We start from the raw sequence: 72,089 nt of genomic DNA on the forward strand, positions 1-72,089 counted from the left end.
CAGGTTTGTTACATAGGTAAGTGTGTGCCATGGTGGTTCGCTGTACCTATCAACCCGTAACCTAGGTATTCAGCCCCACATGGATTAGCTATTTATTCTGACGCACTCCCTCCTCACTCACCCCTAGACAGGCTCCAGTGTATGTTGTTCCCCTCCCTGTGTCTATGTTTTCTAATTGTTCATCTGCCACTTATAAGTGAGAACATGTGTATTTGGTTTTCTGTTCCTGCATTAGTTTGCTGAGAATAATGGCTCCCAGCTTCATCCATGTCCTTGCAAAGGACATGATCTCATTACTTTTTATGGCTGCATAGTATTCCATGGTGTATATGTATCACATTTTCTGTATCCAGTCTGTCACTGATGGGCATTTGGGTTGATTCCATGTCTTTGCTATTGTGAATAGTGTGGCAATGAACATATGCATGCAAGTATCTTTATAATACAAGAATTTATATTCCTTTGGGTATATACCCAGTAATGGCATTGCTGGGTCAAATGGTATTTCTGATTCTAGGTCTTTGAAAAATCACCACACTGTCTTCCACAGCTGTTTGAATTTATATTCGCTCCAACAGTGTAAAAGTGTTCCTGTTTCCCCACAGTCTCACCAGCATCTGTTGTTTCTTGACTTTTTAATAATCGCCATTCTGACTGGCATGAGATGGCATCTCACTGTGGTTTGGATTTGTATTTCTCTAATGATCAGTAACGTTGGGCTTTTTTTTTCATATGTTTGTTGGCTGCATAAGTGTCTGTTCATATCCTTTGCCCACTTTTTAAAATATTTTTATTTTCGCTTTTTAAGACAGAGTCTTGCTGTGTCACCCAGGGTGGAGTTCAGTGGCACAATCTCGGGTCACTGCAACCTCTACCTCCCAGATTCAGGTGGTTCTTCTGTCTCAGCCTCCTGAGTAGTTGGGATTACAGGCACCTGCCAGCACATCTGGCTAATTTATTGTATTTTGAGTAGAGACTGAGTTTCACCAGGTTGGCCAGGCTGATCTTGAACTCCTGGCCTGAAGTTATCTGCCCACCTCACCTTCCCAAACTTCTGGGATTACAGACATGAGATACTGCACCCAGTTTTTGCCCACTTTTATATGGGGTTGGATTTTTATAGTTTTGGGTTTTACATTTAAATCTTTAATCCATTTTCAGTTCATTTTTGTATAAGGTATAAGGAAGGGTCCAGTTTTAGTTTTCTGCATATGTCTAGATAGTTTTTCCAGCACCATTTATTATTAAATAGGGAATCCCTTCCCCATTGTTTGTTTTCATCCAAAATAAAATGGTTGTAGATGTGCAGTCTTATTTCTGATATCTCTATTCCATTCCATTGGTCTATGTGTCTGTTTTGTACCACTACCATGCTGTTTGGGTTACTGTAGCCTTGTAATATGGTTTGAAGTCAGGTACCAGGATGCCTCCAGCTTTGTTATTTTTACTTAGGATTGTCCTGGGTATATGGGCTCTTTTTTCATTTCATATGAATTCTGAAGTAGTTTTTTCTAATTTTGTAAAGAATGTCCATGGTAGTTTATGGGAATAGCACTGAATCTATGAATTACTTTGGGAAGTATGGCCATTTTCATGATATTGATTCTTCTTACCCATGAGCATGGAATGTTTTTCCATCTGTTTGTGTCCTCTCTTATTTCCTTGAGTAGTGGTTTGTAGTTCTCCTTGAAGAGGTCCTTCACTTGCCTTGTTAGCTGTATTCCTAGGTAGGTATTTTATACTCTTTGTAGCAATTGTAAATGTGAATTCATTTGTGATTTGGCTCTCTTCTTGTCTATTGTTGGTGTATAAGAATGCTTGAGATTTCTTCATACTGATTTTGTATCTTGAGACTTTGCTGAAGTTGCTTGTAGCTTAAGAATCTTTTGGGCTGAGGTGATGAGATTTTATAGATATAGGATCATGCCATCTGCAAGAAAAGAAAGTCCAACTTCCTCTCTTCCTGTTTGAATATGCTTTATTCTTTCTCTTGCCTGATTGCCTTGGCCAGAACTTCCAACACTATATTGAATAGGAGTGGTGAGAGGGCATCCTTGCCTTGTGCCAAATTTCAAATGGAATACTTCCAGCTTTTGCCTGTTCAATATGATAATGACTGTGGGTTTGTCATAAATGGCGCTTATTATTTTGAGGCATGCTCCATCAATACCTAGTTTCATGAGAGTTTTTAGCATAAAGGAATGTTGAATTTTATCAAAGACCTTTTCTGAGTCAACTGAAATAATCATGGGGTTTTTGTCTTTAGTTCTGTTTATGTGGTGAATTACATTTATTGATTTGCATATGTTGAACCAGCCTTGCACCCAAAGGATGAGGCCGATTTGATCTTGGTGGATAAGGTTTTTGATGTATTGCTGGATTTGGTTTGCCACTATTATATTGAGAATTTTGCAACAAAGTTTATCAGAAATATTAAGCTAATGTGTAGTAAATACATTGAAAATAATAACAGACTGATTAAAAGACTAAATAACATGAATCCTAAGTGTTTTCACAACTGATTTATAGAGTAAAAGCATTGCCAAACTAAATGAGCTTGGTCAAAAACTGTACAGGGTCTGAGATGTTGTCTCAACTTCCATTACTCATTGTGAGGTGGACCTGCAGTAACTATATTTGATGCAAAATTTCATGTTGATGGAAGCTGAGATGTCCTGCAGTCTCAGAGGAACAGAATTCTGGTGTGTCTCCCTTTGCCCTGTCAGGAATAAAGATCTAGACTCTACAGGTTTTGTCAGAATTTACAAGATGTAGGAAATGGGGCAGGATTTAGGCTGTGAGGCAAAGCCTAGAGATATAAAGAAACAGCTTCTGACCCAGGGCTCATGAAGTCAGGATAGTTTCAGAGGGGATGGTGGAGTGAGCATAGTACAGTCTTTGGAACCATTCCTTCCCCTTATTTGTTCATAGGCCAGATGTGCTCAACCAGGGGGCATCTCAGGTCTGATAAACAGAGTCCTGGAGAGACAAAGGGGCAATCCTGAGGAAGAGGCTCAACAGGGAAGAAGGAGTCACCATTTTCTCTCCTGAGAAAAATCCTTCTCCCTAGGAAACCATAGGATTTTCCTTGGTCCCAGTGAGACTTTTCCTGAGTGAAGAGAGCAGAGAGAGCAAGGGACTGATGTGTTATCTGTTTCCACCTCCTGCAGTGATTCTGAAACCATGGGGGACAGAATTATCTTCAGAATCATGAGCAATCCAGATGCCATGGTTTCACACAAGACATTGGAAGTTCTTATCTCTACGGGGTAGGCACTGGTCATTGATACTCTGTAAAGCTCATTCGCTGATTACTAAGTGAGCCAAATTAATAATCTACTGGAAGTTTTACTAAACTCAGTTTACTTGACACACAATTCACACAGACACATTGTTAATATACACATTTTGATGCTTGGACAGGGTTGGACCCAAGATTCTGTACTTCTATGGAGCCCTGTGTTCTGCCCAGGTGTCATTTACTCTCAGGTAAGTAAACTGATCACCATAACTAACAAGAGATTGATCTGTGATGATTAGAAATGAGAAGATCTGTTGGTTATGTTTTATTGGGATGGATTCTATTAACATTTAAATACAGTTTAAAAACGCAGATTTACAATGAAAAGTAACAAGCAAATATAAAAAGTGAAGGGGCTATTCCCCAAAGTAGTTTCCACTGAAATACCACCAGAGAAAAACAACTCTCAGGACAGGGATACTGCTTCAAAGACACAGATTTCACAGCTGGATGGTTGATCTCGAATTTCTGAAAATTCCATCCCTTACTCATGAAATGCAGTTTATTTAAGAACTTTCTAATTTGACTGTAGTTTCATACTCACACATTTCAGTGTGTTGTGTATTATTCCATTGATGATAAGTATAACTTATTTGAAAATGAATTACATACTGGTGAGAAAATTTTCCCTTTAAATTAAACTTAAACTCACACCATAAAATTAGCAGCATCTGTTTGTCTGTTCCAAGAATTACCTAGGTTCTACCCAGGGCACCTGAGATCAGTTGAAAACAAATGCAAAAAAGTTGGAATAAAAAGTAAGAACACCCTTCAAATGTTACGAATGCATCCTAGTCTCAATTATTCACATTCACGAGAATGATTCACCTATATCCCACTTTAGCAAAATTTCACCTACTCTCGCCTACCAATTGACTAATCAAAACAAACCAAGACAGAACAATAAATTCAAATTCATCCAGTAACCTGAGGGGAAAACCTACACCTCAAAATGTAGTCTACAGATATTCACACAGGATGTCATCTACTGTGAAAACACATGCACAGAGACAGTCCCTTCACATGATCAGAATACTCACAACTCCACAACAACATATTAGATATGGGATCATCTTGAAATGCGGTCATCACTAACCAGTTGTCCCTTTTACATAGACAAAAACCTGAGGACCACATTATGTTATGTAGAAATGACTGTACACCTGTGTGCGTGTGTGTGTGTAGGGATCCGGGGAATCCAATAGACATTCCAGCCTCTTGATTTTTTCCATGTTCAGGCTCTTGATTCTATATCCGAGTGAAATGACTTGCCAGTGGGGAACAAGATAAGTCTTTGCAGGAAGGGCTCTGGTGGGAGCTAGATACTCAAATCATAAAGCATCGAGTGTTGGAAACATGCACTGAAGTTAGACGAAATACTCAATGCACAGTTTAGACGGTGAAAGACTTTCAGGTAATCATGCAATCACCGACCGGCTGATTGATGACATTCCCCGAATTTATGATTGCAAGAAGAGACAAATACTCATGACATTCTATTTCCGGTGGTTGGGGACATACGATGGCAACATACTGTCTGCCAGTCATGCTCATCACACTGTACTTTGCACACACGTCACACAGAGACACTGTTAATATGCACATTTGTGTGCTTGAGCAGGGTTGCACCCAAGATTCTGTGGTTGTACGGAGCCCTGAGTTATGCCCTCGACATCTTTACTCTCGGGTTGGTCAACTTGGATCACTGTAACGAACGAGAAACGGAGCCTGAAATCCAATCAGCGAATACACAAAAGGAAGGGGCCATTTCCCACAATCATTTCCACTGCAACACCACCTCGGATGAACAAGTCTCATTGCAGCTCAGGGACTGTGCTTCAGAGATGCACCTTTTGCAGCTGGACGATTGACCCGGAATCTCCCAAATGCCATTTTGATACACACCAAATGAGATTTATTTCAGTACTTGCTGATTTTATTTTAGTTGAATACACACACGCTCCTGTGTTTGATTTCCTTTATTATCAATACGACTTACTTCCAAATGACTCACATACCAGTGGGATGATTTTCTGCTTCAATTCATTGGAAATGGACAGCATTCAATAGGCAAGTGTGTCTGTCTGTCTGTCTCCAGCATTCTGTGGGTTCCACCAAGGGCACAAGTCCTAGGGTGCCTGAGGTCCATTCAACAAGCAATGTAAAAACGGCGAGGCAGGTTCAAAAGAAGAACACCCTTCCTCTCTTCAAATGCTTCCCAGTTTCCACTACTCAAGGTAGGGAGAAGGATCCACAGAAGTCCCACGTTCGCAACATTTCAACTTCTGGTGCTCACCAACAACTGACGAATGAAACACACCCCAAGAGAAAATAGTCAACCCCGTCCCCTGCAATAACCTCATGCGCAATCCTACACCGCAATATGTCATATTCAGAAATTCACACTGAATGTCATCTACCATGAACACAAACACACAGACACTGCCTCCACAGGTTCAGAAGACTCACGACTGCAAAACTCGATGTTTGCCATGTCTGGGCTCATCCTGAAACGCAGCCATCACTATCCAGTTGTCCCTCTGGTGTAGACAGAAACCTGGGCTCCTCATTACTTTATGTCGGATTGACTGTGTATGTGATGTGATGGTGTGTGTGTGTGCGTGCGTGAACCCCCTCGTGGGTGTGTGTGTGTGTACGTGTATGTGTGTGTGTGTCAGTGTGTGTGCACATGCACTCCTGCGTTTGGGTGGAGACTTTTCCTGAGATCACTGGCACACAAACAGAGCCCTCTTGCTGTGTTTCTTCCTCCCTTTGGATCTCCTGGTCCTCCCTTGCAGAGAAATAAGTGTGTCAGTGTTCATGGACTCCTAAGGTGTCAGGTTCCTTGAAGAGAGGTTCAGCAGGGAGCTTTGCTGTTCAGGATGACGGTTGTTCATCCCACCCTTGTATTTTGATGGATGAATCACAAGCATGTTGGGAGGCAGGGTACATTCGACTTTTCTGACGTTGAAGTCAGGCTTGGTTTTGTTTTGCTCTTGGAGGAACTTCCAATGGTCTAAGGTGCTTTCCTGAGTGTCTCTTTCCACCAAGTGCTCCTCCAAGTCAGGTACCTGGAGGCAGGGTTCTCTCTGGAGCTCTCCTTGCGTTGCTCGCCTGTCTTTGTGTTCAGCGCCAAGGGCTCCTGGTTCCCTGCCTATTGACACACTCTCACTGCATCTTTCCAGTTCACTCTTCTGGATGTAAAAGAGGACATAGGCCTGTTGACTCAGGACAGAAGCGATGCTACAGGCAGTGACCTCGGCGTCATCCATTTTATACCACTGGCCTCCTGGAGCTTTGACATAAGAGAGGTAATGTCCGTTGTGACAACTCCACCCAGCGTGGACCAGCACAGCATAGAGGACATAGACTAGAGGTCCCGTGTTCTGCTGAGACATGTATGGCTGCATGTCAAGGCACTCAGGGTATTGCACATTCTTGGCAAGTTTGTTGCCTGTGACATCGGAGAATCTCTTCAATACAAGGATGAGGACCTTGGCAGAAGTGTGTAGAGTGAACGTCTTGGAGGCAGGCGCCTTCTGGAGACAAAGACCACAATGATAGGCATTCTCTCCATTGAGTTCTTCGGGCTTCACCACCTGCTCCAAAGCTTGCTTCACACTCTGAGCTGCCTGGATATCCAGGGCGATGTCCAGGTAAGGGTCAAAGGTGTCCGAAACGCCCTGGCAGTGGAGACACTTGATTTGAGATCTCCAGCAGCCTCCAAATATCTGGTGGATGAGGGTGGTGTCCTCAGAGTCATGATCTACCTGCTTGTGCCCGGGAAGGCATGCCTTTTTCATGGCATCCACAATGAACATCAGAAACTCATGGGCATCTTCCTGCTTGCCTCGATGGAAGCCAGCAGTCAATGCCTGTGAGGGCTGGGTGACGTGGCCAGGACAGTGGAGGGCCCATGAAATGTGAGCTTCCATCGTACACAGCATGCAGCACTTGTGACGCTGACAAAGTTGAAAGTGCTCCTGGGACAGCATGTAGTTGGCAAGGGGCGGTGTGTATGTCAGGCACTGCAGGGAAGCATTCAAGTAGCAAGTATTTCCCATATTCTGGAGCCCAGCCCCCACCGCAGCAGGTCTCCTGCTACTGAGAGGAAGCTTCTTTCTGGGGGCAGGCTGTCTTGCCACGGGAGCCAAATCATCACAGAGGTTGACTTGGGTCTCAGATGACAGTGGTGACTTCTCAGGTAGAGAAGTCCGCTGAATTTCAGCAAAAGCTGCATCTGGCCGAGAAGATATGAGTTTTGAAAAGTGGTTGAACTGCCACTCACCTCCCAAGTGGAGTGAATCGGCCTCCATGTCGCCAGGAGCAAGGATCACAAGCTTTTTCTGCTGAGACCACACGTTGCAGAAAGACGCTATCTCTTCCGAGAGAGTCTTCAAATGACGCGCCATCTGGCTGCATCAGCCCTTATATAACTCACCCCCGCCTACCGCGAACACCCCACCCACCCATCAGGTACGCGGTGCACCAATCCAATATCAGCGCTCAGTTAAAGAATGAGTCATAGGGTATGTCCCCTTGTATTCCCCAGGGAGTTCACTTAAAACTCCTGGGGAATGCGTTAGTTTACTTAAAACAGTGGTAGGGAACAATTCTGTCCTTACAAAACAATGTGTGTGTTTGTGTGTATGTGTTTGCTTGCGTGAACTTGTGGGCATGCGGAATCATGCCCATGTGAGTGTTTCTTTGTTTTTGTTTATATGTCTGGGTGTGTGTGTGTTTGAGCTGCGATGTGCTTCTAACTATGTGCTTTTGGCAGTTACGATCATCCTTTCAGGCATTGAAGGACAGGAAGTCAGACCTGTACTTTCTGACTTGAGAATCATCAATGAAGTACAGTTAATAACATAGTGTATTTGTTTCCTTAATATCAAAGAAGAAATCCGTGCAGTCTAATAAGTATTCTAGCGATAACCTTTCCATGTTCAGCCTATTGATTCTGTGTTCGAGTGAAATGACTTACCAGTGGGGACCAAGACATGTCTTTGCAGGAAATGCTCTTGTGGAAGCTATATACCGAAATCATAAAGCATCAAGTGTTGGAAACATGCACTGAACTTAGACGAAATACTCAGTGCCCAAATTAGACTGTGAAAGACTTTCAGGAAATCATGCAATCACCGACATACCAATTGATGACATTCCCCGTATTTATGATTGCAAGTAAAGAGAAATACTCATGACATTCTATTTCCAGTGATTGAGGTCCTATGACCGCAATTTAAGAAATCATGAAATCAGAAAACTTGACTAATCACAATTTAATCCAACTAAAACCTTTGGTTCATTTAAGAAAGGATGAATATAAAAACAACATATCACACAGCATGGGAGATAATATTTTAATACGTATGTGATAATGGATCAACATTTGAGAGAGATGAAATAAATAGTTGTAAATTTGAGAATAGCATATAACCAGAATTAAACAATGTAAATGCCTGGGTGATGGGAGTGAGTCCATGTCTCAGGAGGAAACATAGAGATTTAAAAGCAGGGCGTCTAAAAGAGATTTGCATACCATTGTTAAAACTGGCGGTTGTTTTAGTAAGAAAGAGAAAAATAAACCATTTGTCTTAGGGATTGTTGCATGTATTTTTCATCGTCTGAGATGTTGCTTCCAATTCCAGTTAAGCATTGTGTGGTGGACTTGCAGTTACCACATTTGGTGGAAAATGTCATGCTGATGAAGGTAGACTTGTTTCCCAAACTAAGACGGACAGAATTTGGGTGTTTCTTTGGGACTTTTGGCTTACTAGGAATAAAGATCCTGGCTCTAGGGATTTTCTTAAAATTTTTCAGATAATGAGAAAGAGAATAGAATTTAGGCCAGGTGGCAAGGCCTCGAGGTGTACAGAAGCATCCCCGGTCTCAGGGCCCATGAAATCAGGATGATTTTAGGGAGGATGGTGGAATGAGGAGAGTGTGACGTTTGGCCTCCTTTCTTTCCCTTTTCTTTTCATGGGTCAGGTGTGCTCTATCAGAAGGCTTCCCCTTTCTGTTGGACAGAGTCCTGGAAGAAGAAATGAGCGCTGCTGAGAAAGATGCTCCACAAGGAGGAAGGAGCCACTATTTTCAGGAGCATGATCCCCAGAAGCATGAGAAATCCAGATGCCGTGGCTTTACACAGGATGCTGGAGTTTCTTTCCTCTGGATCCGGGAACTTGGCATCAGTGTTCTGTAATGCCCATAACTGATTTTGAGGTGAGTCCACTTGATAACCTGTCTGCGTGTCATGCTCATTACACTGCAATTCACACACATGTCACACCGAAACACTCTGAATGAGCATATTTATGTGCTTGAACAGTGTTGCATCCAAGATTCTGTGATTCTACAGAGTCCTGAGTTCTGTCCTGGACATCTCTACTCTTGCGTAGGTCAACTTTGATCACTATACCTAATGATAAATGTACCATTAAATCTAATCAGCAAATACACTAAAGGAAGGGGCCATTCTCCATAATTGTTTCACTCTGGTAGGTCAACTTTAATAACTGTACCTAAGAAGAAAGGGATCTGTGATGATTCCACATCAAAGAACCTGTTGATTTTTTTGTCATTTGAATGAATTATGTTAACATTTAAATAGAGTTTAAAACCCCAGATTTCCCATGAAATCTAATCAGCCATGAAATCTAATCAGCAGATACACAAAAGGAAGGGGCCATTCTCTAAAATCGTTTCCACTGAAACACCACCACCAATAAACAAGTCTCATTGCAGGAAAGGGATCCTGCTTCCAAGATCCAGTTTACACAGTTGGACGATTGACCCAGAATCTCCCCTAATGCAATTTTTTAACACCCCAAGTGAGATTTATTTCCGGGTTTTCTAATATCATTTCAGCTGAATACACACACTCCTGTGTTTCAATTTCTTTCAAACACCTTTTAATAATGAAGTATCTTGCTGCTTCACCCCTTATATAAATAATGCCCACCCACCGGTTCCACTACATTTACCCATCAATTACCCAATTTAACAATGAAATATCAGCAGTCAATTAAGTTTTGTGTCTTAGGTTGTATCCTTTTGCATTCCTCAGGGAATTTAATGGACACAGCTTAAATTGTGATTATAGAACAGTTGAATCAGATTTACTAATCAGTGTTATGGGCAAATATGATAGGAGTGGAACTGAGTTAGGACAGTGGCTACACATTTGCCTTATTTCATGTAAAACAATGCCAGTTAACAATTGTGTACGTATTAAACAGTTTGTGTCTGTGTGTGTATTTGTATCTTTGTGTCTGGATGTGAGAGTGTGTGTGTGTGTTGAGAAGTACTTCCAAGCATGTGCATCTGGGAGATAAGATCATTCTTTCCGCAATTGAACGACAAGAAGTTGGAACTACACTTTCTGATTTGAGAATGTGCAGTGATGTTATGTAATTAACACAGCATATTGTGTCTTAATTAAAATGGAGAGATCAATGGAGTCAAATAGACATTCCAGAGATAACCTTCCCATTTTTGACCAATTGATTCTATATCATGTTGCAATGATCTGGCTGTGGGGACAAAACAAGTCTTTGCATGAAATGGTCTTGTGGAAGCAATATATGCAAATAATAAAGCATCAAAAGGGACTATGCGTTCAATTTGTAGAAATATTCACTTCAGTTTGATGAAATTCTCAATGCCCAAAATAGACTGCAGAACACTTTCAAGAAAACATGCTATAACCCAGAGATTAATTGATGACATCCACCGAAGTGATGACTGCAAGAAAAGAGAAATATTCATGGAATTTTATATCCAAGGCTTTCTTGTATATGACAGCATATTTGGAAAAGTCAAAATCAGAAAAACTTGACAAACAGGAAGATATCTAAGCTAAAACCTTTTGTTCATTAAAGGAGCGATGAGAGGCAGTTCCAAGATGGCCGAATAGGAACAGATCCAGCCTCCAGCTCCCAGCGTGAGCAACACAGGAGACGGGTGATTTCTGCATTTCCAACTGAGGTACCGGGTTCATCTCACTGGGGCTTGTTGGACAGTGGGGGCAGGACAGTGAATGCAGCACACAGAGCAACAACCGAAGCAGGGCGAGGCATCACCTCACACAGGAAGTGCAAGTGGGAAGGGAATTCCCTTTCCTAGCCAAGGGAAACCGTGATACGCAGCACCTGGAAAATTGGGTTACTCCCACGCTAACACTGTCCTTTATCAAGGGTCTCAGCAAATGTCACACCACGAGATTATATCCCGCATCTGGCTTGGAGAGTCCCACGCCCACAGAGCCTCCCTCATTGCTAGCACAGTAGTCCAAGATCTAACTGCAAGGAGGCTGCAAGGCTGGAGGAGGGGCGCTTGCCATTGCTGAGGCTTGAGTAGGTAAACAAAGCGGTGGGGAAGCTCAAACAGGGTGGAGCCCACCACAGCTCAAAGAGGCCTGCCTGTCTCTGTAGACTCCACCTCTGGGGAGAGGGCATAGCCAAACAAAAGGCAGCAGAAACCTCTGCAGATTTAAATGTCCCTGTCTGACAGCTTTGAAGAGAGTAGTGGTTCTCCCAGCATGGTGTTTGAGATCTGAGAACAGACAGACTGCCTGCTCAAGTGGGTCCCTGACCCTGGAGTAGCCTAACTGGGAGACACCCCCACTAGGGTAAGATTGACACCTCACATCTCACACAACCGGGTACCCCTCTGAGACGAAGCTTCCAGAGGAATAATCAGGCAGAAACATTTGCTGTTCAGCAATATTCACTCTTCTGCAGCCTCCACTGCTGCCACCTAGGCAAACAGGGTCTGGAGTGGACCTTGAGCAAACTCCAACAGACCTGTAGCTGAGGGTCATGACTATTAGAAAGAAAGCTAACAAACAAACAGAAAGGACATCCACACCAAAACCCCATCTGTACATCAACATCATCAAAGACCAAAGGTAGATAAAACCACAAAGATGGGGAAAAAGAAGTGCAGAAAAACTGAAAATTCTAAAAATCTGAGCAACACTCCCCCTCCAAAGGAATGCAGCTCCTCTCCAGCAATGGAACAAAGCTGAACAGAGAATGACTTTGACGAGTTGAGAGAAGGCTTCAGACGATCAAACTTCTCCGAGCTAAAGGATGCAGTTCGAACCCATAGCAAAGAAGCTAAAAACCTTGGAAAAAGATTTCCTGAATGGCTAACTAGAATAACCAATGTAAAGAAGTCCTTAAATGACCTGAGAGAGCTGAAAACCATGACATAAGAACTACATGACAAATGCGCAAGCTTCAGTAACCGACTCGGTCAACTGGAAGAAATGGCGTCAGTGATTGAAGATCAAATGAATAAAATGAAGTGAGAAGAGAAGTTTAGAGAAAAAAGAGTAAAAAGAAATGAACAAAGCCTCCAAGAAATATGGGAATATGGGAAAAGGCAAAATCGACGTCTGATTTGTGTACCTGAAAGTGAGGGGGAGAATGGAACCAAGTTGGAAAACATTCTGCAGGATATCATCCAGGAGAACTCCCCCAACCTAGCAAGGCAGGCTGACGTTCAAATTCAGGAAATACAGAGAACGCCACAAAGATACTCCTCTAGAAGAGCAACTCCAAGACACATAATTGTCAGATTCACCGAAGTTGAAATGAAGGAAAAAATGTTAAGGGCAGCCAGAAAGAAAGGTCAGGTTACCCACAAAGGGTAGCCCATTAGACTAACAGTGGATTTCTCGGCAGAAACTCTACAAGCCAGAAGGGAGGGGTGGGGCAATATTCAACATTCTTAAAGAAAAGAATTTTCAACCCAGAATTTCATATCCAGCCAAATTAAGTTTCATAAGTGAGGGAGAAATAAAATCCTTACAGACAAGCAAACGCTGAGAGATTTTGTCACCACCAGGCCTGCCCTACAAGAGCTCCTGAAGGAAGCACTAAACATGGAAATGAACAACCCATACCAGCCACTGCAAAAACATGCCAAAATGTAAAGACCATCGATGCTAGGAAGAAACTGCATCAACTAATGAGCAAAATAACCAGCCAACATCATAATGACAGGATCAAGTTCACATGTAACAATATTATCCTAAATGTAAATGGGCTAAATGTTCCAATTAAAAGACACAGACTGGCAAGTTGGATAAAGAGTCAGGAGCTCTTATAGGGCAGGCCTGGTAGTGACAAGACCCACCAGTTTGCTGTATTCAGGAGACCCATCTCACGTGCAGAGACACACATAGGCTCAAAATTAAGGGATGGAGGAAGATCTACCAAGCAAATGGAAAACAAAAAATGGCAGGGGTTGCAATCCTAGTCGCTGATAAAACAGAGTTTAAACCAAGAAAGATCAAAAGAGACAAAGAAGGCCATTACACAATCGTAAAGGGATCAATTCAACAGGAAGAGCTAACTATCCAAAATATATATACACCCAATTCAGGAGCACCCAGATTCATAAAGCAAGTCCTTAGAGACTTACAAAGAGACTTAGACTCCCACACAATGATAATGGGAGACTTTAATACCCCACTGTCAACATTAGACAGATCAACGAGACAGAAAGTTAAGGATATACAGGAATTGAACCCAGCTCTGCACCAAGCAGACCTAATAGACATCTACAGAACTCTCCACCCCAAACCAACAGAATCTACATTCTTCTCAACACCATATCGCACTTATTCCAACATTGACCACATTGTTGGAAGTAAAGCACTCCTCAGGAAATATAAAAGAACAGAAACTATAACAAACTGTCTCTCAGACCACAATGCAATCAAACAAGAATTCAGGATTAAGAAACTCAATCAAAACTGCTCAACTAAATGGAAACTAAACATCCTGCTCCTGAATGACTACTGGTTACATAACGAAATGAAGGCAGAAATAAAGATGTTCTTTGAAACCAATGAGAACAAAGATACAACATACCAGAATCTCTGGACACATTTAAAGCAGTGTGTAGAGGGAAATTTATAGCACTAAATTCTCACAAGAGAAAGCAGGAAAGATCTAAAATTGACATCCTAATATCACAACTAAAAGAACTAGAGAAGCAAGAGCAAACACATTCAAAAGCTAGCAGAAGATAAGAAATAACTAAGATCAGAGCAGAACTGAAGGAGACAGAGACACAAAAAACCCTTCAAAAAGTCAATGAATCCAGAAGCTGATTTTTTGAAAAGATTAACAAAATTGATAGGCAGCTAGCAAGACTAATAAAGAAGAAAAGAGAGAAGAATCAAATAGATGCAATAAAAAATGATAAAGGGGATATCACCACTGACCCCACAGAAATACAAAGTACCATCAGAGAATATTAAAAACACCTCTACATAAATAAGCTAGAAAACCTAGAGTAAATGGATAAATTCCTGGACACATACATTCTCCCAAGACTAATCCAGGAAGAAGTTGAATCCCTGAATAGACCAATAACAGGCTCTGAAATTGAGGCAATAATTAATAGCCTACCAACAAAAAAGTCCAGGACTAGAAAGATTCATAGCCGAATTCTACCAGAGGTACAAGGAGGAGCTGGTACCATTCCTTCTGAAACTATTCTAATCAATAGAAAAAGAGAGAATCCTCCCTAACTCATTTTATAAGGCCAACACCATCCTGATACCAAAGCCTGGCAGAGACACACACAAAAAAAGAGAATTTTAGACCAATATCCCTGATGAACATCCATGCAAAAATTCTCAATAAAATACTGGTAAACCAAATCCACAGCACTTCAAAAAGCTTATCCACCATGATCAAGTGGGCTTCATCCCTGGGATGCAAGACTGTTTCAACACACACAAATCAATAAACGTAATCCAGCATATAAACAGAACCAAAGACAAAACCACATGATTATCTCAATAGATGCAGAAAAGGCCTTTGACAAAATTCATCAGCTCTTCATGCTAAAAACTTAATAAATTCAGAATTGATGGAACATATCTCAAAATAATAAGAGCTATTTATGACAAACCCACAGCCTATATCATATTGAATAGGCAAAAACTGGAAGCATTCCCCTTGAAAGCTAGCACAAGACAGGGATGCCCTCTTTCACCACTCCTATTCAACATAGTGTTGAACTTCTGGCCAGGGCAACCAGGCAAGAGAAAGAAATAAAGGGTATTCAATTAGGAAAAGAGGAAGTCAAATTGTCCCTGTTTGCAGATGACATGATTGTATATTTAGAAAACCTCATCCTCTCAGCCCAAAATCTCCTTAAGCTGATAAGCAACTTCAGCAAAGTCTCAGGATACAAAATCAATTTGCAAAAATCACAAGCATTCTTATACACCAATGACAGACAAACAGAGAACCAAATCATAAGTGAACTCCCATTCACAATTGCTTCAAAGAGAATAAAATATCTAGGAATCTAACTTACAAGGGATGTGAAGGACCTCTTCAAGGAGAACTACAAACCACTGCTGAATGAAATAAAAGAGGACAGAAACAAATGGGAGAACATTCCATACATTCCATGCTCATGGATAGGAAGAATCAAGAATCAATATAGTGAAAATGGCCATACTGTGCAAGGTAATTTATAGATTCAATGCCATCCCCATTAAGCTACCAGTGACTTTCTTCACAGAATTGGAAAAAACTACTTTAAAGTTCATATGGAACCAAAAAAGAGTCCGCATTGCCAAGACAATCCTAAGTCAAAAGAACAAAGCTGGAGTCATCACACTACCTGACTTCAAACTATACTACAAGTCTACAGTAACCAAAACAGCATGGTACTGGTACCAAAACAGAGCTATAGACCAATGGAACAGAACAGAGCCCTCAGAAATACTACCACACTTCTACAACTATCTGATCTTTGACAAACCTGACAAAAACAAGAAATGGAGAAAGGATTCCCTATTTAATAAATACTGCTGGGAAAAGTGGCTAGCCATAAGTAGAAAGCTGAAACTGTATCCTTTCCTTACACCTTATACAAAAATTAATTCAAGATGCATTAGAGACTTAAATGTTAGACCTAAAACCATAAAAACCCTAGAAGAAAACCTAGGCGATACCATTCAGGACACAAGCATGGGCAAGGACTTCATGTCTAAAACAACAAAAGCAATGGCAACAAAAGCCAAAATAGACAAATGGGATCTAATTAAACTAAAGAGCTTCTGCACAGCAGAAGAAACTACCATCAGTATAAACAGGCAACCTACAGAATGGGAGAAAATTTTTGCAATCTACTCATCTGACAAAGGGCTAATATCCAGAACCTACAAAGAACTCAAAGAAATTTACAAGAAAAAAAAAAACAAAAACAATCCCATCAAAAAGTGGGCAAAGGATATGAACAGACTCTTCTCAAAAGAAGACATTTATGCAGTCAACAGACACATGAAAAAATGCTCATCATCACTAGCCATCAAAGAAATGCAAATCAAGACCACAATGAGATACCGTCTCACACCAGTTAGAATGGTGATCATTAAAATGTCAGGAAACAACAGGTGCTGGAGAGGATGTGGAGAAATAGGAACACTTTTACACCGTTGGTGGAACTGTCAACTATCAACTAGTTCAACCATTGTGGAAAACAGCATGGCAATTCCTTAAGGATCTAGAACTAGAAATACCATTTGACCCAGACATCCCATTACTGGCTATATCCCCAAAGGATTATAAATCATGCTGCTATAAAGACATGCACACATATGTGTATTGCGTCACTATTCACAACAGTAAAGACTTGGAACCAACCCAAATGTTCATCAATGATAGACTGGATTAAGAAAATGTGGCACATATACACCAGGGAGTACTATGCAGCCATAAAAGAGGATGAGTTCATGTCCTTTGTAGGGACATGGATGCAGCTGGAAACCATCATTCTCAGCAAACTACTGCAAGAACAGAAAACCAAACACCACATGTTCTCACTCATGGATGGGAATTGAACAATGAGAACACCTGGACACAGGAAGGGGAATATCACACACCAGGGCCTGTTGTGGGGTGCGGGGAGGAGGGAAGGATAGCATTAGGAGATACGCCTAATGTATATGACAAGTTAATGGGTGCAGCACACCAACATGGCACATGTATACATATGTAACAAACCTGCACTTTGTGCATATATTCCCTAGAATATAAACTATAATAAAATAAAAAAGGGACGATGAAAATAAATGAAATGTAACACACAGCATGTGAGATAATGTTTTCATACACATCTAAAAAGCCTTAAAATTCAATAGAAATTAAATAAAATCTTCTAAAACTTGACAAAAGGAAAGAACAAAAATTACAGACTGGAAAAGCCTGGCTGACTGGAGTGATGTCCTGTCTCAAGAAAGAACAAACAAAACACAAACAAACAAAGGATTCTGAAAGCAGAGAATCAAACAGATATTTGTACACCGTTCTTCCTTCTTCCTACTAGCATTCTTCATAGTAGGAAAAGGCAAAAACAACCCAAATGTGTCACGAATTGCTTCATCAGTTTTTTTGGATCTGAAATACTGCCTCAATTTTCAGTTACTCATTGTGGGGTGGACTTGCAGTTACCACATTTGGTCCAAAATTTTATGCTGATGAAGGTAGACCTGTCCTGCATTTTCAGAGGGACAGAATTCTGGTGTTTCTCCAGGTTCCTTGGCTTACCAGGAATGAAGATCCGGGAAGAAAGTGTGTGTGTATGTATGTATGTACATAAGTATTTCCTGTTTTTAAATTTAAAAAATATGGGATACATGTGCAGAACGTACAGGTTTGTTATATAGGTATCCTTTGCCATGATGGTTTGTTGCACCTATTGACTCATCCTCTAAGTTCTCTTCCCTCACCCCCAGTCCCCAGCGGGCCGTGTTGTGTGTTGTTCCCCTCATTGTGTCCTTGTTTTCTCAATGTTCAACTTTCACTTATTAGTGAGAACATGCGGTGTTTGATTTTTTGGTTACTGTGTTAGTTTGCTCAGTATGATGGCTTCATCCATGTGCCTGCAAAAGACATGATCTCATTCCTTTTTATGACTGCATAGTATTTTATGGTGTATAGGTACCACATTTTCTTTATCCAGTCTAGCACTGAAGCGCATTTGGGTTGGTTTCATGTCTTTGCTATTGTATATAGTGCTGCAATAAACTTACATGTGCATGTGTCTTTTTTTTTTTTTATTTTAATTCTCATTTATTTGCTTATAAATAACATTGATTTTCATATCAATTTTATTTTTAGACCAATAGATTTCTTTTTTTTTAATTTATTTATTATTATTATACTTTAAGTTGTAGGGTACATGTGCATAACGTGCAGGTTTGTTACATATGTATACTTGTGCCATGTTGCTGTGCTGCACCCATCAACTCGTCATTTACATCAGGTATAACTCCCAATGCAATCCCTCCCCCCTCCCCCCTCCCCATGATAGGCCCCGGTGTGTGATGTTCCCCTTCCTGAGTCCGAGTGATCTCATTGTTCAGTTCCCACCTATGAGTGAGAACATGCGGTGTTTGGTTTTCTGTTCTTGTGATAGTTTGCTAAGAATGATGGATTCCAGCTGCATCCAAGTCCCTACAAAGGACTCAAACTCATCCTTTTTGATGGCTGCATAGTATTCCATGGTGTATATGTGCCACATTTTCTTAATCCAATCTGTCTCTGATGGACATTTGGGTTGATTCCAAGTCTTTGCTGTTGTGAATAGTGCTGCAATAAACATACGTGTGCATGTGTGTTTATAGCAGCATAATTTATAATCCTTTGGGTATATACCCAGTAATGGGATGGCTGGGTCATATGGTACATCTAGTTCTAGATCCTTGAGGAATCGCCATACTGTTTTCCATAATGGTTGAACTAGTTTACAATCCCACCAACAGTGTAAAAGTGTTCCTATTTCTCCACATCCTCTCCAGCACCTGTTGTTTCCTGACTTTTTAATGATCGCCATTCTAACTGGTGTGAGATGGTATCTCATTGTGGTTTTGATTTGCATTTCTCTGATGGCCAGTGATGATGAGCATTTTTTCATGTGTCTGTTGGCTGTATGAATGTCTTCTTTTGAGAAATGTCTGTTCATATCCTTTGCCCACTTTTTGATGGGGTTGTTTGTTTTTTTCTTGTAAATGTGTTTGAGTTCTTTGTAGGTTCTGGATATTAGCCCTTTGTCAGATGAGTAGATAGCAAAAATTTTCTCCCATTCTGTAGATTGCCTGTTCACTCTGATGGTAGTTTCTTTTGCTGTGCAGAAGCTCTTTAGTTTAATTAGATCCCATTTGTCAATTTTGGCTTTTGCTGCCGTTGCTTTTGTTGTTTTAGACATGAAGTCTTTGCCCATGCCTATGTCCTGAATGGTACTACCTAGGTTTTCTTCTAGGATTTTTATGGTATTAGGTCTAACATTTAAGTCTCTAATCCATCTTGAATTAATTTTCGTATAAGGAGTAAGGAAAGGATCCAGTTTCAGCTTTCTACTTATGGCTAGCCAATTTTCCCAGCACCATTTATTAAATAGGGAATCCTTTCCCCATTTCTTGTTTCTCTCAGGTTTGTCAAAGATCAAATGGCTGTAGATGTGTGGTATTATTTCTGAGGACTCTGTTCTGTTCCATTGGTCTATATCTCTGTTTTGGTAGCAGTACCATGCTGTTTTGGTTACTGTAGCCTTGTAGTATAGTTTGAAGTCAGGTAGCGTGATGCCTCCAGCTTTGTTCTTTTGACTTAGGATTGTCTTGGAGATGCGGGCTCTTTTTTGGTTCCATATGAACTTTAAAGCAGTGTTTTCCAATTCTGTGAAGAAACTCATTGGTAGCTTGATGGGGATGGCATTGAATCTATAAATTACCTTGGGCAGTATGGCCATTTTCACGCTATTGATTCTTCCTATCCATGAGCATGGTATGTTCTTCCATTTGTTTCTGTCCTCTTTTATTTCACTGAGCAGTAGTTTGTAGTTCTCCTTGAAGAGGTCCTTTACATCCCTTGTAAGTTGGATTCCTAGGTATTTTATTCTCTTTGAAGCAATTGTGAATGGAAGTTCATTCCTGATTTGGCTCTCTGTTTGTCTGTTACTGGTGTATAAGAATGCTTGTGATTTTTGCACATTAATTTTGTATCCTGAGACTTTGCTGAAGTTGCTTATCAGCTTAAGAAGATTTTGGGCTTAGACAATGGGGTTTTCTAAATATACAATCATGTCATCTGCAAACAGGGACAATTTGACTTCTTCTTTTCCTAACTGAATACCCTTGATTTCTTTCTCTTGCCTGATTGCCCTAGCCAGAACTTCCAACACTATGTTGAATAGGAGTGGTGAGAGAGGGCATCCCTGTCTTGTGCCAGTTTTCAAAGGGAATTTTTCCAGTTTTTGCCCATTCAGTATGATATTGGCTGTGGGTTTGTCATAAATAGCTCTTATTATTTTGAGGTACGTTCCATCAATACCGAATTTATTGAGCATTTTTAGCACGAAGAGCTGTTGAATTTTGTCAAAAGCCTTTTCTGCATCAATTGAGATAATCATGTGGTTCTTGTCTTTGGTTCTGTTTATATGCTGGATTATGTTTATTGATTTGCGAATGTTGAACCAGCCTTGCATCCCAGGGATGAAGCCCACTTGATCATGGTGGATAAGCTTTTTGATGTGTTGCTGAATCCGGTTTGCCAGTATTTTATTGAGGATTTTTGCATCGATGTTCATCAGGGATATTGGTCTAAAATTCTCTTTTTTTGTTGTGTCTCTGCCAGGCTTTGGTATCAGGATGATGTTGGCCTCATAAAATGAGTTAGGGAGGATTCCCTCTTTTTCTATTGATTGGAATAGTTTCAGAAGGAATGGTACCAACTCCTCCTTGTACCTCTGGTAGAATTCAGCTGTGAATCCATCTGGTCCTGCACTTTTTTTGGTTGGTAGGCTATTAATTGTTGCCTCAATTTCAGAGCCTGCTATTGGTCTATTCAGGGATTCAACTTCTTCCTGGTTTAGTCTTGGAAGAGTGTAAGTGTCCAGGAAATTATCCATTTCTTCTAGATTTTCCAGTTTATTTGCGTAGAGGTGTTTATAGTATTCTCTGATGGTAGTTTGTATTTCTGTGGGGTCAGTGGTGATATCCCCTTTATCATTTTTAATTGCGTCGATTTGATTCTTCTCTCTTTTCTTCTTTATTAGTCTGGCTAGTGGTCTGTCAATTTTGTTGATCTTTTCAAAAAACCAACTCCTGGATTCATTGATTTTTTGGAGGGTTTTTTGTGTCTCTATCTCCTTCAGTTCTGCTCTGATCTTAGTTATTTCTTGCCTTCTGCTAGCTTTCGGATGTGTTTGCTCTTGCTTCTCTAGTTCTTTTAATTGCGATGTTAGAGTGTCAATTTTAGAACTTTCCTGCTTTCTCTTGTGGGCATTTAGTGCTATAAATTTCCCTCTACACACTGCTTTAAATGTGTCCCAGAGATTCTGGTATGTTGTATCTTTGTTCTCATTGGTTTCAAAGAACATCTTTATTTCTGCCTTCATTTCGTTATGTACCCAGTAGTCATTCAGGAGCAGGTTGTTCAGTTTCCATGTAGTTGAGCGGTTTTGATTGAGTTTCTTAGTCCTGAGTTCTAGTTTGATTGCACTGTGGTCTGAGAGACAGTTTGTTATAATTTCTGTTCTTGTACATTTGCTGAGGAGTGCTTTACTTCCAATTACGTGGTCAATTTTGGAGTAAGTACGATGTGGTGCTGAGAAGAATGTATATTCTGTTGATTTGGGGTGGAGAGTTCTATAGATGTCTATTAGGTCTGCTTGCTGCAGAAATGAGTTCAATTCCTGGATATCCTTGTTAACTTTCTGTCTCGTTGATCTGTCTAATGTTGACAGTGGAGTGTTGAAGTCTCCCATTATTATTGTATGGGAGTCTAAGTCTCTTTGTAAGTCTCTAAGGACTTGCTTGATGAATCTGGGTGCTCCTGTATTGGGTGCATATATATTTAGGATAATTAGCTCTTCCTGTTGAATTGATCCCTTTACCATTATGTAATGGCCTTCTTTGTCTCTTTTGATCTTTGATGGTTTAAAGTCTGTTTTATGAGAGACTAGTATTGCAACCCCTGCTTTTTTTTGTTCTCCATTTGCTTGGTAAATCTTCCTCTATCCCTTTATTTTGAGCCTATGTATGTCTCTGCGTGTGAGATGGGTCTCCTGAATACAGCAGACTGATGGGTCTTGACTCTTTATCCAGTTTGCCAGTCTGTGTCTTTTAATTGGAGTATTTAGTCCATTTACATTTAAGGTTAATATTGTTAGGTGTGAACGTGATCCTGCCATTATGATATTAACTGGTTATTTTGCTCGTTAGTTGATGCAGTTTCTTCCTAGCCTCGATGGTCTTTACATTTTGGCATGGTTTTGCAATGGCTGGTTCCGGTTGTTCCTTTCCATGTTGAGTGCTTCCTTCAGGGTCTCTTGTAAGGCAGGCCTAGTGGTGACAAAATCTCTAAGCATTTGCTTATCTGTAAAGGATTTTATTTCTCCTTCACTTATGAAACTTAGTTTGGCTGGATATGAAATTCTGGGTTTAAAATTCTTTTCTTTAAGAATGTTGAATATTGGCCCCCACTCTCTTCTGGCTTGGAGAGTTTCTGCCGAGAGATCTGCTGTTAGTCTGATGGGCTTCCCTTTGTGGGTAACCCGACCTTTCTCTCTGGCTGCCCTTAAGATTTTTTCCTTCATTTCAACTTTGGTGAATCTGGCAATTATGTGTCTTGGAGTTGCTCTTCTCGAGGAGTATCTTTGTGGCGTTCTCTGTATTTCCTGGATTTGAATGTTGGCCTGCCCTACTAGGTTGGGGAAGTTCTCCTGGATGATATCCTGAAGAGTGTTTTCCAACTTGGTTCCATTTTCCCCCTCACTTTCAGGCACCCCAATCAGAGGTAGATTTGGTCTTTTTACATAATCCCATACTTCTTGCAGGCTTTGTTCATTTCTTTTTCTTCTTTTTTCTTTTGGTTTCTCTTCTCGCTTCATTTCATTCATTTGATCCTCAATCGCAGATACTCTTTCTTCCAGTTGATCGAGTCGGTTACTGAAGCTTGTGCATTTGTCACGTATTTCTCGTGTCATGGTTTTCATCTCTTTCATTTCGTTTAGGACCTTCTCTGCATTAATTACTCTAGCCATCAATTCTTCCACTTTTTTTTCAAGATTTTTAGTTTCTTTGCGCTGGGTACGTAATTCCTCCTTTAGTTCTGAGAAATTTGATGGACTGAAGCCTTCTTCTCTCATCTCGTCAAAGTCATTCTCCGTCAAGCTTTGATCCGTTACTGGTGATGAGCTGCGCTCCTTTGCCGGGGGAGATGCGCTCTTATTTTTTGAATTTCCAGCTTTTCTGCCCTGCTTTTTCCCCATCTTTGTGGTTTTATCTGCCTCTGGTCTTTGATGATGGTGATGTACTGTTGGGGTTTTGGTGTAGGTGTCCTTCCTGTTTGATAGTTTTCCTTCTAACAGTCAGGACCCTCAGCTGTAGGTCTGTTGGAGATTGCTTGAGGTCCACTCCAGACCCTGTTTGCCTGGGTATCAGTAGCAGAGGCTGCAGAAGATAGAATATTTCTGAACAGCAAGTGTACCTGTCTGATTCTTGCTTTGGAAGCTTCCTCTCAGGGGTGTACTCCTCCCTGTGAGGTGTGGGGTGTCAGACTGCCCCTAGTGGGGGATGTCTCCCAGTTAGGCTACTCAGGAGTCAGGGACCCACTTGAGCAGGGAGTCTGTCCCTTCTCAGATCTCAACCTCCGTGTTGGGAGATCCACTGCTCTCTTCAAAGCTGTCAGACAGAGTTGTTTGCGTCTGCAGAGGTGTCTGCTGCGTTTGTTTAGTTTACTGTGCCCGGTCCCCAGAGGTGGAGTCTACAGAGACAGGCAGGTTTCCTTGAGCTGCTGTGAGCTCCACCCAGTTCGAGCTTCCCAGCTCGTGCATGTGTCTTTATAGTGGAATGATTTCTATTCCTTTGGGTATATAGCCACTAATGGGATTACTGGGTCAAATGGTGTTTCTGGTTCTAGATCCTTGAGGAATCACCATACTGTCTTCCACAATGGTTGAACTAATTTACAGTTTCCCCAACAGTGTAAAAGCGTTCCTCTTTCTTCTCAGCCTCACCAGCATCTATTGTTTCTTAACTTTTTAATAATCACCATTCTGATGGGTGTGAGATGGTATCTCATTGTAGTTTTGATTTTCACTTCTCTGATGATCAGTATTGTTGAGCTGTTAAAAAATATATTTGTTGGTTGGATAAATGTCTTCTTTTGATAAGTTTCTGTTCATATCCTTTGCTCACTTTTGATGGGGTTTTTTTTTTTTTTTTTGCTTGTAAATATGTTTAAGTTCCTTGTCAATTTTTGTTATTAGACCTTTGTCCGATGGGTAGGTTGCAATAATTTTCTCCCATCCTGTAGGTTGATTGCTCATGCTGATGATAGTTTCTTTGCTGTGCAGAAGGTCTTTAGTTTAATTAGATCCGATTTGCCAATTTTGGCTTTTGTTGCAATTGCTTTTGACATTTTTGTCATGAAACCTTTGTCCTTGCCTGTGTCCTGAATGATATTGCCTAGGTTTTCTTCTAGGGTTTTTATGGTTTTGGATTTTACATTTAAATCTTTAATCCAGCTTGAGTTAATTATTGTATAAGGTGTAAGGAAGGGGTCAAGTTTTGGTTTTCTGTATATGGCAAGCCAGTTTTCCCAGCATCATTTACTGAATAGGAGATCCTTTCTCCCTTGCTTGTTTTTGTCAGGTTTGTCAAAGATCAGGTGGTCATAGATGTGTGGTGTTATTTCTGAGGTCTTTGCTCTGCTCCATTGGTCTATATGTCTGTTTTGGCAACAGTAGCCTGCTGTTTTGGTACCGTAGCCTTCTAGTACAGTTTGAAGTTAGCATAATGCCTCCAGCTTTGTTATTTTTGTTTATGATTGTCTTGGCTATATGGGGTATTCTTTGATTCCATATGACATTTCAAATAGTTCTTTCTAATTCTGTGAAAAATGTCAACGGTATTTTGATGGGTATAGCATTGAATCTATAACGTTTGGGCAGTATGGCCATTTTCACAATATTGATTCTTCCTATTCATGAGGATGGAATGTTTTTCCATTCGTCTGTGTCCTCTCTTATTACCTTGAGCAGTGGTTTGCAGTTGTCCTTGAAGAGGTCTTTCACATCCGTTGTACTCCTAATTGTATTCCTAGGTATTTTACTCTTTGTAGCAATTGTGAATGGGAGTTCATTGTTGATTTGGCTCTCTGCTTGACTATTGTTGGTGTAATGGAATGCTTGTGATTTTTGCACAATGATTTTGTGTCTTGAGACCTTGGTGAAGTTGCTTATCAGTTCAAGAAGTTTTTCAGTTGAGATGATGGGGTTTTCTAAATAGGAAGTCATGCCATCTGCAAACAGAGACAAGTTGACTTTCTCTCTTCCTATTGGAATACCCTTTATTTCTTTCTATTGCCTGATTGCCCTGGCAAGAACTTCCAATACTATGTTGAATAGAAGTGGTTACAGAGGGCTTCCTTGTCTTGTACCGGTTTTCAAATGGAATGCTTCCAGCTTTTGCCTATTCTTTATGATATTGGCTGTATGAAATAGCTCTTATTATTTTAAGGTATGTTCCATCAATACGTAGTTTATTGAGAGTTTTTAACAGGAAGGGATGTTGAATTTTATCAGAGGCATTTTTGCGTGTATCAAAATAATTGTCTGGTGTTTGCCTTTGGTTCTGTTTATGTGATCAATTACATTTATTGATTTGTGTATGTTGAATCAGCCTTTCACTCCAAAGATGCAGCCCACTTGATCGTGGTGGATAAGCTTTTTGATGTGCTGCTGGATTCGGTTTGCCAGTATTTTATTGAGAATTTTTGCATCGATGTTCATCAGGGATAATGGCCTGAATTGAGCAGGTGTGTGTGTGTGTGTGTGTGTGTGTGTGTGTGTGTGTGTGTGTTTACCTCGGTTTGCCAGTAGGTTGATGTGTGTGTGTGACGTGTGTGTGTGTGTGTGAATGTGTGATAGAGAGCCAAATTAGGGCAGAGGAGGCTCCCTGGCCTGTCATGACATTGTATGTTCTGAATTCAAGATGCTCTAATGGACTGTGTCAGTTGGCCTTCAGCCAGGAGGTGGTGCTTGCAAAAGACTGCCAGCTGTGGTGGTAGTGGTGAGATTTGGACTTGCCTTATGTTACCCATGGGAGGTACTCTGGTGTCTCAGGGAATGGGTAGAGCCAAAGGGCTTCTAAAAGTTTCTTCTGTTATTTGTGTTAATCTACCAGGGTAGGTGGTTGAGCAAAACCAAGTGGGAACTAGGTCAGGTAAAGTGATGCTCTGGCTCTCTACGTGTGGGACAAGCAGTGGCTCCAGTGGGAATTGGAAGGCAGTTCTTAGGCCACTGGGGTAATTTTCCAGAGAGAAGTGAAGCTGCCTCTGCCTCTGCACAAGGAGAGTCCATATGAAGAATGGGGAGTAGCAGCTTGGCAGTAAGCCCCATCCAGCTCCCACATCCTTGGCGAGGCAGGTCTCACACCCACAGTGTTCCACTGGGAGTAGTTAGCTAAGTTTCAAGAAGTCTAAACTCAGAGCTCAAAACTGACCCATACCATAAGCCTCTCCTATTGAGACAGTAACTGCAGCCTTCAGGCCAAACCCCTCCTGATCCACCTGCAGGGCAGGGGCATCCAGCTCCTGTGCTTGCTGCTGCATCACACGTCCCACTCACCTCTCAGTTCTGGCCTGGGGAGTTTGTCCCCACAGAAAATTATATCAAACATTTCATTTGGGAGGTTCTCTCAACCTGTGACCACCATTTGAGTTAGCTGGCAGACTTCTGGGAGGTCCTCTCTGAGGTAGAATCAGAAATGGCTTCCCTCCATCCTGCCAGAAACTGGGAACGTGCTGGAGACTCAAAGCACATCCCAATGCCACTCCTCATATACTCGTCACTCTTCACTGAATCAACTCCAGCCCTGAGTACGATTAAGGCCTTCCCCCATGGCCTAGATTGATAGGTTTCCCAATGGAAGTGTATATCTTACAGTCAGTTTATCCCCCTCTCACACCCTGGAAACTCAAAATTTTCTGCCTAGCTTATGGTGTAAGCTGCATCCTGCTGCTTCTTTCAAATGGTCTGTGGCTTATTTCAATTTTCCTGTTAAGTTCCTGTGTTGCTTCTTGAAAGAAAGTTCAGTGTGAATCTCTACACACCATTTTGTCTTTCCAAGTGCAAGAGGCAGGCTAACAATGCCTTCAATCCACCATCTTGGAAAACAAAAGTAACAGTTTTCTCATTTTTAAAGGTTTTGTTAAGATCTGTTAATGACTCACAAAGAAATAGTATTGGGTATATTTGAAATTAGTATTTATTCATTTATGTTGATAAGTGAAAACACAAGACGGTTATCAAGATGGAAGTACTTAATATGTATACTTCAATATTCTTAGATGCAAATAACTTCACTTTTGATGTATTTTTATTTTACATCAGTTTCATTTCAACTTAGGTTTAAGGGGTTCTTGATAATCTGACATGATAAGTGGTGTTGGAATTGGCATTAAAATCCACCATGCTCTACAGCACTTCATCCTTCTTCGGCAGGCACCAATTTGATCTTCTACTACTTTGCAGACATCTCTTCAGCAAACACCAGACAAATTGAGACAATGACCTTCAGCAGCACCCAAACCACCTCTTACTGCAGGAAAGAAGATCCAGTGAGATAGTCCACAAATGGAATGTAAATCCATAAACACTCTTAAGTAACAGAATAAATTTAGTATGAGCATTTCTATGTGGGAGCTTTTGAAATGGTTGCTGCTCATATGTCAGAGACACATGCAGATTAAGAAAGGTAGTAGTTCCGATCCTGGTTTGGCACAACAGTCACGGTATTTTTGGTGGGGGAAAAGGGATGTGGGAGGGGATGGTACATCTTCATCTTTTCCTCTGGATTTTCTCTCAGAAATGGCTGTTGCTTACTGCAGGGCAAAAATGCCAGTGTCTTCTGCCAGAGAGGGTTACTGAGGGCCATAGTGGTTCCACCTTGTGGCTGATACTGATAGTCCCTTTCTGCTTTTTTCGTTCCTAGCCAAAAAAGATGTTTCTGCTGTCTCAGGTATGCTGATTTCAGGAGCTGTTTTTTCTATATGGCTATTCATTTTTGTTTTTTTTTTGTTTGTTTGTTTGTTTTTTCTTTCACTCTCTCTCTCTCTTTTTTTTTTTTTTTTTTTTTTTTTTTTTTTTTTTTGGCTTCACTGTGTTGCTATAGTTTCTTAAGTGGTCCCTTGAACCTTCCCAGCGCTATTTTGGTTTGTACATAGCTATCTATAAATTTTTTCTTGGGGGAAGTGTAGAGTTAAAGGCTGGTATATCCTGCTTTTGCTCCCCTGAGTGATTTTATTCCCCCAAGCTAATATTTCAGGCTTTCAATTTATTCGTGCTTTCATCTGTTCAAACAAGTGGAAATTACTTTTTCTCTCCACATTTAGATTTGCTCTATCTACTTTAATTGCTAATAGCGTCTTAGTCATAGGATAGATTAGTTAGAAAAAAGTATATTTTTGACATTATAAATGATCCTTTCAATTTGTGTCTAAAAGTGGAAAATATTAGAAAGCTTGACATTTATTATTGTGTCCAGACCAGTATTTCCTCCAGATAACCTTTATTACAACAAAGATAATTTAATGAAGATCTCTCTAATGGTAAAGCCGGTGGCTTTGTGCTATTATAATATCCTTAAAGTGACAGTCTAGTGGAAAGACCAACTAAAGCAAGGGTTAGGAGAAAAACAGTTATTACTTTCATTTTGGTCTCACTCTGCATTAAGAGTTTTCATTGTGTCAAAGATTTATTATTCATTAAGTAGCCTAATGTTCATTTAATAATAAATGGATCCTATTAAATATGATTTTTAAAATTATAATCACATTACTTTTATTCACATTTGTCTACTGATGCCATTCACAGATGAGAATGGTATAATGTTATTTTATTTTTTTCATTTTGCCACATCTTTATTTACTTAGGTTTATGCTGTATCGAACAATGTATGTGTGGGAATAATGGGTGATTCAGGAATGCATGAGGGGGAGGTTTAAGCTCTTTAACTTTGGACAATTAAAATTAGCAATATAATATTGAAATACATGCATAACACTCAAGTGATACTTTCAAAATAGTGTATATTTTCTATGTTTATTTGTAGCTTTTAAACCCAGCTAGAAGTATTCTATTTCTTTTAGGCACCATAAGTCTGAAAGTCTGTAGTGAAAGCTACGAGTAGTAAATGATGCTAATTCATGTGCTCCCACCTGTGGAAGAATTGAATGTCTTAGATGAAAAAAAGATGGTGCAATTGGTGTACCAAGTATCTTAGAATATAATATGGTGGTGGTTTTTCTCTTTCTGTAGCAGAGTAACATATATACTATACCCAAGTCATCAAGTTATTTAAATATGCCTTTAAACAGGGAGAACTGAAAATAATACTGTGAATCCTGGTAAGCATTTAAAAATAATGAGGAGAATATTGGCTTTATAAAGTCAAAATTTATCTGAATACAACCCACATAGCAATTTCATAGCAAAACACTTCCTTCAATCCTATTAAAGTCAGAAGGAAAAGAAGAATGCCCACTGTCAATGCTGTATTAATATAGTTCTAAAAGTTTTGAACAATGAAACATATTGTAAGAAGAGAAGTCAGAGGACATTTGAGCCCATTGTTTTTCCTCTCCTTCTATACCTCCCAACATACCATTGGAATGTTGTAACATTTTGAAGAATCTATAGTAGTGTTGCAAATCATAGAATACTATGAATGCATCTGAATCTGAGATATCCCCAAAAGATACAAAATAGGTGTGACTAGAATGAAAGAAAGATTTAGGCTTTTGGCCATGACTGCAAGTGAGCTGCTCTCAAGTGACTGCTGCTATAGAACATATATATAGTAGAGGATCTCTTTGAAACATTTCTATCCCTGAAAATGGTTAGGCAAGTTCTTAAAATATCTCCTCTTTCAAACACAAAAATAGTCTGTGAACTGGAGCTTGAGCAGTGGGCACTTTGTATTGGATAGCTGATGGAGGGGGTGAGGGTTTCCCAGATCTTCTGGGAAGATCTGCTATGATCAGTAATGCTAATGATGGTACTACTGACTCTTGGGCCATCAGAAGTTCCAGTTTGTTAATGCTGAAACTTCTATATTGAGTTAAAGCATTGAGTCAGCTTCACAGAGGAAGTCTGGATAATAGCATTCTCATTTCAGACCATAAAATGATGTCAGGTTAAGGATGAACAATGAGTTCAGTATTAAAAATGATCAGGTAAGCAAGACACCATGAATAAAAGTTAATGAAATGAATAGCATATCTAAACCCTTTAAAACTAGATGTATTGAAATTGTCAATGTGGAGAAATAATTAAGCAGGTATGTATCAATTGTTTAAAGAAACAATCTACTATTACAAAGATGTAAAAACAATAGTAAAACAATATAGATGATAGAAAAAACGGGCAGGTCTGGCTGGGCGTGGTGGCTCATGCCTGTAATCCCAGCATTTTGGGAGGCCAAGATGGGTGGATCACGAGGTCAGGAGTTCAAGAACAGCATGCCCAAGATGGTGAAATCTTGTCTCTACTAAAAAATATATATATAAAAATTAGCCGAGCATGGTGGCAGGTGCCTGTAGTCCCAGCTACTCAGGAGGCTGAGATAGAAGAATCGCTTGAACCTGGGAGGTGGAGGTTGCAGTGAGCCAAGATCGCACCACTGCACTCCAGCCTGGACAACAGAGCGAGACTCCATCTCCAAAAAAAAATTTTTTAAATAAATGCAAGTTATTAATGATATATTAGACACAGGTAAGAGGATAACTAGTGAAGAAAAAAATGTTTAAATGATATACCCAGAATGTAACATGGAAACACAAGGTCTAACATTTATTTAATTCAAATATGGGGGGAGAGAAGTGTAAAAGGATTCACCATTTCAAGAGATTCTCAAAAAGAAATTAAGAAAAGGTATAAATCCATTGATTCAAAGAATATATTTCTAACAGATGATATAAAAATAAACTCACTTTAGTTAAATTATAAAACATTAAAACCAAACACCAGACCATACAAACATTGAAAAAAAGGATAATTTATAATGAAATAATATTTATCTGATTATTATAGTAAAGTAAAAACTAAAAATGAGTAAACTAGTATCAACAAATGTTGAGAGCAAATAACTGTTAATACAGAATTGGGTACTCAGTAATGCTGTCTTTCCAGATCAAAAATCACAATATGAAATTGACAGATAAAAATGAAAATTGTTCACTACCAAGAGATCTGCAGCAAATAAAATTTCAAAGGCTACATATCAGAAAGAAAGAATTTAACCCAAAAGCTGATATTAGAGTCAACTTGGTATTCCATAAATATCACTAAACTGATGATAATAGTAACACTTTCTGACACGTGGGGATTCTGAAAAGAAGTGAACTTTTACTTTTGTTTAGAATTTAGAAAGTTATAGAAAAATGCTCTTGCTCTGACAAAGAGAATAAGCTGGATAATCTATAGATCATAGATTTCATTTTACAACACAGAACTGAGATCTCAAAAAAAGCTAATTAACTTAAATTCAGAGTGATGAAGCCCTGCTGAAAAAAGAACGGATCCACAGATGCTTTGTGCCTAGCTGAGTTGCAGCAGCAGAAGCAGGAGGAAGCTGCCCTTGGTGGAGATAACAAGGAAACAAGTGAATCTCCAGCAAATGTTGAAAGGCTGAGTGTGGGCTTGTGATAGTTTAGCATCATCAGTAGGGGCCCAAACACACTCACTCTCACTCACTCTCCCTCACTAATGCTTTCTTTCTTTCTTTCTTTCTTTCTTTCTTTCTTTCTTTCTTTCTTTCTTTCTTTCTTTCTTTCTTTCTTTTCTTTCTTTCTCTTTCTTTCTTTCTCCTTCCTTCCTTCCTTCCTTCCTTCCTTCCTTCCTTCCTTCCTTCCTTCCTTCCTTCCTCTCTCCCTCCCTCCCTCCCTTCCTTCCTTTCTCTCTCTCTCTCTCTCTCTCTCTCTCTCTCTCTCTCTCTCTCTCTTTGGAGTCTCACTCTGTCGCCTAGGCTGGAGTGCAATGGCGCGATCTTGTCTCACTGCAACCTCTGCAAATATAATAATAAATGCTGCTGAAATTCAATCCTGTCAGATCTAACTGCCTGCATATAAATTTCCAGGTCCCACAAAGACATCTCATTGAGGTCACATTCTGTTGTATTCTTACTTTGTATCTTGAGGTGCCTTGGTGGGACATGGAAATTTGTATGTAGGCAGTTTGATCTGACAGGATTGAATTTCAGCAGCATCCATTATTATATCCACTCACTAGATCAAAAAACATGGATGGAATCTTATCAACAGGAGCTACTGCTAAATGAGTCTCTTTTCTATTTTTCCCTATTATTGTCCTAGTGAAGCTGTAAATATTAGGTTCTTGAACCCACAGGACTGATTCTAGGATCTTGTCTGGCCAGGGATATAGCCTTCTAATCTGCAGAACCTTGTAGTAATCAGCTACCAACTTACCTGGGGATAAAAGAGTTGAAAAAAGAAGGAGAATAAGAAGAAGCAAATGGAGTATCATGGCTGAAGGGCCAGCATCAATGTGGGTTGAGCCTGGAGTCTCTGGACATCGTGGGTCTGGGCCTTTTTATGATGCTGTCTGAGTCTGTGATTTGTTCTTGGTTAGTAGAGCCTAACGAAAAGAGAATAACTAAATCTCTCACAAGAAACTTCCAGGGACACACAAGTACATAAATGTGGTGATATCTCAATGGATGAGAAAGCAGGTGAATGCTATTTATTTCCAAAAGACTCAGGATGTCTTACTGTCACCTGCTTTCTTTATTATTTTCAACATGCACATGCAATAATCATTGCTCTTACTTTAAGTATAAAGTATTGTTTGCCAGGTAATATAGTAGGAACTGAAGTAAAATTGTTATACAAACACTGTACGTAATTAATGCATACAGTTTGGCAAATTTGCACATAGATATTACTCTTGTTACCACAACCAATATCCAGGTAATAATATATCCATCACCTCCAAATGTTTCCTATGTCCCTTTATTGTTGTTGTTGTTGTTGTTGTCAGAACCCCTAAGATCGACCTTCTTAACAAATTGTTAAATACAAAATACCTCAGTAATAACTATAGGTACTATGTTTTAGAGCCTATCTCTGTAATTGACTCATTTTGCATAGCTTTAACCCTTGAACAATAACTCCTCGTATTTCTCTTTCCCACTCAATAAAATACCAAACTCTTTTAAAGCACATTCTATATAATCCACTTTATGAAGCTTTTTCTAACATTCTTTTGTCTGCTCCCCCTCAGTAAAGGGAACTACTAACATAACAATTACCTATTGTGGATTTTTGTGTCTCTTACATATATTCCTGCATGAACCCATGTAACACTTTATCTCCCATTATCTTAATATGAAGTAAAATAAAACTTGAAATGATTTTAAAAATGAAATCACAGAAGGACTTTGTAAAAGTATGATGTACCATTGCTTATTTGTAAGAATTCAAGTGACATTAGGGGTTTTAAAACATCTTTTGTTTTGATTTGTTCTTTGCTTGTAAACCTTGTGTCTTGCATATTGTGGGCACAGTGTCTTTCCCAGCTATTTGCTTGGGGAAGATCAGTTAGAGTTACAATGAACATCAAAGACTATCTTGTCTAGTGACTTACCTTCCAGATGAGGAAATGAGCTGAGGGAAAGGAAGAAACTTGCCCAAGATCACCCAGTGATCAAGTGAGGAAGGTGATAGGGACAGCACTAACGCTTGGTATTCTGAGCCTCATTCTATTTTCCACTCTTGCCCCTTCTCTGTTTCCTCCTCTCTTCCCTAGCCTTCTAAAGAAAACTTTGCAGTTCTGCTGCAATGTCTACCTAAGGACACCCTGAGGAGACCCCACTTTTCATTAGACTGCTTTTTTAAGCACTGTCCTGCATTTTCTTCTTCAGTCTTGTTGCATCCCATTTTTGGCGATAAGTAATGCTTCTGCTGTGCTGTTCTATCCAATTAGTTTTTTTCTATTTTCATTGAGTGAAAATTAAAACAACAAAAAACATGAGTTTATCTAAATTTGGAAGTTTTAAAACTTGATTAAAATTTCCTGGGGATATGGATGTAAGACATAGATTTTAAAATATTTTTCATTTTCAAAATTAAAAATCAAACCCATATATTTAGCCAGGGTGACTACTCGATAACTACTAATCAGATGGGTCTTCAGTAATGCCACAAGGTTAATACTCTTATAAATCAATTCCCTGGTGTTTTGTGCTACTGAGTTAATACAATTTGATACGGTATCACCTTTAACCAGGCTTTGAGGAGTCACACAAAGGAACAGCACAACAGAACCATAGGGTGGGATGTGTGGGGAAACCGAGATGTAAAACACAGCCTTGACTCTGACATTTACTCCACTGTTGGGAAAAGTACTTCAATTCCCAGGGCCTTAATATTTTCCTGTATAAAACAGGAAAAATAGAGCCATCTTTAACGTTTTGTCAAATCTTGTTGCTGAGTGATTTTATAGTGTCTGCAGCTATCCTCTCTGCTAATCACAACAAGGTTAACTAACTGTTCTTTCATTTAGTTAAAGAAATTTTTGCATTTGTTTACAAATACTTATTCTTCCCTTCACGGAAAAGGAAACATTTTAAAGATAATTTATAAGATGTTCAGATTCTCTTACATATCAACTCTTCACAATGTGGTAGAGTAGCTTAACCCCGTTCCTAAGAGTATATATTCAGATCAGCCTGTATGTAATTAACCCCCAAACCAATGTGGAGTGTGGGATAGATAATATATTTCAAACACATGAAAAGGCACACGTACACACACACGCACGCACGCACACATACACACAGTATTACCAAAGCAGAGGTGCAGATGAAAATATTGGATAGACAGCTCAAAACTCTTAGTACTAAAATAATCCTAATAATAACTTTCCTTCCAAAGTCACCACCAACACTCAGATCTCTTAAAGGTTGGTGCCTTAGGTTTTTGAACTTTGTGTAACTTTTGACTTTCTTATTTGGTTGTATGCTATTGATCTCATAGAAAGGAACTTCTTCTTCATCCTATGCCAGTGCTGTATTGTAGGGGCTTGTGGACGTTTTTCTGCTCTATAGCAATCCAAGTTACTGGTCTCTAGCTTCTTAGGAGCAAGGCCGTCACATGCTTTTGTTCTTTGCTTGCTTCCTTGTAAGGGCCCGACATACAGTGGGTGCTTAACAAATATTTGATCAACTGAACTCATTTTCCACCTCCGTTCTCTCCCACTTCAATCTCTCCCTTTTACTTCTTCCAGATTAGTTTTCCTACAGCAAAATGGGAATTGTCCAAAAACTGCCCTTCATCTTTACAACTTGAAGGATTCATTACCCTAAGCAGTCCTTCAAAATTGACTATCACAGACTAGACAAAAACTCTGGGTTCACCAAGAATAGGCATGTGTGCCATTACATTTTCTGTTGAAAGCTTTGGAAAGTGTCTTTTAGCAAACAACATAAAGCATAGAATTTTACCATTCCTGACTATGTAAAAGGATCATCCACATTCTCACATGTCCATGGCTACTTTCCCACTCCTTCCCCAACCTTGAAATCCTGAATTCAAAAGAAAACATAAGAAGATAGTATGCCTCATGTAAGGCAACAGGTTGCTTAATCTTTCTTGCCTCTACACATTCAAGAGCTCCAGAAAAATTTCTGAGCTACTTAGGATGTCTGATCCTCTTCTTGGGTAAAAGCAGTAAGTCCTACATGTAGTCACCAAAACCACGTCTGTTCAAGGGTTCTTATACCTGTGATTCATGATTGCATGCTAAATGTAGAAGGATATGCTCTGTTGCAGGGCCATGTCTGGTCATTGTTTAAGTTCTACTTTGAAGGACTAGTTGCTGAGAAGGAAGAGGGAATGGTAATGTTAGAAATTGGAATAAAACTTAAGGGGAAAAATCAAGTACAAGGGACCAACAGTACTGAGGGGCAATAGGTTGAAGATTTCTTCGATTACTGTAATATTTTCAAGGAGACCCCCAGGAATCCTTCCTGGCTGACCCCAACATAGCTTTGGCATAGGCCTTATGCCAAATGTCTTAGGCTAACTAACTTTTCCTAAAGAAAATAGAGGAGTTATGGAGACCAATATTTAGTAAAATAATGCCTGATTATCTTGCTTTTGAGGTCTAGTAACTGCTAGTAAACTTGCCTAATTAATTCACATTTAGAGGTAGAGTAACGAGGGTTTCAAGCACTTGAAACACCACTGACTTCATTTCACATGAGAGTTCTTCTGGAGAACTAATGAACTATGAGGCTGCAGGTCTCTTGGCCAATAAGTCTTCTAGAGTTCCTGTGACTCCCTTTTCTGGTCATAGGTGATTTTGCTTTTGCTTTGAGTATTATAGCACCATAAGGTCATAAGGTATCAGACACTCTGCTCTTACCAAGGCTTACACAAAGTTTATCTTGTTATTTGGTAGAGTTTGGCCCATTAAAAAAAAAAAAGAGAGAGAGAACGATAAAGAGGAGGACAGCAATCCTCACTGCTGAAGGAGGAAGAAAGCTTGGCTTTATTTCCAGTAGGCAGAAAAAACTTCCGTCTGTAGCTCTCTAGCACCAGTGGAATGTCTTTGTTTGGATAATAAGTGTCCTTCCATACCTCATTAGGCATATTCGCAGACAGAGATGTACTATGCACATAAAATCACCTTCATGGGATGACTGAAAGTCCATGTTTTATTGGACACTAAGTTCATTAGAAGGATGTGGGTGCATAGTTTTGACCAGAAAACCTTGTTAAATGGGAACATAAGCTACAAATATTTTGGCAAAAGATTAAGGTTTATGAGCAACCAACCATTTATATTAAGTTACAATTAATTAGGCCATGTTGAGAAATAATTTGGTTTAGTTAATGATTAGACATTTTGTTAGTGAACACTTCCCAGACTTTACTAGCCCTGCTAATCCCTGCTTTGCTCCTGGTCTGAACCCCTACAGTGCCTTGTTTATGGTACAGTGCCTACTGCTTGTATGCTAGATTAGTGAATGTCTATTTGCCTCCTCTACTACTGTGTGAGCTTCTTGTTTGCCAGGACAGGGCTATATTCCTCAGAGCTGAGGAGAGAGTTGAATCACGTGGTCATTTATTCTCAAATCCTCTTCAACAAGTGAAGCGAAACAGGACAGTGAAAGGCCACTGCACATGGAAGCAGGAGGTCTGGATTTGAGTTCTGAATCTCTAGATCTGTTAATAACTGGAGGTAGGGATAGAGTCAGGAAAATTTTCTTCCTTAAGTCTTGATAGCACCTATGTAGGTCCAGATCTGTTGGGATTCTCAATAATTACTGTGCATAAAATCAACTGAAAGTTATTTTGCAATGCAGATTGTTAGCCCCATTCTATGAAATGTTTACTGTTTTATAAATTGATAAATAATTTTTATTAGACAATGTAAATTTCCTTACTTGCACCAGCATACAAAAATATTGAATAATATTAGCAGCAGAATCTTTCAACAAAATAACTATGTATAGCTACTAAACCACTTTGTTTCAAGGCTTTTTATTTTCTTTTATTTATCACCATTGTTTTATTTATAAACATTGTTTCTACTCATAAGGAGTATGTATTCTCTACATGTTTATAAAATTAATGCCTGAATGAAGTTACTTAAACAAGACAGAAGTTGATTTCTTTTTCACTCAAAATTATCCTGTAGTTACACCATTCAGGGCTAGTACAGATTCTTTCTAATGTCATGAGGGATGCAGGTCCCTTCCAGGTATCTGCTCTGCTATACTTTAGAAAATACCCTAGTTTGGCTGCTAAATTTCCACCTATTATTTCTGAATTCTAGACATCAGGGAGAAAAAAAGGCTTGGGAGAAGGGCAAAGGAACATCTACTTTTCCTTTTTACATTTTTTAACCAACCTCCCTTAAAAACACTTTGTTGAGATATGATTACATTAAAAAGCTGTACCTATTTAATGTGTATATCTCAGTGAGTTTGAGGATAAGGATACGTTGTGAACGCATCACTACCATCAAGATTATAAACATAATCATCACCTCCTGAAGTTCTCCCTCCCATTCTAATTATTATTTCTATTAGTAAGAACAATTAACAAAAATTTCACCCTCCTATTTTATTTTACGTATGCAATACAGCATTCATAGCTAAAAGCACTATGCTGTAAATTAGACCTCCTGGACTTATTTATGTTTGTATATCTAAAACTTTGTACTATAATCACACCTACTCATTTACCTGCACCACAGCTCCTGGCAACCTCCAGTCTACTCTCTGCTTCTGAGTTTATTTGAGATTTCAAATACAAGTGAAATCATACAATATTTGTCATTCTGTGTTTGGTTTATTTCACATGACTTCATGCCCTTCAGATCCATCAATGCTGTCACAAATGACAGGGTTTCATTATTGTATAATACTGAATAATATTCCATTGTGCATACATATATATGTATATATATAAAACGTTAATTCATCCGTCCATGAATGAATGATAACATATGTGTTTTCATATATCTTGACTGTTGTGAACAGTGCTGAAAAGAATATACGAGTGCAGATATCTCTTTCACATACTGATTTCAATGACTTCATATATATATATATATACCACTTCATATAAAAATACCATTATATAAATATATATATATATGTGTATGTATATAAATAAAATAAGTGGGATTGTTGGAACAAAGTGGTATTTTTATTGTGAATTTTTTGAGAAACCTCCATACTATTTTCCAAGATGGCCATACTAATTTACATTCCCACCACCAGTATACAAAGGCTCCCTTTTCTCCACATCCTTACCAACACTTGTTATCATCCATCTTTTTGATAATAGCTATTCTAACAGGTGTGAAGTGATATTTCATGGTAATTTTCATTTGCATTCCCGTGATGACTAGAGAGGGTAAGAATTGTTTACATATATGTCGTCCATTTGTATCTCCTCTTTTGATAAATTCCTACTCGTATCTGTTTGTTCATTTTAGTTTTTTAATTTTAATTTTATACACAGAGGATACATGTGCAGGTTTGTTACATGGATGTATTGTGTGACGCTGAGGTTTAGAGTATGAATGATCTCATCACACACCTAGTGAACATAATACTCAATAAACAGTTTTTAAGTCCTTGTACTCAACCCTCCCTCCTCCCTCTAAGAATCTCCAGTGTCTATTGTTTCCACATAAGTGAGAGCTAAACAACATATAACCCAATGTTTGGCTATCACTTACAATGGAGAATATGTAGTATTTGGTTTTCTATTCCTGCGCACAATACCACACTGGGCTAATTTTTGTATTTTTGGTAAAGACGGAGTAGCTTCAGCATGTTGGCCAGGCTGGTCTCAAAATCCTGAGCTCATGTGATCCACCCACCTCACAAAGTGCTGGCATAGCAGGCATGAGCCACTGCACCTGGCTTTTCTAATTTTTTTTTAGCTTATATTAGGTTTGTCTGTTCTAGAATTTTGTGTACATTTATTTATATTACAGGACACTTTATAGCTTAGCTTTCCCCACTCAGGGTGAGAAAGATTATATTGATCCAAGTTATTGATTAATAGAGTGGATTATCCCCCGTTATTGCCCAATATTGCTCTATAATATGCATATAATTTGTTTCTTGATTTCCTCTCGATAGACATTTGAGTTGTTCCCAGGTTTTGGCTATTGTTTTTTTGTTTTTTTTTTTTTTTTTTGAGACAGAGTCTCACGCTGTTGCCCAGGCTGGAGTGCAGTGGCGCGATCTCGGCTCACTGCAAGCTCCGCCTCCCAGGTTCCCGCCATTCTCCTGCCTCAGCCTCCTGAGTAGCTGGGACTACAGGCGCCCGCCACCGCACCCGGCTAATTTTTTGTATTTTTAGTAGAGACGGGGTTTCACTGTGGTCTCGATCTCCTGACCTTGTGATCCGCCCGCCTCGGCCTCCCAAAGTGCTGGGATTACAGGCTTGAGCCACCGCGCCCGGCCGGTTTTGGCTATTGTTAATAGAACTCAAGGACATATTTTTAAAATAAAAAATTTCAATCCAAAATATCCTTTCCTTTTGACTCTCCAATATTGTGTCAGGGTTACATTTTTGTTGTCATGAAAATCCAATTACATTGAACAAGATGTGTTTCCAGAATCAAGATTCAGTATATGTGTGGTCTAGCTGTGTCCCTAGAATGTAGCCCTTATTAGTTTTATTAAGCATTTTCCTATATAAATTGAAATCAAGTAGGAGATGTATTTTTCCACAGTAGGAGAAATAGAACAGCTTAGGACTTTGGAGAGATAGCAACTTGCTGCTTGCCTGTGCAACCCACCTCAAAAGATACAACTCCTCCAACTTTTGGTTTCTGGCGACTTGTCCTAACAATTAGATGTGAACTGACCTTATTCCCTTACAATACTACAAGGCGATCTTCTGCACCTGGCCAAATACAGTATAAAATTGATGGACATACATTTCTTTTGGTTTCATGCTTTCTATTTAAAGCTATTCTCTTTGACTGGGAACTATGGCTCATGCTTATAATCCCAGCACTTTGGAAGGTCGAGGTGCATGGATCACTTGAGGTCAGGGGTTTGAGACCAGCCTGGCCAACATAATGAAAGCTGTCTTTCTGAAAAATACAAAAATTTTCTGGGCATGGTGGCACATGCCTGTAATCCCAGCTACTCAGGAGGCTGAGGCAGGAGAATCGCTTGAACGCAGGAGGCAGAGGTTGCAGTGAGCTGAGATCCTGCCTCTGCATTCCATCCTGGGTGACAGAATTAACCTTCATCTCAAAAAAATAAAAAGCTAATCTATACTTTTCTTTTGATGCATTATTAGAATGTAGGAGGTAATAAGGCAAAACTATTGTGGGTATGTGAATGTGTATCTGTAGCACCTAGAATAGTGCCTAGCCCATCACTTGTGTTGAAAATTGAGAGAACCTTCTTAATATAACTTTTCCACACTCTAGTTCTGAATTTAAAGAAAGAAAAAGATAGGTTAGCAAATATAGGTATCAGTTATTTCTATTGACAGATCATTTGGAGAACATGTTTTTGGATGTGGGAGAATAAAGGTCCCTAACTCTCCACCCCAGAAATAATTTTGCTGATACAAAAATCAGTCAGACATGGTGGCACATGCTTATAATCCCAGCTACTTAGTAGGATGAGGTGGGAAAATCACTTGAACCCAGGAGGCAGAGATTGCAGTGAGCCAAGAGTGCCCCACTGCACTCCAGCCTAGGCAACAGAGAAAGACTCTGTCCGAAAGAAAAAAAAAAAGTTGTTACTATATAGCAGATAATTTTATTGTCATCTCATTTAAAATTGAATAGTACATTTGGGTCGAATTCTTATGCCTGCAGAGACATTTGCCTCTGGCTTAAAATCACTGGCTCCAGGAGGAAACTCCACCAGAGGGTATCGTAAGGATTTCATAGTGTCTAAGTCATCTTGGTAGTTCTTCAAATAATTCCCGGCAATTCTGTTAGGTTTTGAACTTCACTTACTTCTTACGTGTTTAATAAAAAGAAGTTCAAAACATTGCCATGGCTGTTGAGCCCCCACAGGCTTGTGTTCCCTTTAAAATTCATTACATGGTTTGTACTCTTTTGCAAATATAATAATTGGAGGTGGATGCTTTCAGCCATTAAGTTCAAAAGTACTGCTACATGGGCTGGGCATAGTGGCTCATACCTCTAATCACAACCCTTTGGGAGGCCAAGGGGGGCAGATCACAAGATCAGGAGATGGAGACCATCCTAGCCAACATGGTGAAACCCCATCTCTACTAAAAATACAAAAATTAGCTGAGTGTGGTGGTGCGCACCTGTAGTCCTGGCTACTTGGGAGGCTGAGGCAGGAGGATTTCTTGAACCAAGGAGGCGGAGGTTGCAGTGAGCTGAGATCGCACTATTGCACCCCAGCCTGGTTACAGTTCAAGATTCCGTCTCAAAAAAAAAAAAAAAAAAAAAAAAAAAATTACTGCTACATGGACATCCATCATTCTGGCATCTCTGCCATAACAGCTGAATATCGAGAATGTCTGTTCATTTCTTTAACTCCAAATTTGTGTTGTGTTCCTTGGTCTCCTGTCATATCATGAAGTGTATTATTTACAAAAAGGACAATTTATCTATAGTTATTTCCTCTCAGTATGCTACATCGTTTTAGAATTTAAACATAGTGTCTCCCAACCTGAAATTTGATTTTTGAAAAACCAGAAAAATATTTTTGGACACCTTTTATTTCCAGCTGTTTTCATCTTCATCTCCTCTCCTGAACTCAAGTTGAGGGTAAAATTCATTCGTCAAAATTTCTCCTCAACTCACAACAACCTCATCCCACTCCAATATGTTTTTTGTCCCCATGAATTGATACACATAATTCTTGCTGGCAGTGGTAATGTCCTAATAAAAAAAATCATGAGATGGCATCAGACTTTACCTTATTTTCTAGCTCAGCAGAATTTGATCCCTGTCTGATAAGGAAACCATATTTTCCCTAGAAACTTTTCACTTTTGTCACAGGTTTGGTTCCCAGAGAGCTGGATATAGATGAAGTTTAGTGTGCAGGATGTTTATTAGGAAGTAATGTCAGGATCCACATCTGTGGAAAGGATTGGAGGGAAGCCTTATGTGCAAAGGGACAAGTCTAATGGCAACGCAGCCTGACTTTGTCAACTGGCCGCACAGACAGAGCTGTTCAGCTAAGAAGACCTCCCCTATTTGTCCCAATTGAATCAAATGGCAAAACCTATGCATCCCTTGCCTCCATTAATAATTGTGTGCTTGCCACTTGTGGAGGGTGAGACTTTGAAGCAGGTGGCTTTCTGTGGCTGAAGAAAACCTTAAATGTGGTGGCAAAGTTTTCCAAAGAGACAGAGAATGGCATCTGCCGTGTATGTTGCCCTTTTTCAAAGAGGAAGCAACAAGGGTAATGTCCTCCAATGGCTCTGTATGCAGATAGGTGGACAGTAATGTCTGTCCCTCCTGTGACCTAAGAAGAACAGATGGCAGACATACAGCCAGGCAGTTAGAGGTGACACAGTGTTAGGAGAGAAACATCTGTCATAAGCAGTGCTTCTTTGAATCAGGTGTGACACAAGTCTTGCATCCCTTGCATGGACTCCTTCCCCGTTATCCTGCTGTCCTACCTCATGAAGGTGAGTGGGGGCTGGGTGGTGGGCAGTCCCAGGACAAGGTACACTTTGCCTGCAGTTTTCCCACATGGGTTCCAAAGTAGCCCAGGTGGTCATCCATGAACTTTATATTTTCCTTATGCTTCTTGTCTTTGCCTTTGAGGAACATGTTTCATTGGACTCTGAGTCCAAACAGCTCATGTATCCCTATATCTTCACATTGTCCTTCACTTAAGGGAATCTCTAATCTCTAATGCCTTTGTTTTATTATTACTATCAATATTATAATAATTAACATTGTCATTATTAACTTCATTGTTGATTTTCAGTTATTTTTATTAATGGAGTTAGTATGAATTATTCTTTTGTGGCTACTTACACCAAGATGAAGATAATTTATTAGTTCAGGAAGAATCTGCATTCTGAAGGTGAATAGAAGATCACACTACAGATGGGCAGACACATGCCCTCCCAATTCCTGATGGACCTCCTAGTGCCTCCTAGACCTAAGGGGTCTCCTGCAATGCTCCAAGATGCCACCAAGGCAGGAATCTGCTTGTGCATGCCTGAGAGCATTCAGGATGAAGTGAGGCTCTGAAAAAATGCATGAATTTCCACATAATCCCCAAAAACCTTACAGGTGAACTGGATGCCACAGAAACAGGAGTGGTCATTGACACAACAAAGTCACCAAAATGTTTTGACGTCAATTAGAAAATTCAGGAATCACTCTTGCTGCCATTAAGTGGAAGAACAGGAGCCTGTGAATGGCATCCATGGCCTGCCTGAGACTCCACAGATATTTCTATGTGGCTTCAGGTACCAGGAATCTCCATGATTTTCAGAAAGGCAGGGACAGCTTATGCCAGCCTATCCCTCTGCAGAATGTGCCCCAGCGGATCAGAGGATGGAACCATCATGGACTGCACAAAGGCTCAAGAGCAGCTTCCCAGACCTGCCTGTGACTCCAGGTAAGTTCTGAGTCCACGTGGGTGCTGAGGAAAGGTTAATGATGACTTGGAAAGATGGGACAAGCAGACACCACCCCTAAACAATCTGCACGATTCCAACTACAACAGGAAGCCAAAGACCAGCTCGTGCCACACTAGTGCACCTTGAAAACCCCTGGATGTAATGCCGCTCTGCAGAGAGTTCAACAAAGAAGTGGCTGGGAATTTTGCATTCTAGGCCGCATTTTCCAGTGCTTCTGGACACGTGATCAGAAATTTAACATTGGTATATCTAACTCTGACATTTTTCACAAAATGGTTTTTTAAAATGAGGTAATAGAGACAAAATATAATACAACCATATGTATTATATGCCAAAATATGCTTCACTGGCATCAAGTAGACTCACCTTGAAATACAATCTAGGACAACCTCCATTTTCAGAATATTTTCTTTTCCAGAGTGAAACTCTCCCACCAAAAACCAAGAACATCACAGGTTTTTGCCTCCAACAAACCGACAGAAAGCCAATACATTTATTCTACCACTGTGAAATGGACTGCGGTGCAACACATACGTGTGAAACCCGACACGTGGCATCGCCGTGAGCCAAATGGGGACTCGTGGTGCAAGCAACCCTCCCCACGTGTTAGTGTGCGTGAGATTCACTTGGCAGAATTTGACTAGGTGCGTGTTGGTAGAGTGGGGCTGAGGTTCTCTTGCCCCTGTGGATGTTTAAGAAGTCACAGGTCCTGCGAAGACCTGTGGTCCCTTCAATCAACTCTGTTTCGGAGACATAATGACTTGGATTGCTGACAAGTCAAGAAATTTTCAAGCCCTTGGAAAATCAGTTACACACAAACACGGAATGAAAGTCAAAAGAGAGTACGTCATCTTTTTTGAGAATTTTATTCACTTCAAAACAAATTAAACACACCTATTTCTAATGGCATTCCAGAGCCCAATTATCGAGGCTGAGGAAACACCCCAAGAACGCATTGCGCAGAACGCTTCACAGCGTCCAAAACACTGCTGTCAGGGCGGGGCACAGCTGAAGGCCTGCATCTCTCAGGGTTGCCTAACTGTTCCCTGATTCAGTCATCTAGAGAGCAAACACACAGTCATTCTCCAGTTTCCTACTGACATCACAGCGGAAGTCTGAATCCCGCGCGTCACCGTCACCCAGTTTCTGAGGCAACGAGTCACTGGCACAGAAGCTTCTGGTGGCGGGTTTCCGGAGATCCCGGCGAACTACAATGTCCCTCACCAGAATTTGATGAGGCAGAGTCTCTGCATCTGGTCCCTGCCTGGCCTGGGCTCCAACATCCACAGAAGCACCACAGCCGGGGAGCTTGGGAGTCACCACACACAGTCTGCTCTCTGCTCTGTGCTCCTCAGTCCCACAGACCCCTCCAAATCACGGGAGCTGGATGCAATGGAGCCCCGGCCACCTGTAGTCTCACTCCAGGTCAGAATCGCTGTTCTCTGAGGAGGAGGAAACCTGAAGGTACTCATAGAGGACACTCAGGGGGACAGCAACACAGGGAGCCTCAGACTTCTCTGAGACATGAGGGCTGTGAGCGAGGAAGGCTCCCGGCTTCTCAGGAGAGGGAAACGAGGGAGCTGTCAGGAGGCTGGAGCTCCACCATCCGTTTTCCAGTCTCCAGAAGAGCATTCTGAGAGGCTGGGCCCCATCGTGGCTGGCCGCTGGGTGATGGGACATGGTGCAGGCCTAGGCAGTAGGCAGGCAAGGTCTGCTGTGCAGAGGCTGCCGGTTGGTGCTGGGCACCTGGGCGGGTGTCCCCCTGCTCATCTGGGGCGACGGACTTGGTCTGAGTTCCGTTGCACCTGGCGGAGGTTGGAGAGTCTCCGGGACCCCCAGCTCACCTCCCTGGATGGCATTTTCGGGCATCTGGAAGGAACCCATTCTCGGTTTCTTGGGGAAGTTCAGGCAAGCCTGAGTCGGAGTCTGGGCAGCTCTCTTGGCTCCTGGCCTGAAACTGAGATTGGAGCCGAGGCCCAAGCTGTGTGTGTCAGCTGGTGGGCAGGGCTGTGAGGTCACCGCAGCACGTTTGTCTTGTGCCTGGGGGCTGATGACCCGGATCAGGCCGTGGGGCTTGGAGGCAGCCTGGGGAACTTCTCGACTGCCACCCTGAGGCCTGCTGTGTGTCGGCTTCACCACGACGAGAGGCTCCGGGCCCTGCTGCCTGACTCCAGGCTGAGGGATGTCGGCCACAGCCCCTGTCTGTCGTTCCTTTGGTCGGAGACTTGACGAGGAGCTCGGACTGGCTTTTCTGAGGGGAGACAGTGAAGCCAAGACGGATACCGTGTCAGACATTTTCGTAGCTGAGCCATCAGTGAGGGCAGGGTCCACGCGTGGCCTCTTATTGGTTGTGTGGACCGGCATTGGCCTGCTTACAACCTGAAAGAAAGGAGACCACACACGTTAGAAGTTTGTCAGCATCGAGCCAATATGGAAATCAACCACATCCAAAGACAAGGTGCACACAGCAGGAAATTCTTAATACGGTATGGACAGGCGGTCCTTGGAAGTAGGGACAGATCCTTAACGTGAGTGCTGATCGGGACAAGACCCATGAAAAATGCACTCTTGAGCTATGATCTAAGAATACCATTTTTCTAAAGACTGTGTCTTGGGCATTCACTGGATCAAAGTGCCTCCACTCAGCCTTCCATGAAGTGGGACGGACTAATGCCCTTCTGAAGGCAGGTTGGTGGCTCAAGGGTTCCCAGGACGCCTTTTCTGAAAACATGCATGTTCCTAGGGTGAGCCTCCTCCATGTTTGGGGCCCCTGAGGGACTAATTTCCTCACGCCGCTAGGAAGATGTTGTTGACAGGCTTGCCATCATTGCACAGAATGAAAGCAACAAGAAATATGGTATCTTCAGATGCCTTCACCTGGAATCAAATGGACCTGGAAGGATCGTGGAGTCCCTGACCCCAAGAAGGCAGGGAAGAAGGGTTCCCCGATCCCCTCACACACACGAGAACCTGAAAGAAAATCAACCAGAGTGACCTAGTGGAGCAAAGAACAGGGACCCATGGTGACACTCACCCTCAGATAAATCCAAGATTCCATGGATTCTTTTCGATTTGGCAGCGGCTTCTCCAAAGGTTTCCCAGAAAAGGTCTGGAAGGGAGCCTTCCTCTGCGGGTCTTGTTGCCTGCAGAAGAGAAAAAGTTCAGGCCATGTATCCGGTTTTCCCCAGGAGACAGGAAGAATTCAGTCTCTGGCCCAGTCCTGTTCTGTGTTTTGTGATAAATAAATGGAACTCTTATGCCCTTTCCGCCTCTGCACCTTCCCTCATGTGCCAACCTTCCCATCCTCCCAGTGGCCTTCTTGGCTTCCCAAGTAAGGACGAGTATTTGGATTCCGTTGCTTTCCCCCCTGTCATGGGGAACCTGCACGAAGCTTCCCCACCTGACATCGTCCTCCTGCAGCTCGATATCAGGAACAAGTCTGTTAATTATTATTATTATTAAATATAATAGAAATTAATAGGAATCACCAATAATAATCACAATAAAGATAGTAAAAATTAATACTGGTTAAAAATGTTAACGATTAGTATTAATAATTAATAGCAATATCACTGTTAGTAATTAAATAATGATATCAGCAATTAATGTTACTTAAGTCAATACTAAGTGATGTTGGTTATAAAATAATGATTAATTTTATGAACTACTAGCATTGCTAAGTGACATTAATATTAATAATTAATTTTAAGCATGCATAAACATATATTTAAAATAATTATCCATAATTAGTAATGGTATCCTATTAATTATTAGTATCATCAATAATTGTTAAAATCAGTCATTGATGTTTAATAATTAATCATATTATTACTCTTAATACTGCAGTGTGTATACAGCTACCTGTGATGTCTTTCCTAATATCAGAGAGGGAGAGCATGGTTTTAGTTTTAATATCGCAATAAGTGTACACTCACCCTGTGATGCTACAGTAATATTCAGTGTAGTAGAGTATGACATGACTCCCAACATACCAATGAATAGATAGCCTCCCGGTGATATAGCTCCTAATATTCACGGAATATGCGTATGATATTACTCCCAGTATCGCAGGGAGGGTACAGCTCTTCTGGGTTATGATTCTTAATATCCGGAGGGGGAGAGGATGATAATAATTCCAGTGTTGCAGGCTGTGTTCACCGGCCCTGTGACATTGTTATTAATATCTTGGAAGGGAGAAGATATTACTCCCAATGTGGCAGGGGGTGTACATCCACCCTGTGATATTCTTCTTTATATTCCAAGGCCGAGAGGTTGATATTACTCCTAGTATCACAGACACTGTATACCCCCATGTTTTTAATCCCTGTGATATTGGGACTAGTATCATCCTCTCCCTGGTGGAAATTAGGAACAGTATCACCAGGGGCGTGTACACTCCATGCGATATTGAAAGTAATATCATCCTCTCCCATCCTGGATCATAGGAACAACATCACTGGGGGGTGTACACTTTCTGTGATATTGGGAGTAACATCATTATCTGTGCCTTGGATTATTAAGGACAATATCACGGGTGGACATGTGTACATCTTCTGCAATATTGGGAATAATATTATCCTCTCTCCCCCTGCATACTAGGAAAGATATCACAGAGTGGGTGTTCACCTCCTGCGATATGGGCATTAAAACCATCTTCTCCTGTTCTGGATATCAGGAAGAGTATCACACGGAGGTGTACAGTGTCTGCGATACTGGGAGTAATATCAACCTCTCGGCCTTGGAATATTAAGAAGAATATCACAGGGTGGATGTACATCCTCTGCCATATTGGAAGTAATATCAGCCTCTCCTCTCCATGGATATTAGGAACAATATCCCAGGCTGGGTGTACACCTCCTGCTCTACGGGGAGTCATATCATCCTCTCCCTTCCAGGATATAAATAACAATATCACAGGGCGGGTGAACACAGCCTGCGATACTGGAATTATTATCATCCTCTCCCCTTCTGGATACTAGGAACCATATCACAGAAGAGCTGTACCCTCCCTGCGATATTGGGAGTAATATCATAGGCTTCTTCCGTGAATATTAAGAGCAATATCACTGGGTGGCTTTCCATTCATTGCTATGTTGGGAGTCATGTCATACTCTACCCCCTAGATATTAGCATCAGTGGCACAGGGTGAGTGCACACCCACTATGATATTAAAACTAAAATCATGCTCTCCGTCCCTGGATATTAGGAACAACATCACAGGTAGGTGTACACCCCCTGCAGTATTAAGAGTAATAATATGATTAATTATTAAACATCTATGTCGATTTTAATAATTATCAATGACACTATTAATAGGATACCATTATTAATTATGGATAATTATTTTAAATATATGATTATGGACGCTTGAAAATAATTAGTAATATTAATGTCATTTAACAATATTATTAGTTCTTAATATTAATTATTATTTTATTACCTACATCACTTAGTATTGATTTAAGTAACATTAATTGCTGACGTCATTTTATTGTTAATAGTGATATTATGATGGTTATACTAATCGTTAATATTTTTTACCAGTATTAATTTATACTATATTGTGATTATTAATATCGATGATTGCTATTAATTTTTACTATATTTATTAATATTAATAATTAATAGACTTGTTCCTGATATCCAGATGGGAGAGGATGATATTATTCCCAATATTGAAGAAAGTGTACACCCATCTATGATGTTATTCCTAATAGCCAGGGGATAGAGGATGACATTATTGTAACTATCACAGTGGGTGTCCATCCCTTCAGTATCTTGTTCCTTATATCCTGAGTGAGAGAGGATGATATGACTCCCAATATCACAAGAAGTGTACAACTGCCTGTAATATAGTTCCTAACATCTAGGTGGGGAGAGGATGATATTACTGACCATATCACAGGAGTGGTGAAACCCCTTCAATATTTTGCCTATGATCCTGAGGGGAGAGGATGATATTACTCCCAATATCGAAGAAGGCGTACGCCCCCCTGTGACACTACGCCCAATATCCACTTTGGGAGATGATGACATTACGCCCAATATCCCAGGGGATGTACACCAACCTTGGGATATTGTTCCTTATATCGAGAGGGGGAGAAGATGCTATTGCTCCCAATAAAGCAGGGGCTGGGGCTGTACACCCCTCCTGTGTTATTGTTCTTAATATCCGGAAGAGAGGATGATACTACACCCAATATCGCAGGGTGTGTACACCCACCCAGTGATATTGTTCTTAATGTACTCCACATCCCACCACCAGGGATATCATTCCTAATATCCAGGGGAAGAGAGGATAACATTATGCCCAATATTGCAGGGGAGTATACACACCCTCTGTGATGTTGTTTCTAGTATCCAAAGGTAGATACGATGATGTTACTGGCCATATCGCAGGGGGTGTACACCCTTTTGTGATATTGTTTTTGACATTCAGTGGGGGAGAGGATAACATTAATCCCAATATCGCAGAAGGCATACAGACCCCTGTTATGTAGTTCCTAACGTACAGGGGAAAGGGAAGAATATTACTCTCAACGTTGCAGGACGTGTAACCACCCTGCCCCCCGTATATTGTTCCTAATATGCAGCAAGGTGGAGGCTGAGAGTACTACCAATATCCCAGAAGGTGCACACACACCTGTGATATAGTTCCTAATATCTAGCAGGAAAGAGGCTGATTTTACTTTCAATATCGCAGAGGGTGTACACCGCCCCCAGCGCCGGGGTATCATTCCTAATATGCAGACGGGAAGAAGATGATATGGCTGACAATATCGAAGGGGGTGGACACCTCTTGTCTGATATGGTTCCTGATATCCAGGGGGTGAGTTGTTGATATTACTCCCAATAAAGTAGGAACCGTACAGCCACCCTGGGATTTTGTCCTCAATAACAACAGGGGAGAGGTGATATTACTACCAACATTGCAAGGGGTGTACACCCTCCTGTGATATTGTTTCTCATATCCAGGAAAGGAGAAGATGGTATTAGTACCAATATTGAAGGGATGGACACACCCCATGGAATATTGTTCTAAAGTTACAGGTTGAAAGAGGATGAGATTCCATCCAATATAACAAGGAGTGTACACCCCACCTGTGATATGAGTAGTAAAACCTAGAAGAAGAGAGAATGACATTGCTTCCAAAAACACACAGATTGTACACCCACCCTGTGATATTGTTCCTATCATCTAAAGGAAGAGATGATGATACTACTCCCACTACCGGAGAAGGTACACACCCGCTGTGATATTGTTCCTCATGACTTGTGGGGGAGAGCATGATATTACTTCCAGTATGACAGTGGCTTGACACCCAGTCTGTGATACTGCTCCTAATTTCCAGTAGGTAAAGTATGATGTTCCAGCCAAGAAGTAGTGGCTATACAGCCACCCTGTGATATTTCTCCAAATATTCAGGGAAACACAGGACGACATTATCCCAAATCTCCCAAAAAGTGTACACTCATTGTGTGATATGGTTCCTAATATCCGGAGGTGCAGAGGATGGTATTCGTTCTCCTATCGCAGGCTGTTTACACACAACCTTTGAAATTGTTCGTAATATCCTGACAAAAAGAGACTGCTAAGAATGGACACACATTGCAGGGGGGAGTAATTGGCAATTACGATCCACATCGCAGGGAGTGAGGCACTCCCCACGATATGGGGAGTACTAGCATCCCCCTCTCCCCACTGGCTATTACGATCCACATCGCAGGGCAGTTCAGGACACCAGCCCTGCCCCAAACTTGACCCAGACATTGAGTGCCATGGGACCACCTCAGGGTGGGTGGAAGCTCAGCTCTAAGGTATCCTTGCTGCCAAAGACCAACAGTTCCTACTAGTTTCAATCTGGCCACAGGGTCTCTGTTGGTGAGACAGGTGACTATGAGGCAGATACCCTGAAATCTAGCACGACAGAGCTCAACGCCCCATGAGAGGCACCATAACACACAGACTTTGCAGACATACTAGCGAAGGCCACAGCAGGCCCTGAGTGAGGAACAAGCTGACCAAGATCCTGGGGTTCTGCCACACAACCCTTAAACCAGGGACTGGAAACTGTTTCCCTAAAGAGCTAGGAGTCAGTATTTTCAGCTTTGCCAGCTGACCTTTACCTCAAGGATGCAACTCTGCCATGGCTGCACAACAGCAGCCTTCTGCAGGTGGCCTGTGAAGAGATGGGCATGACTGCACCCCCATCAAACTTTACTTATGGACATGGAAACTTCTCAGTGTCATGAAGTGTTATTTTTTTATTTGTTCAACCAGTTGGAAATGTAAAATCCATTCTTGATTCACAGGCGACAAGAGCAGGCAGGGACAGGCCGCCCCTTGCCGACCTCTGGAATGAGCTTACAGAAGGAAATGACAGGCTGGGCCAGCGCGGCCTCCTCACAGCAGATTCGCTGCAGGAAGGTCCTTCGTAGCAACCACTTCTCATCCTTCGTCTTGGCTTCAAGTGCAGTTCAGGTGGAGAAAGAGAGAACAGAACCGGCCTCAGCAAGAAGAAGGGAGATGCAGGGTCAAGCAGCCGTGTGGATCCATCACACTCAACATTCACACCAAGCTGAGCACAGGCAGGGCCAGCCCGGTGGGGGGAGAAGTGAAGGCTCTCTGGGGTGGGGGACCTCTGGGTGGGCAAGATTCTCTACCTAAAACTCAAATAGAAGATCTACACAGCAGTAGTTACAGAAAACACACACTAACAAAAAGGCCAAAATAAAAATAGGACACCAAGTTTGGACAACCGGGTCTCACAAGCCAGTAGGTAAGAAAGCCCAGAAGGGCCCACCAGAGGTGCTGGGGGTGGGTTCCTGCCTGCAGGGGGCCTGGGACACCCCATTCCCACAGATGAGGACCCAAGCTTTGGGGAGGAAGCTGTCAGAGTCACCCAATGAGCTGCTCAGAGCTGGAGCCACAGAGCAGGTGAGGAGCCCTGGCCACGTCCCCATGTGCACTGAGGAGCTGGGGTGGGGGCATACCCCCAGGGGCCGATGCAAACAGTGGACCGCGGGCCCTCCTCCTGCCCAGAGGATGCTTGGCTCCCAAGGGACCACCAAGGCCTGGAACCCAGGGACACACCACCTGACCATCATGCCCAGGCCTCCTGGACCAGGCAATGTCCAGTACAGGCAGGCAGTCTGGACTTGGGGCCAGTACAGGGGTGGATGGTCCTGCTAGGCAGGCAGGCCTCCTTCTCCCTACCAGCTGGGCTGATTGCACTGTAGTTTCGGTTCTGGCAACATATTGTTGCCCACCTTGGCCACACCAGTCCCTGGCTCCCTGGCTAGGCCCAGTGCTGTCCAACCTACCTACACAGTCCCCACACACTCAGGGCCCACCAGGCTCTGTCAGCCAGGAGGACCCATGCTCATCCCCTGAGGTATCCGTGGGAGCCTGCATCCCACAGGGACACACAGCTCAGGGCTAACCTCTATGGGGGCCTCTTGGTTGTGGTGGTAGGTGTTGGGCGTAATTGACCTCCAGCCCTCCCATCCTGTACACTGTGTTTTATGGGGATCATTCAGTCCTGGGAGCTTCCTGGGGACCCCAGAAGGAAGAGAACAGGGTGGTCATGGCAGCCTCAGCTCCAGGCTCTGGGCCAGAAGTTGATAACGACCAATTGAGAGCAACCACTGAATTCAATCCTCTTACACATACCCGAGAAGTTGGCGAAGAACTGAATGTCGACCATTGTATGGTTATCCAGCTTTTGAAGCCAATTGGAAAGCTGAAAAATCTTGATAAGTGGGTGCCTCATGAGCTGAGCAAATATTTTAAAAATCATCCTTTTGAAGTGTCATCTTCTCTTGTTCTATGAAACAACATTGAACCATTTCTTGATCAGATTGTGACATGCCACGAAAAGTGGATTTCATCCAACAGCCAGCTCACTGGTTGGACTGAGAAGAAGCTCCAAACCACTTCCCAAAGTTAAACTTGTACCAAAAAAAGGTCATGGTCACGGTTTGGTGGTCAGCTGCCAGTCTTCTGATCCACTACACTTTTTGAATCCTGGTGAAATCATTACATCTGAGAAGTATGCCAAGTTAATCGATGCGATGCATGGAAAACTGCAGCACCTGGAGCTGGCACTGGTCAATATGAAGGGACCGGTTCTCCACAACGCGTGACCACATGTCATACAACCAGGACTTCAAAAGTTGAATAAACTGGGCTGTGAAGTTTTGTCTCATCTGCCATATTCATCTGACCTCTCGCCAACCAACTACCACTTCTTTAAGCATCTTGACAACTTTTTGCAGGGAAAACACTTACACAACCAGCAGGGTGCAGAAAATGCTTTCCAAGAGTTCATCGAACCCTGAAAGCATGGAATAAACAAGTTTATTTCTCTTTGGCAAAAATGTGTTCAATGTAATGGTTTCTTTTTGTTTTTGTTTTTTTTTAAAAGACCTAGTCTCACTCTGTTGCCCAGGCCAGAGTGCAAAGGTGCAATCTCAGCTCACTGTAACCTCTGCCTCGTGGGTTCAAGAGATTCTCCTGCCTCAGCCTCTTGAGTAGCTGGGATTACAGGCACATGCCACCGCGCCCGGCTACTTTTTGTATTTTTAGTAGAGAGGGGATTTCACCGTGTTGGTCAGGCTGGTCTCAAACTCCTGACCTCCTGATCCGCCCGCCTCAGCCTCCCAAAGTGCTGGGATTACAGGCGTGAGCCACTGTGCCCAGTCCATTGTAATGGGTTCTATTTTGATTAATAAAGATATGTTGCAGTCTAATTATAAAAATTTAAAATTCACGGTCCAAAACCACAATTACTTTGGCACCAATCTAATAATAGAAGAATTAAAAGAGGCCTTTATATTAGAAAGCCCATGGATGATAAAATAATAAAGAATATTACAATCTCCATAACCGCAAAGTTATAACTTAGACCAACTGAATGAATTAAAAGACACAACCTATTGATACTAAAACACAGGAGAAATAGGTCATCTAAATATATTGATATCTATTTTTAAAATGGAATCAGTACCTAATAACCTTACAGAAAACCTACATATTCCAAAAATCTGACATTCTGTCATGTTGTTCTAACTGGTGGGATTCGGGGATTTCCATTTTGATAAGAACATAGGTGAGTCGCACACACTTACTTTTACTGCTCATTGGTCAGGAAACCTATGTCCACTATAGGATACTGCAGAGCGATGCGTTTTGGAGAATTTAGGCAAGATAATATGATTTTCAGATTTAAGGGAAGACAATCTGTTTTATGTACAGTAATTCCTCATAATATCACAGTGGATACCATATTTAAACTTTGGGGTATCCCCAGGTATAATTCTTATTTGAGCCACATGTGAATTTCAGACACGGAGGCTGCCCAACTTTGGTGGCTTTCAACAGATGTGGAAGTTAATTCACAACCTACTTTGTGGAGGCATAAAATTCAATGAGCACTCATTTAGCATTTTATTTGAAATATTATTTTTGTAAACTTTGTATTTCCAATTAGTTGAAATTTTAAACCTGTTTCAGTTCTTATCCACTTTTTTTTTTCCCCCTGAGACGGAGTCTTGCCCTGTCACCCAGGCTGGAGTGCAGTGCATGGTCTTGACTCACTTCAACCTCCACCTCCCAAGTTCCAGCAATTCTCCTGCATCAGCCTCACAAGTGACTGGGATTACAGGTGCCCACCACCATGCGCGGCTAATTTTTGTATTTTTAATAGAGATGTGGCTTCCCCATGTTGGTCAGGCTGGTCTTGAATCCCTGACCTTGTGATCTGCCCCCCTCAGCCTCCCAGAGTACTCGGATTACAGGCCTGAGCCACCGTGATTGACCTCTCCACTCTTTTTAGGCAGAGGGGAGCAAGGTTTGCTTTAAGTTAGGAGGGACTCCTGTGTACCCAATCCATTTGTGTAAATTTCTTCTTTCAGAGTTCTTCAAATCAGCATCACCATTGTTAAAGGCCTCCCACATGGTAATAATTGTGCTACAGGGTTTTTTGAACATGAAGTTTATGTTTGGCTGAATTAACCTCCTTGCTGTGGCACAAGGGGGCCATAGGTGTTTTCACCAATTATGAAGCGGGTTCACTGTGCAATGGCTACCAACTTTTCTGAGTACAATGAGACCAAACACATTCATACATAAATTCCATGAAGTGAATTTATTACTTACAAATAGCAAACAAAAGACAACAGAAGTCCAGGATTCAATATGAACCGCTACCACAAGATCAGGAAGGCTATCCAGAGCAGATGGATGGAGTTTTGACTGTAAATGCTTCACTTGCACTACAACTGAGGGACCCCAGAAAGCAGCTCATCTTGGGTTTTCTCCTACGATGTGGTTTGCTGGACACAAGCGTTAAAGGCCGTTCTGTTTCGAGCAGGGACTCTAACAGAGCCTGGGCTGTTCTGACCAATGTCACCTGATTATCAGGATATTGCATTCCCAGCATATCATACAGTTATCTTGAGAACTACCAGTAGGAAAGGCAGGAAAATGGCCCTGCACCCTTCAAACTGAAGGATCAGGATATTTGTTGTGACAGAGGCACAGACAGTAGCGACAGAGTGTTCTTGTGAGCCATCTACTAGTTCTCTTGACCAGAGCGTGGCACCTGACTGCTTTTCTCTTTCCTTTCAATGGAAACTGTTTCAGAATATTTTGAATATTTTTAATTTCTACATCTACAGAGTTGAGGCACATGATCGCTGGCAGTGTAGACTCTCTGTATAGTTACAGGAAAGAGTTCAGGAGCCCATCAAGCCACATTGGAGGAGACCACCTAATCCTCCAGAGACTGTCACTCCATCTTCCTGGGGTTAGCTCCACATGCAGTAAGGCCATTATGTCTAAGGCCAGCAAGACTTGCAGTCCGAAGATTCAACTTTTGACATGCTGATAAGCAGCAGTGATAAGAAAAGCCCACACACTGGCTAGGAATTTTTCAATGCAAGCAGCTGAGATGCTTCTTCATATGCTTCGATAGTGGCTAATATCAAACTCTTTCTTCCCATTTTCATTACTCATCAGTGACTGAACCATGAGGCACCATGGATGTACACCTGATCAGGAGGGTGTAGGGGACAGCGGCAAGGGGAGCAGCAGCACAAGAAACAAACAAGGCCACTACTTCTGCCTACATAATAACTATTGATTGGAGTGTACAATAATTAATAATGTTCACATGGCTGCCCTCAGCATACAGAGATGGTGACCAGAGTAGATGCAGGGACTACAGAGATACAGCCGGATTCTTGCTAATTAGGACATAAGTGTCGGCTTATGTGCTGTGCTTCCGTGCATTAATAAGCCAGGGCCTCAAAACCGCCTGCTAAGCACAGGTCAAATGTCATGCTGGGGTGGAATTAAACATTCATGTCTAGGAGATGAGAGCGTTTTAGTGTGGGAGAAGATGACAACACCTGAAGAAAACAAAACACTGTGCAGACCAAACGGAAGGCCCATCATCAGCTCACGGTTCTGACTCAGGTGACTGCTGATGTGTTACGGAACCATCAGCCGACAGCAGGTAGGTCAAGTTGAGCAGGTGTCCTTCATGAGGGCTGGTCCATTCCATTTGTGTTGTCAATTGTTTCAATACCGTCTCATGCACCCCATTGGTGAGGAAGGAATTCGCACCCTACTTTTACTGGCACCGTTAAACACATAACATCTCCTACTAAACAGAAAAACCATACATCAGTTATTAATTACATATAGGAGAATGGTGTAAGTTCCCACAGGCCCAAACAGGGATTAACTTGGGAGCAGAGAGTGGTATCACATTAAAAAAGTGAGGAATTTCCTTTTTTTTTTTTTTTTTTTGAGACAGAATCTCGCTCTATCACCCTTGCTGGAGTGCAGTGGTGTGATCTCGGCTCGCTGCAAGCTCTGTCTCCCGGGTTCATGCCCTTCTCCTGCCTCAGCCTCCCTAGAAGCTGGGACTACAGGCACCCACCACCAAGTGCGGCTAATTTTTTGTATTTTTAGTAGCGACAGGGTTACAGGGTTTCACCGTGTTAGCCAGGATGGTCTCGATCTCCTGACCTCGTGATTCACCCTCCTTGGTCTCCCTAAGTGCTGGGATTACTGGCGTGAGCCACCGCGCCAGGCCGAGGATGTTCCCTTGTTCCTACAGGAGTATGTGATTGGTTTGTCTGTTGGCTGGTAGGGAACTGAATCATGATACACCGACTGGTAAGACTGTAATATTCTAAAATACAATATATAAACCATCATACCATAATGGTGTAATACGATCTACTGCAATACCAAAGGCATCGATGAAAAGCCCAACACTATCATATGTGACTGAGAGACTGAATGCTTCCTCCCTCAGATTGGTTACAACATATCCTCCTATCACAGTCCTCTCTCCTTCATTCAAAGTGAACGATCCAAATAACAGACAGAAATAATAAAGAATAAAGGGCAACAGATGCAAAGAACTCACGAGATGATACTCCATGGTAAACTTTATGTACTTAAGAATTAATACCAACTCAGTATTAGCAAAAAATAAACATCTTTACATCAAGAGTAGTTTTTCCTTTAACAAGGAAAGGTGGAATGTGTATGATGAACAAGGGATAATCAAAATTTTCCAAATGAGGCTAGTAAGACTATCCCAACAATTGACAATCATTATTCACTGGTCCATTAATCACAGGGCAATACATACAAATGAAACTTACCTGGCCAGGTGTGGTGGCTCATGCTTGTAATCGCAGCATGTTGGGCGGCCGAGGAGGGCAAATCATGAGGTCAGGAGTTCAAGACCAGCCTAGCCAACATGGCGAAACCCTGTCTCCACTAAAAATACAAAGAATTAGCTGGACGTAGTGGTGGGCGCTTGTAGTCCCAGGTACTCAGGAGGCTGAGACAGGAGAATCGCTTAAACCCAGGAGGTGGAGGTTGCAGTGAGCTGAGATCGCACCACTGCACTCCAACCTGGGCAACAGAGTGAGACTCCATCTCAAAAAAAAGATAATAATGAAATAAAAAAATTAAACTTACCTCCATGTTAGAAAAACATCAAAATTCAACCATGAATCCAGCACATTATCAAATGAATAGACAAAAATTCTACCAACAAACTTAATATCATTATCTATGAAACTCAAGTACTACTGCTTAAAGAGCATGTACAGAACTCTCACCTCAAGGTTTCCCTGCAAAACAAGGTGAAATGCATTCTCAAGACTCTTTAAGAATGAGTCACGGAAAAAACAATATACTTGTAACTTGTGTAACATTTCATACATTTTTTCAAGCACTACACGATAACTAATTTGCATCAGGCTTTCCAAATTAGAAAAGCTTCACTTATAGAACTTCTTTCCTGTGGGAGTTTTCACATGACGTTTCAAGTAAATGTGAAAACTGAAAATATTCTTGCAGTTTCTAAACTATTAGAGTTTTAATCCTGTGTACGTTCTTGTATTTACAAGGTCCAGCCAGCTATAGTGTGCATTTTCATTTGTCCTTGAGTGGGGATGAGAGAATTGAAACATTCCCAGATTCTGGACATTCATAGGGTTTTCTCAGGAATGAGCTGATGTCTTCAAATGGAACTAACACAACTGAAGGCCTTACCACAAATTTAGATTCAAAAGGCTTTTCTCCACTCTGAGTCCTCCCAAATCTTCAAAAACAGGAAAATCTGAAGGCTTGGCCACATTTCCTACATTCTTAAGGTTTCTCTGCAGTGTTAGCCTTTTCATGTTTATGAGGGAATGGGAAAGAGTAAATGTTTTACCACATTTCTTACATTCAAGGGGCTTTATTTATTTGTTTGTTTATTTTGAGATGGATTCTCACTCTGTCGCCAAGCTGGAGTGCAGTGGCACAGTCTCGGCTCACTGAAACCTCTGCCTCCTGAGTTCAAGTGATTCTCCTGCCTCAGCCTCCTGAGAAGCTGGGATTACAACCATATGCTACCACACCCAGCTACTTTTTGTATTTTTAGTAGAGACGAGGTTTCACCATGTTGGCCAGGATGGTTTCGATCTCCTGACCTCGTGATCCGCATGCACAGGGCTTTCCCCAACCCAACGTTGCTTTTTATGTCCTTGAAAAAGAACTAAGACAACTGAAATGTGCCACCATGCCCAGCTAATTATTTTTATTTATTTGTTTTGAGACGGAGTCTCGCTCTGTCGCCCAAGCTGGTGTGCACTGGTGCGATCTCGGCTCACTGCAAGCTCTGCCTCCTGGGTTCGCGCCATTCTCCTGCCTCAGTCTCCCGAGTAACTGGTGTTAGCCACCGTGCCTGGCATTATTTTATTTTTTCTAGAGACAGGGTTTCACCTTGATGCCCAGGTTGTTTCACGCTGTTTTAATCCGGGCTGGTTATGAACTCCTGGGCTCAAGCAATACACATTCCTTGGCCTCCCAAAGTGCTGGGATTATAGGCTGAGTCACTACACCCAGCCTCTATATCATGACTTCTTTCATGGCGAGTAAGATGACTGGAACGAATGTAGGCTTTACCGCATCTCTTACATTCATAGGATTTTTCTCCAGTATGAATTCTTTCGTGGAGGTGAAGGGAACTGATACGACTGAAGGCTTGGTCACATGGTTTACATTCATAGGCTTTCTCTCCAGTATGAGTACTTCTATGGTTACAAAGGGAACTCAAATGACTAAAGACTTTGCCACATTGTTTACATTCATAGGGTGTCTCTCCAGTATGAATGCTTCCATGGTCACGAAGGGAAGTGGAACAGCTGAAGGCTTTATCACATTTGGTACATTTATAGGGTCTTTCTCCAGTGTGAGTCCTTTCACGCGTCTTAAAAGAACAAGAAAATCTGAATGTTTTCCACATTCCTTACATTCGTAGGGTTTCTCTCTAGTGTGAGTTCGTTCATGTATTAGACAACAACCGGAAACAGTGAACGCTTTACCACATTGTTTACATTTATAGGGTTTTTCTCCTGTGTGAGTTCTCTGATGTCTTTCAAATGAATTGAGAAAATAAAAAGCTTTCCCACATATCGTACATTTATAACTGGATTTCCACTGTGCATTATCATGTGTCTTCTAACACCTGGAACAGAAACGAAGAGTTTCCCACACTGTTCACATTTATAGTGCTTCTCTCCATATGGTTTGTATCCTGAGTGAGCTAAGATGTGCCTATTAAGGAGAGAATGACGTACAAAGACTTTTCCACAAATACTTCATTCACATTGTTTTAATCCAGCAGAAATGTTCTCATTCAGATCAAGCATTGGAATTTGGCTGACAACAGTCCATACTGACTACCGTCTTTGCTTTCACACAGTCTCTGTATCATATGATTTCTGTAAAAAAAAATGTAAAGCACATAATTATTGCTTGGTTTAATAACTTTCTACTTACTAATAGGTCTTGGACTTACACTGCTACCAATACCAAGGAAAATGCTTTTTTTTTTTTTTTTTTGCCATGACTGAATTATTTGAAAGTAAATGGGTTACTACTGAAAACACAGCTACCACTTGCATGGCTATGACCAAATTAGTAACATTCATGTACACAATTTTGTAGTACTATTTTCAAGTAAACTGTTTTCCAAACACTGACTGCTACACTGAAGTACATTGCATTTCGGGTGAAATTTTTCTAAAAAGAAATAAATTTCAAGTGACTCTCATTTGTTTTGATTGCTTGTTTTTAAGTTCATGACAAGCTAAGATTCCTTCAGAGGACTTTATTTCCTCTTCTCAGTGCAAGTTATCTTATATCTTTCCCAGGTTTTTCGAAGTGATCTTCAATATTCTGGTCTTTCCATTTGTTTCCTAAAATACAGACCCACAAAATTATCATGAATTATTACAAACTATAGAAACATTAGTAGATTTAATGTTCATTGTACACAGTGCCCATGCCTGATTTCTTCACCAAATCATTCCCTTGCCACATTCCAAATCACAAATAGCACTGATGATAGGGAAATACTTCTGTAATTAAGTGAAATGTGTTGTCATTCTCAGCTACAGAAACCGGGTTCCTGCAGGTTTCCTGCATCACTTCTCTGCAGAGAATCTTCTGAGAAGAATCTAGCAAAGCCCATTCCTCCTAGGTACAGTTCACAGCCACATCCTCAAAAGCCATGGAGTCCTAGAACATTCCACACATGGGGATAGAAGGATGGGTGAGACTGACAGCACTGGGAATCTGTACTCAATCCATAAGCTGTTTGCACGATTCTAAAATTTCCAAGCATTTATTTTGTGCCTTGATTGTCAGAACTCTTACTCTGTTCACACATACTCCCTCCCATACAGCAGTACTAATGCTAGAATCTAACTATTCAAAAAGGCAACAGCAAAGTAGAAACACCCATCTTATTAGAGAATCCAGAGAGTAAGATGTGCTGCGAGGAGTTACCTTTTAACTTCACTTTGTACATTTCTAGTATCTGTCATAATAAAGTCCTACCTGATGTGCATAAGGGAGTTAATATTATCAGTCCTGAGACTACTTATTCTTAAAAACGTCTGCTCGCAAAGTTCCATCTTTATATTAGTAACTTACATTTTGAAAGGGATTCCACCAACCCTAATAAGAATGACTCACTGCATGTAAATGGCTTATGCAATGTATTTGCCAAAACTTTTTCTGCTGAAGGTCTATTATTTTGTGTCACTGCAGTGGTGCTTAGGGAACCAGACACCAAAACACTGTCTGAACACTAAGTGTTCAATGAGTTTCCCTGGTAGACAATATTTTACACGTGCTGTCACTTGTTAACTGGGGAGTTGAGCCCATTCCATGTGATTACACCAAGACAGAGTAGGCTCGTTAAATTTAATTGAGTAGTAAATAAAACCAATAATTGATATTTGACAATACTAATAGAACAATTTTAAAAATTTCTATTGCACAATGTCAAGGCAGAAAAGAATAAGAGGAAATACGACACACGTTTTTTAAAATGACATTAATGTCATCACTTCCAGATGCTATTCCTATGAAATCACATAAATTCCCAAATCAGGTTGTTTTTAGGCAAGAAAAACTACTTTTTCACACGTAGTAAAAATGACAAATGTCTAATGATTTTTAGCCATCTAAAAAAAGAGTGATGGCTTGTCTAACATACTTCTAAGATTTTCAAACGAAAATATTCAGGACAGCACAGTATTAGCAGAGAGATGAGCAAGCAGACCAAGGGAAAAGAAAGTCTTAATGACCCAGCATTTATATGGAAAGTTAAGGAATGATAGAGTAGGCACCGTAGAATAGAAAAAGAAATCACATGCACTTTAAAATATGAGGCAAACCAGGCTGGCATCTACTTGGGAAAATGCATTGCATTCTTCTCTATTCCGTGAGCCATAATCAACTTATTATACATTCAAATATGAAAGATAAAACCGGAACACTTTCAGAAGTTACAGGAAGATTTTTTTTTATGAAGGATTAGGCAGAATTTCTTTTATGTAAGAAAACAGTGATAAAGGAACAGACAAACTCAAACATATTAAAATTTAGGGAATAAAAAGAAAATACAATGGGCAGGGCATGGTGGCTCATGCCTGTAATCCCAGCAGCTTGGGAGGCTGAGGAGGGCGATCACCTGAGGTCAGGAGGTTGAGATCAGCCTGGCCAACATATCAAAACCCCGTCTTTCTGTTGTTTGTTTGTTTGTTTTTTGAGAAGGAGTCTCACATTGTCGCTTGGGTTGGGGTGCAGTGGCAACATCTTGGCTCACTGCAACCTCCACCTCCCGGGTTCAAGCAATTCTCTTGCCTCAGCCTCCCGAGTAGCTGGGATTACAGATGCCTGCCACCAGGCTCAGCTAATTTTTTTGTATATTTTGTAGAGACAGGGTTTCACCATGTTGGTCAGGCTGCTCTGGAACTCCTGACCTCATGATCGGCCCACCTTGGCCTCCCAAAGGGCTGGGATTACAGACCTGAGCCACTGTGTCAGGCCTAAAACCCCCTGTTTACTAAAAATACAAAAATTAGCTGGGTGTGGTAGTGGGTGCCTATAATCCCAGTTACTCGGGAGGCTGACATAGGAGAATCACTTGAACCCGGGAGGCGGCGGTTGCAGTAAGCAGAGATGGCGCCACTGCACTTCAGCCGGGCTACAGAGCAAGACAGTGTCTCCAAAAACAAAAGAAAACAAAACAAAACAAAACCCTCGAATATCCAGATAAGAGGATACAGATGTGTCCACTGTCATTAATTCTTCACCATGCTACAAGAGGGAAACTGACATTTTGGTGAATCTTTGTAAATGATCAATTTATCTATCACACTTTTATTTCACCAGTAACATTGATAAAGCTAAGTCCTACAATTCCATTTGAAATTACCCTTAAAAAGAACAGACCTTTAAAACTTACTACACTCACTCTGGGGAAGAAATAAATACGAATTTTTAACAAATAAAATACACCATTTTACCTTGCCTCTTTGGAAATAGTATGTTTATCTTTCAAACTGTACTGATAAAATGTATCTTACAGTCAATGAAAAACTGAAACACAAATAAGCGGACAAGCCTTTTCAAGGTAACAAACTCAGGGAGAGGCAGTGCTGACTCCAACACAGAGCTTTCTAAGTGTCACGGCAGCCATTTTAGTCCCCCGGCACACCCATCCTGTTCAGTAAAGTGCTCAGTGACCACGTAGGAGGCACTGGCACTGCTCTTTGTCCTCCTGTGCGCCTTCAGTGCATTTTCATGTTCAGGTTGTTGCACATCCTCTCTGGGGTGGGTTTTCCTTGTCCTTTGGGACAGTTTTTCTCTCTTCACAAGTCTGAGACAATCTAGAGAGCAGAAATCATTTCTGCCTTTTCCTCTCAATATCAGTATCCCATTGGCAGACCATCAATGTGTCTCCGAGGAATAAAAGCTCCTGCTGGAGGAACAGTTTTAATGACCTAACTTTAATGACATTACGTTGAATTGTCCATTCATTTTAATGTCCTAAAATTTTAATAATCCCAAGGGGTCACCATGTTAGATAAAACTATACCAAGAGATTCCTCCAAGGCCAAGAGCATCCAGCTGCTCCCCTGAGAGACTCTACCCCCTACCTCAGGCTGTCCTTGGCGATGAGATGACCCCGGGGCTGATAGTCACTAGACCCTCCAATAGACATGGCCACTGTGGGTATCCTGGGTCATCCCCAGACAGTTTTAAAATTCCACGACTAGAGAAAGACAGGAGGGTGGCTGAGGACACAATACCCTGTAAAGTTTTCACGGAGGGACCTCAACCTAAAGACATTTTGGTAATATGTACACTTAGGAAAGATGAAAAGAAGAGAGGCACAAAGATTTCTTTTACAGTAGAGTGTCAGATGATTTATTCTGCACTTTCCTGTCATGTAAAATGCTTGTAAACAGAAAAATATTTTGGCCAAGGTGGCCCACGCCTGTATTCCCAGCACTTTAGGAGGCCGAGGCGGGAGATCAATTAAGGTCAGGAGTTCAAAACCAACCTAGCCAACATGGCAAAACCCTGTCTCTACTAAAAATACAAAAATTAGTTGGACGTGGTAGTGGGTGCCTATAAGCCCAGCTACTTGGGAGGCTGAGGCAGGAGAATCGCTTGAACCCGGGAGTCAGAGGTTGCAGTGATCTGAGACTGCACCATTGTACTCCAGCCTGGCGACAGGGCGAGACTCCGTCTCAAAAAATATATATATATGTATATATATAATATACATTTATAATTATTACATGTAGATAGTATTTGAAGTCATGGGACTGACTGTAGGTAGAAACAAGAGAAGGGAAGGAAGTTTGTATATTTATATATAATTATATAAAATTAATATACATAATTATAATATATAAATATATCGTATAGACTGGGCACAGTGGCTTACACCTGTAGTTCCAGCAATTTGGGAGGCCGAGATGGGCAGATCACCTGAGGTCAGGAGTTTGAGACTAGCCTGAGAACATGGAGAAACCCCATGTCTACTAAAGATACAAAAATTAGCCAGGCGTGGTGGTGCGTGCCTGTAATCCCAGCTACTCAGGAGACTGAGGCAGGAAAATCACTTGAACCCCGGAGGTGGAGGTTACGGTGAGCCCAGATTGCGTCATTGCACTCCAGCCTGGGCGACAAGGGTTAAACTCCGTCTCAAAATAAATAAATAAATAAATAAATAAAGCAAGAAATATGTATTTATGTCTAAATATATAATTACAATACATAAATGTGTATATAAATATACATTTATTATAAATTTATTAATATATGAAATATGTTTATTTCTGAGATAGGGTCTGGCTCTGTCACCCAGGCTGGAGTGCAGTGGCACTATCATAGCTCATTGGAGCCTTGAACAGATGGCTCAAGGGATCCTCCCACGTCAGCCTCCTGAGTGGCTAGGACTGGATGCACAAACCACCATGCGTAGCTAATTTTATAATTTTTTGTGGAGACAGGGTCTTCCTTTTTTGCCTAAGCTGGTCTTGAACTCCTGGGCTCAAGTGATCTTCCTGCCTCAGGCTTCCAATGTGTTAGACGTGGGCCACTGCATCTGGTCTAATGCATTTTTTAATTTGCGAGTTCATATTATTTGATATTTTTAAGTACTGAATGTGTTGAACAATCAACTTGCAGAATTCCTGAACAATGGATGGTCAGCTTTCATGTCCTGGTTCAAATCACCCCAGCACACCACGGCTAGAAACCTTTCAGCCAACTTCCAATTATGTGTCCCGGGGCAAGACAATGTCACTTGGCCGATCCCCACTAAGAGGGACTCTGGAAAGGCAAGAAACTATTCTGTTCTCTATAATGGAACCTGACCAGGGAGAAGGCAGCTGGGAGGGCCAGCTGGGTCCTCCAACCAGCAGTGTCCACCATCGACCCACTGCCCTAGAACTACACCGTGCTGGGCATTTGGGACACTGTTATGAGCAAGAGTTTCCATTTTTATTCTCATGGGACCTTCATGCTAGTGGCAAGAGACAATTTTTTTTTTTTTTTGAGACAGAGTTTTGTTCTTGTCACTCAGGCTGGAGTGCAATGGTGTCATCTCGGCTCACTGCAACCTCTGCCTCCTGGATTCAAGCAATTCTCCTGCCTCAGCCTTCAGAATAGCTGGGATTACAGGATTGCACCACCACGTCTAGCTAATTTTTGTATTTTTAGTAGAGATGGGGTTTCACCATGTTGGCCAGGCTGGTCTGGAACTCCTGAGCCACTGCACCCAGTCAAGAGGGAGATTTTAAATCAATAAGTAGAATTGTGATGAATGCCAGAAAGAAGAATGTGTGATGGGGAGGGGACCTAAGTTATTGTCTCACATTTTAACACTTTTGTAGGCAATAACTAAAAACTGAGAAGCTTAAAACAAAACACACATTTAAGCCAATTTTGGCAAGCTAGTAGTTGAGCACATTTTAGCGCATCCTGTGTTTGGGATCTCACGCCAAGCAGCTGGGAGGCATCCTCATCTGAGGCTCCACCAGGGCAGAATCCATTTCCAGGTCCACTGAGGTTACTGACAGAATTCATTTCCTCAGACCCGCTTGGCAAGGGCCCAGCTTTTTGCTTCCTTGCCTACGGGAGCCCCTCCAAAGGTCCTTTCTCAGCACAGCATCTCCTTCCTGGAGCGTCTGCAGGCGGAACCTTCCTCTCTAGTGTGCGAAGGTGATGCACCGTGACATCCGATTGCTTTTGCCAGGCTCTATGGGTTAGAAGCCAGTCACCGGTTTTGCTCGTACCCAAGGTCAGGAAGACTATGCAAGGGCATAGGTTATTGGGAAGTCAGTCACTTTAGGGTGTGGCTGCCACCACTGAACTTGGTGAGAATTTAAGGGTTGGTAGGAGCTGGCCAGGTACAGGGGTGAGGGTGTGTCAGGCAGGGGTGAGGGCATGGAGGGGGATGCAGAGGCCTGCATCCTGGAATGTCCTTTCACTCCCTGAGGTTTTGTTCTCCTGATCCCTGAGTACATCCCAGAACACGGTGGGGCCCTAGCAGGGGAGAGGTAGGGAAGCATGTGTTGTTCATCTGGGGAGCTTGTTAGGCAAATCAGATTAGGGGCCAGGCTTTCAGAGTGTGGGAGTGATGAGTGTACAGGTGTCTGTGGGAAAAGCGATGGGGATGGGGTCAGCCCCAGCCACCATGAAGACCTTAACTGTGCATCCACCCATCCCAGCAGCCTCCCTGAGTGAGTGCCTTCAGGGTGCAGGTCCTGTTTTGCACATGGAAGTGAATCAGAGTGGGACACTGCCTTGCCTTAGAGAGGTCACACTTCTTCTTCTTCGTTTTTTGTTTTTTTGTTTTTTTGTGTGTGTTTTTTTTGGGTTTTTTTGTTTTTTTTTTTTTTTTTAACTTGCAACAGAGTCTCACTCTGTTGCCCAGCCTGGAATGCAGTGGTGTGATGTTGGCTCACTGCAACCACTGCCTCCCAGGTTCAAGCAATTTTCCTGCCTCAGCCTCCTGGGTAGGGTAGCTGGGACGATGGGCACGCATTACCATGCCTGGCTAATTGTTGTATTTTAGTTTCACTGTATTGACCAGGCTGGTCCCAGTCTCCTGGCCTCAACCGATCTGCCCGCCACAACCTCCCAAAGTGCTGTGACTACAGGCGTAAGCCACCACACCGGGCGAGAGGTCACACTTCATGCCAAGTGGGTGGCAGCGACTCAGACAGCACCCCAGCTGGTGCTGGGAGTGAGGGGTGCTCAGTGTCCTAGGAAGGCAGAGGGCTGCATGAGAGGTTCGGGGAGGAAGGACTGGAGGAGGATTTGAGATTTTCACCTGAGCAGCTGGGTGGATGGAGGGGCTGTTTACAGAGAATCACAAGAATGTGGATGAGCAGGTTAGGGCACTAATAAAGCACTCTGTTTTGGCCCGCGGAAAATTGGAGATGCTTCCCTGTGTCCAACTGGGGCTTTGGGAAAGGTCAGGGCTGGGCATCTGACTGGGATGGATGTCTCTGGCTGGCAGCAGAGCATGTGGATGGTTTGTGAAGCCCGGAAGGGCATGAGATTTCCTGTGGCAGTGCCCACTGCAAATGGAAGGGCATTTGGCCTGAGCCCAGACATATACAAGTTGGGCAGAGCAGCTATGGAGGTACAGAAAAACCAAGGGTGTGGGGGCACATGAAGCAGGAATCTCAAATAAGATGAGGAAAGAGGTTTTAAAGACGATCAGGGCCGGGGACAGTGGTGCATGCCTGTAATCCCAACACTTTGGGAGGCTGAGACGAGAGGATAGCTTGAGGCCAGGAGTTTGAGACCACCCTGGGCAACATAGGGAGACCCCATTTCTATAAATAAATAAATACCATTGGTACTTGGCATTTCGGGTGGGGAACAGCAAACACATGAAAGCTCTGAGGCAGGAAAGGGAAGTGATTAGTGCTTGCTCCTGGTTCCTTTATCAGACCTTAAAGAGATGCAGAGACATTTCAGGTACTCCTTGGCCGAGCTCCTTCAGGGAAGGCCTAAGTTCGCTTCTACTTCCCATCTATTAATTTTTTTTTTTGGAGACAGAGTCTCACTCTGTCGCCCAGGCTGGAGCACATGCAGTGGCACGATCTAAGCTCACTGCAACCTCCACCTCCCGGGTTAAACGATTCTCCTGCCTCAGCTTTCCCAGTAGAGGGACCACAGGTACACGCCACCACGATCGGCTAAGTTTTTGTATTTTTAGCAGAGATGGGGTTTCATCTTGTTGGCCAGGCTGGTTTCGAACTCCTGGCCTCAAGTGATCCACCTGCCTCGGCCCCACAAAGTACTGGGATTACAGGCGCGAGCCACCGCGCCCGGCCCTTCTTCAGTCCTAACGCCCACCATACGTGCTTCCAAATGTTTGCTGAATGACAAGGTGAACGAGTGAATGGGACTACGTGACTTCCGGTAGCAGGCAATCCTATTCCTTGGACCTCAGTTTCCTTTTTTGTAAAGCAAGCCTGTCTCTCGCTCTCTGCCCTAAAAGCCTGAGTTCTGGGCTTGAGATGAGCGCGTCCTGTAGACCAGACTGCAGGTGGACGTTGAGCTGGGTCTTCTAGAAGGCCAGGATCCGGTCAGCTCTTGGGTCCAGTCCTCCCGCGGGACCCGGTACGCCCAGTCCCAGCGCCGCCCCGCCCAGCCTCCATTTGTTCCCCCAGGCCCCGCCCTCTCCGTGCAGCTCGCTCTCCGTTGGCCGGGGGGCGGGCCCTGGGCGCCCGCCTCCGCTGGGGGCGGGGTGGCGGGCGGCGGGCGGGGCCGTGTGCACCTGCAGGGTGTGTGTCCCGGCCGCAGCCCCGCGCCAGCTGCAGCTCCTTGCTCCGAGCCGGATCCTGAGCGGGGAACACGCGCTGAAGCGGCGGCGGCGGCCCCGCCCCAGGACTCCATTGTTGAGGCTGCCTCCGCTCTGTAGGCTGCTCAGCTGCGCTCCAGTCGGCCCAGGCGCCGCGGCGAGGAGCGGGCCCTGTGAGCGGGCGGCCTGAGGTGAGACCGGGTGACGGGGTCTGCGGACCGGGCGGGGTTCTCTACGCCGGGCGTGGCGGCTCCGAGTTGGATTCCACAGGGTCCGAAGTCGGGATCCGAGGTCCTTGCGCCTGGGCTTTGTCTCGGCCTCGGGTGGCACCGGGGGCTTCGCGCCTGCTGCGATACCGCGTGGGCCTGCGCGGGGGTCCCTGTCGCCCTGCGGGTGGGGGCCGGTCCCCACTGCTCCCCGGCTCCCCGCGTCTGCCGCGGAGGGGACTGCATGGACCCGGGCGCTGGCTTCTGAGCCGAGATGACGTCACTGCACTCCAGCGTGGGCGACCGAGTGAAACTCCGTCTCGAAAAAAAAAACTTGGTAAAGTGTTTTACCCAGCCTAGGTACGTGTGGTAGAGCCGAATGAAAGCTTAGAAAAAGATGACTTGAGAACTAGCCCAGCAGAGGAATCAGGTGGGATGTGTTGTTACTGAGTAAGTGAAATTTGCACCTGCTTTCTCCCAGGCCTCGTTGAGTTGTGTACAACAGAGAGCTCAGGTGTTGGGGGCAGTTGACCGGTTGAAGAATGCATTGCTATTATGGGAGGAACATTGGGCTTTGAAAAAGCAGAACTGGATCCACGTTCTTGCCTGGTAACTCTAACTATCATCTAGTTTGTAAAGGGGAATGCAGTTCACTGAAAAATTCTTATGACAGTGGGGAAAGGATTGGGGCGTCTGCATTGGTTTGTGTAATATAGGTCATATGAACGAGCATTTAGGCTGGAGGCAGGCTTTTCATCTCTCTAACTTTACTTTCACAGGACAATTCCATCATGATATGAAGATTTTTGAGTCAAAACTACATTATTCTGCTATGTGTTTCGGGGCAAATTTATACATACAATTTGCTTAAATATTTCAGATGATACAAGAATATACGTGTGGGGTAAAAAGCTGAAATTTGCATTCCGCCTTCTCTAGAAGTAACCATTGTGAATAGTTAACTCTGTATTCCAGCTATTTTGTATACTATAAATACACTGTGAACATTTGAGTGTATATAGACATGTATGTTACACACAGTTTTAGAGATGGAATATTGCTGTGTTGCCCATGCTAGTCTCAAACTCCTGGGCTCAAGTGACCGTCTCGCCTCAACCTCGCAAAGTTTTGGAATTACAGGCATAAGCCACCGCGCCTGGCCTGCATGAGT

At 42.0% G+C, this 72,089-nt stretch overlaps 1 protein-coding gene, 1 long non-coding RNA gene and 1 pseudogene across 2 annotated transcripts in view; 1 reads left to right on the top strand and 2 right to left on the bottom strand.

Moving 5' to 3' along the window:
* The window catches only part of LOC144334695 (uncharacterized), a 19,682-nt gene extending 10,155 nt beyond the window's left edge, over positions 1-9,527 (top strand). Inside the window, exons 2-3 of the long non-coding RNA XR_013404824.1 lie at positions 3,424-3,489; positions 9,332-9,527. This is a non-coding gene — a long non-coding RNA (uncharacterized LOC144334695). The remainder of the gene's footprint in view (positions 1-3,423; positions 3,490-9,331) is intronic.
* Positions 6,130-7,617, bottom strand: LOC106996741 (ubiquitin carboxyl-terminal hydrolase 17-like protein 6). The gene has a single exon (XM_015129756.3). The coding sequence runs from the start codon at positions 7,615-7,617 to the stop codon at positions 6,130-6,132; it is 1,488 nt and encodes a 495-aa protein (XP_014985242.3).
* An 18,211-nt stretch (positions 9,528-27,738) lies between the features above and the next one.
* LOC144334694 (beta-defensin 109-like) lies at positions 27,739-32,887 on the bottom strand (annotated as a pseudogene).
* Between the last annotated feature and the right edge of the window lie 39,202 nt (positions 32,888-72,089).

The sequence above is a fragment of the Macaca mulatta genome, chromosome 15, assembly GCF_049350105.2.
Source record: "Macaca mulatta isolate MMU2019108-1 chromosome 15, T2T-MMU8v2.0, whole genome shotgun sequence".
Lineage (NCBI taxonomy): Eukaryota > Metazoa > Chordata > Mammalia > Primates > Cercopithecidae > Macaca > Macaca mulatta.

What these genes read in the sequence shown, in the direction of transcription:
- LOC106996741 (XM_015129756.3), bottom strand. Translation starts at nt 7,617, where the DNA reads ATGGAGGCCGATTCACTCCACTTGGGAGGTGAGTGGCAGTTCAACCAC.